Below are 72089 nucleotides of genomic sequence, written 5' to 3'. Positions count from 1 at the left end.
AACACATTATTTCCTAAGTTGTCTACAATCGACACAGTTTCATACACACCATCACAAGGTAACGCTTTAAAATAAAACACATTTTTAAAGAAAGCATTAATATCACCACATTCATTATCAAACGAAAAGGTAAAACCTTGTTTGTACAAAGCATGAAAAGAAATAATATTTCTCGCCATTTCAGACGAGTACACACGTTTATTCAAATCTAATTTTAACCCATTATTAAGCAACAAAGTATAAACTCCAATCTTGGAAACAGGTGAAGCCTTCCTATTCCCCATGATCAAGTTTATCTTCCCGTGCTCCACATCCTCACTTCTTCTTAGGCCCTGCATATCAGAACATATGTGAATACCACATCCTGTATCAAGCACCCAAGAGTTAGAATATGATGAGTAATTAGACAATATTGTGTAAATACCTGCATGGGTGGGTTTCACTTTCCCATCCTTTAGATCCTGCAAGTACTTAGGGCAGTTTCTCTTCCAGTGTCCCTTTTCATGGAAATAGAAACATTCAGCATCCTTGGGAATGGCAGAAGGAGTGACAGAACCGCTCTTGGTCTTCGATGAGGAGCCTTCAAGAGACTTTCCATTGGTACCCTTCGAAGGGCGCTTCCTCTTTTTCCCTTTGCCTTGCCCGATAGCCAAAACAGGGGTAGATGTTGGAGTAGGAGTAGGAGAGGTAATAACCGCCTTGCCCTTAAGACCGGTTTCCGCGGTCTTCAAGAGTCCTTGAAGCTTGCTGAGGGTAACTTCTTCCTTGTTCATATGATATGTCATACGAAAATGGTCATAACAAGAAGGTAAGGAGTGCAAAATGATGTCAATTGCCAACTCCTCAGGGATGTTCACATTTAGCTTCAGCAAACGGTCCACATACCTTTGCATCTTTTGCATGTGAGCCGTGACGGAATCACCGTCCTTCATGCGGGTAGTTATTATGGAGGAGATTATTTCATACCGCTCCTAACGAGCACTCTGATGGTACCTTTCCATCAGGTCTTGGTGCATCTCAAAAGGGTAGAAATCTTCATATGACTTTTGGAGCTCGGCTGTCATCGTGGCCATCATGATACATGCCACCTTAGTAGCATCTCTCTCATGTGTCCTTAATTCAGCGATCTCCTCAGGAGTAGCAGTAGACTCATCAAGCTCTTTTAACTCCTTATCGAAGACATATTCCTTGTCCTCATAACGAGTAACCATCCTGATGTTCCTAATCCAATCCATGAAGTTGGAACCATCAAAGATGACCCTCCCACAAAGATTCATGAGAGAGAAAGAACCAGTTGGGTTAGAGCCTGAAGCATTAGTGTTGGAAGACATATGAAGGAAGAAAGCAAGTTTAGATTAGATATATAGAATCCTTAATAAGACACCCAAATGTAATATTAAGGCTAGGACCCAATCACAATATATTATACTTAGAAGAGGGATGCCGTAATCTAAGTAATAATATATTTGAAAGGTAGGTGAATGACGATTCACCAATTTCCACCATGAAAAACAAAATGAATTATTAGGTTTTAATTGGATTTGAAATTCCTAGATTCTTTTGAGATTCATTGAACTTTTCAATGGCATGTTTCAATCTCAATTGTGCCCTTCAAGTTTTGTGACTGGGATGCCGAGGATCACAAAACAAGGTGTGAATAACCATGCTAATTCACTTGGTACCCTTAATATTATCACCTAATCAATGTGCCGGTAAACCACACACGCTCCATTGATCCATGACAAACATTAAGTCACCCTTCGTGATCCTTACTAGTCCAAGTTAGTGTGCCGGTTAACCACACACGCTCCACCAACGACTTGGTAAGGTACAAAGTGTGAATTCCATGCACTAGCACCATGTTCACATTTTTCCTAAAATAACTAAGATTGGGAATTAAAAAGGTTTAGTTACTTTATAATAATCATTATACTTTTAATGAGGATTTAAAGTCATTTTCCTACCCGTTCGGCTAACGACCCTCCACCAGTCAAGCGAGCGGTGGGTGAGAGTGGACACCCATTAAGTCGCCATTTTATAGGCAACAACCTTATACCCACCTTATAGACCGGCTTCGTGAATGAGGCCTACTAACGGTAGAACGACTTATTCTTATATATATATATATATATATATATATATATATATATATGATAATTAACCATTAATGTTATAAATAGTATAAGGGTTGAATTTTAACTATTAAAACTCTAAGGGTTGGAATTAAAGTTTATTAAAGTGTGTGAAACTTTACAAATTCCAAAACTTGAGGACAAATTATGGACTCCATTAAAACACATAAATGATTAAGAATTAATTCTAAACAATTCAGAAAATAATTCCTATCATCTTCTAAATTCATAAGAACATGAACATGATCATCAAAATTTCAAGAATTATATGAACACATAAAATCATGGAATTTTGATATATGTTATTGTAAATGGATTAGAACAACCATTACACCAACTAAAACAAGTTTTAAAACACCAAAACAGTTTAGGGTAATGTTTCTAGTCCATTTCCAGCAGCAAAAGTCGAAAATCTGCACTCTGTCGCTCCTACTCGTCGAGTGCATGAACCTACTCAGCGAGTAGGTTGAAGATACACATGGACTCGGTGAGTCCCCCCATGGACTCGGCGAGTTCATCAGTCAGACAGCAAGTTTTTCGATTTTTTCAACTATTTTGCATCAAGTATCAAACAAGCAAGCCTAGGCTCTGATACCACTGTTGGGTTTTGAGCAATCTAACACTTCCTAAGTGTGCATGCAACCCTAATAAACCTTGGATCTATGTTTGTCTAAATACATGCAAAATAATAATTTTCCAAGGTTTATAACCTATCTAACATGGCATGGGGAACATTTCAACATAAAAAGTTAGAAGAGATTACATACCTTTTTGATGAGTTTGGTTCTTGAGGAGTTTGAGGGCCAAGCACCAATAGTGTGAATGCCTCAAATGGAATCACAAAACACCACAAACTCTTGGAAAACTTTGAGAGAGTATACACACTAGCAATTTTCGGCCACACACAAGCACACACACACACACTAGTTCACTAGTTGCCATTTCATGCACCATAAGCATGCTTATGTAGTGTACATGGTTAGGGTGAAACCCTAATAACCCATGACCTTTCCTTTTCCAAGGATCCATGGGTTAAAAGCTCCATGGATCATCCATGGACTTCCATCAAAGCCTAGCCCATTAACAAATGAGTGTTAGCCCACACCATATAAAACCAATAGCCCATAATCTAATTAGTCTTCCTTTTAATCTCTAAATTAATTCATAATTAATTTAAGACTAATACTAATTAAATAACATAACTTCATATTAATATATTACAACTTATAATATATTAATAAACATGTGTGTATAACTCTCATAAAATTATCCATAAATAGTTTGGATGAGATGCAACCCAAATGGACCATGCCGGTCGGGTCAAGTATATACCAAATAAGTTATGGACTTAGACACCTTATCCAACAGGAACCTTAGAAGCCAATAGCTCTCAATAAGAGTTAGCATGCCACCAACATTCTATGGTTTCCATATAACATCTAATGGTGATATATTTATCAGTGATGGTACACTCGTAAATTTGGATGAGCCAGCTAACGACAAGGAAGCGATGGCGAGTCTTGAGGCTTCCAAATAGAAAGAGGCAATAGACAACGAGATTTAGTCCATGTATGACAACCAAGCTTGGAATTTGGTTGATCATGTACTAGATCGAATGACAGTTGGGTGCACGTGGATATTAAAGAAGAAGACCAACATGGATGGGAAGGCATACATGTTCAAAGCATCACTAGTTGCAAAGGGCTTTACTTAAACCTTTGGTATGACTATGATGAGACCTTTTCACCAATGTCTAAGATCAAGCCTAATAGAATAATTATTGGCATAGTTGCCTTTAATGATTATAAATATATGGAAAATGGATGTCAAAACTGTTTTCCTTAATGGGAAGTTGGCTGAGGATGTTTACATCAGTCGGCCAGAGGGTTTTATACATGTAAAGTTTCCAAATAGTGTATGTAAGCTTGATAAATACACTAGTCACGAGTGTGGTGGGTAAGAATGGATACCCAATGGTGGTCATTTTATAAGCCGCTTACTTAAACACCCCTTATACACCAGCTTCGTGAATGAGACCTACTAACGGTAAGACAGACTTTTCTTATACATATATAATATTACACTTTTAATTATATGTATAGTATAAGGGTGTATTTTAAACATTTCAAAATACTAGGGTTTTTAATAATTTATGAAATTAATACCTTTTAATTTAAAGACTTAATTATTAAAAACCTTGATTTAACAATTAACCAAAATTAAACAATTAATTTAAATTATTAAATCTCACTGGAGTATCCATTTAAACAATTTCAAAGATAATACTACCCAAAACCCTAGATTTTCGGAATCCAAGCTTAGGGAAGGCATATTTTGAAAATTCTAGGGTTAGCAAGCCCTAGAAATTGGAAAAATGGAGGCCAAAGAAATGGGTTCAAAACCCTAATCAACTTTCGAAACTAGGGTTTAGAAACCCTAATTTCAAAAAAAAAAAAACAATACCTAGGGTTTAATTGCCATAAACCCTAATTTGTCAAATTCAATCTATTGTATCAAATCTAATTGAAAACAAAACCAAAAGATCTGATACCATTGATGAGTTTTAGACAAAAAATCCTATATGTGCATGCAACCCTAGATTGGATCTATGTTTTCTCTATTAGACATACATGCATTAAACACAAAAGGAAAAGCATAATATGCATATAATATATCAAAATCTACAAAGATTTGCTCACATACCTTTGTTGCTATGTAGTAATAACAACCAATTCTTGAAGATCCTTTGCTTTTGGGAATAAGTACCAAAAGTGTAGTACCCTCTAATGGCTCACAAACACACTAGGCCAACATGATGAATATGAGAGAGAGAAGAGAAGAGAGACTTGCTCAAAAATTTCGCTCTTCTAGGGTGGCCGAATTCAAGAGCCAAGGGGCTCTATTTATACTTGAGCCTAACTTGGGTTTTAGGGTGGATATCCTAATTCCTTAACTTAGGGCCTAAGCAAGTCCATGGACCCCTTCCTTAGGGCTTGGACGAAAATCTCTAGAACCTTCTAGGGATTTTCAGCCCTCCCTAATAAGAGTGACCCAATGGCTCAAAACATTAACTATCAAATATTTACAAAATAGCCCCTGCACTTTCAGTCTGTTCCTTAAATCCAAAAATTAATTCCAAATTAATTTCTGATTAAATACTTATTAAAAATATGATTACTAATTAATATATTATTCTTATAATACATTAATAAATCATATTTATGCACAAATTTATTATTCTAAATAATAAAATTAGCCTCTCTCTCCAACGATCATCCTGTCTAGTTGCCAGTGTGAAGGCAACCCAAAAGGACCATGCTACAATCAACTCAAGTACATAACGATTATAGTTATAGGATTAGACACCTAATCCAACATAAGTTATGACCTTTCGAAGTTTTGCGTTCAAACAATATGTCGTAAATAGTGAGTTAGAGATAAGTTGCTTATTAGCCTTAGCAATCAAAACAAAAGTTGTAGATATCGTAAAAGCGAATTCGTGCATATAGATATCGTCTAAATCTGATGTTGTAAGAGGAAGTTACGATTTTTAGAAGTTTTAGTGTAGCAGTATGCGACTCAGAAACCAATGTAGAAATCTGATGATTGTTAGGAAAATCAATCTAAACGAGGGTTGAAGATCTCGTCCATATGGTTTCATTGATATAAAGACAACCGAGAATAGATATCATATGAGGAAGTTATGAATTTTTAATGGACTTTAACAGTTTAAGTCTGTTAAAAATATAGCTTTAAAAATAAATGCAAAACTAGCTGACAGAGTCTAAATGAAATTTGTAGATCTCGCCGATAGCTTTCCGAGGATATAGAGAATGTAGAAAATAGAGATCGTATGAAGAAGATACATTTTTCTGAATTTTTCCAAGAAGCACTATGTGCAGGTGTGTTGGGTCAAAATATGGTTTATACTTTGCTTTTCTGGGCAATTATATTTTTCTGTAATATTTCTAGAGTTTACGGCCGTAAACACCTTACGGCCGTAAACCCATTTATGTCCCATGTCCACCAAGCCCATGTTTATTATGTATAAAGATAGGTGTAAGGGTGTGAGGAATGGATTGATAAACCCTAGAGATTGATGAACGAGAGAAGAGAGAAACGGGAGCTTATGTGTGTGTGTGTGTGTGAATCTCATGTAAAGGAGCATCATTCCAATCTATTCTATACATTGAAGATTCATATTCTTCTTCTTCTTCTTCTTCTCTTCTATTTGATCTGACATCATCCGTTTGATTGGGATTCCGCACCATCAAACGGATCTGATTGATACACATGCATAATTAGGACCTTATAATTGGTATCAGAGCCAAGTTGTATCAGTCAATTTTGTCAGATTTGGGGCATTATTTGATCTTATTTTTAAAATATTCTTGCGTTTTGGATAGATCTCTGAAAAATAAGGGGGGTTTGTTCTTCGTGTTTTTCATTAAAAAAAAAAGGGGTTTTGATCGAGTTTTGGAGCAAAAAAGGGCAAAAATCATTGTTTTTGGTCGTAACCTGTGAGGGGGTGGCGGCCAACAGCTAGGGTTTCTGAGGTTCACACTCCGGAGTTTGCTGCCCGAAGTTCACGGTCCGAGCTTGCGGCCTCGGAGTTTATTGCCGGTCCGAGGTTGCGGTCAGCAGCGTGTCCGAAATTCGCGGCCAGAAGGAGTCCTCGCAACAGCAGCCTCGCATATAAAAAATTGGAACCAGAAGCGGAGGAGCTGGGGTTCGAACTCGGTACCTCCGGATCATTACTTCTGCGCCTTACCAACTCAGCTAGGCCACTTGATGATTCAACTCTTTTGATTTTTATTCAAATAGACTCCTTCTCGCTTCCAACTTTCGAATTTTGACACTTTTAACCCAAAAACTCTATTTCTTTTAATTTTGAATTCCTTTTTCATCCAAAATAAAATAAAATAAATTAATTAATTAATTAATTAAATTAAATTAAAATTAATAAATAAAATTATATTTTAATTTTTGACTTTTATTTTTTTAACTTTTGACCTTAAATTTTGACTTTGACTTCCAAGTTTGATCTTTGATTTTAAACTTTGACTTTTTCGTTTAAATTTTAAACTTTCAAATTTAGCTTTTCAGTTTGACTTTTAAGTTTAATTTTTTAAATTTGACTTTTAAGTTTAACTTTTTAAATTTGACTTTTAAGTTTGACTTTTGAGTTTAACTTTTTAAATTTGACTTTTATAATCAAAGGGTTTGACTTTTAAGTTTGATTTTGGTTTCTAGTTGTGGTTTTTAATTGATTTTAAGGTCTACAAGGGAGTTGAAACATGAAAGAGAGTCGTCAGGATATGTTAAGACAAAATTTCAACATTTTCGATTATATCCCTGGAGAAACCCTCGAAACTCAGTTGCAACGATTTACTACACTTATTACCGAGATGAATATAGCTAGGATCTTCTTGACTAAGTCAGAGATAAACAAAAAGCTGCTAAATGCACTTCCGAAATCGTGGGATATGGACGTGGGTGACATCAAGAAGACAAAAGATCTCAATCGTCTTAGTCTGGCTGATATAATTGAAGAACTTAACGCTTTGAATTGTCAAAAAACAATGAGTTCAGCAAACCTTTTGGTCAATGAAGTGTCGTGTTCTCATTCATGTGAAGTTTCATGTTCTCAATCATGTGAAGATACGATTAAATTTCTTCTGGAACAAATTCACTTATTAAAAAGGAAAGTTGACGACGTGAGATATTAAGGATATCAACTCAGGAAAGGACAGAAACCTCTGAAGGCTGAGTTAGAAGCAAAAACCAAGGACTTTAGGAAACTTCAGGAAGAGTATAGCAACAAGTGTGAAAATTATGATTATATTAAGAGACAACTTGCTGCTGTAACTGAAGAACTTGACGCTTTAAAAATTAAGTGTGGAAAAACAGATGTCAGTTTCAAAAATTATACTGCGTCAAGTCAGACAGTCGAGTCCTTATATGAACCCAATTAAAATTCAAAGAAAATCAAAACAAGGGTCTAGGGTATGATAGTGTTCCTCCACCTTTCAATCATAACTACACATCCATCCCAATGACACATGAAGAAATTGACAGGGAGGCACATATTCGATATGGAAAACGAGCTGGATTTATGTCAGGACGAGTTATTAATATTGAAGATACTAATGATGCTACTTCTTGTGCAGGAAAAGTAACAGAGGATGAGAACAAGGAGAGTTCTTCTGAACAAACAAACGACCCCTTTGAACTCTAAATCTGTTGCTTCTAATCAACCTGCCGTTGGTAAATACAGGCCACCATTTCAAGCTAAACAGAGTGCCTGTTGCAACTATGCGTGTAGGAAAAGCAAGAGACAAGGCAAGGATACGCCACCAGGGGCAGGAAGAGATAACTTCACAGTGAAGAAAAAGACTTATTTTCACTGTGGAACACCTGGACACATTGCCAGAAATTGTCCTAATCGTGCATATGTTCCCTATTATGCACAAGGCTGGCAGAACGCGCCAAGAGGGAGATTTTTTTGAAATAAACCCCTCAAAGTCACGTTCAGACAATGCCGATTGGAATGCCATGAAGGCCAAGAATTCAACTCCCAAGGAAAAGCATCCAACTCCCAAGAACAAGAAGGGAATGTTGGCCCAGAAGTCTAGTTCAAGAGATGCTCCTGTGAAGCCAAGACCGGTTAGGTCAAAGTCATCTAGGCAGCTGGCTTCAAGTTCCAAATCAAGTGCCGAGGCACCCATCGGATCAAAAAAGAAATGGGTTAAACCCGAATCTAGATGGGTACCAAAGGTGAAAACTCCCAAATCTTCTAATGACTCTAATATTTCATTGTCTTTTGTTTGTGATAAGCAGGATATGTCATGGGAGAAAGTATTGTGTGTTGATGACAAAGGTCGACCCAGTTTCAAAATGGACTGGGTTCCAAAGACCAACTGATCCCGCTCTGTGCTGGAGCAACTATGGAGGCATATCATCAGACTTCGGTTTGTTGGTAGTGGTTGCTCCTAGCATATGATTGGGGACATCTCTCAACTGTACAACATTCAGACCTTTGTTGAGAGTATGTGTCCTTTTGTGGGAAAGGAAGAAAGGAAGAGATCACAAATGGGGTTAGTGCTTAATGATATAAAGAATTTTCGGATCTGTTCTGAGGTTATGCTTGTTGTTCTCAGACCTTCTGAATGCAGATTCAATCGGTGAATTACGGTTTGCATTTTCTTCTCTATACTCTTGAGTTTTTCTTAAGTTGATTCACTTTAAAGACTAATTTTTATTTTAGGATAGTTTAAATTTGCGCATTTACTTTCGTTTCTCTCCTATGCACAAATTTAGGGGGAGAAATAAAAACAAAACAAAAATTAAAAAATAAAAAAAATCCAAAAACATTAGAAAATGAAAAAATCAAAAAAATATGGTGTTAATGGAATGTGCTTGAAGGAGATGTTTTGGGAAGTGATATTATCAGGTGATAACAGGCAATCTGAGTCTACGTAACGTACCCGAAGTTGAAGGGTCTATACTCTGGTTTGATGCGTCGGTAGGCACGAAAGATTCTAAATGGACTTGACTAGGCAGAGTTGAACTTAGGAAATTTATAGACTTGACAAATCTTGACCTAGTTAGATCCATTCAGCCTGACAATACGACGCTCGGATAGGTTGAGCAGGGAGATATATATGGAAATCCACTCGTCACATTAAATGAACCCGTACTTGGAACCGTGGTTTAACTCTTCCTCGATGTGCGGATTCTGTCCTTAATTCCGGTTGGATGGGGCGAGTGGTAAATTCCGATAAATTAGGTCTGTAGAATATCATTTTCTTTCTTTCCGTCTGTTAGTCATATGTTGTCTCCTTTGCGTGACTTCCAATCCGACCTGGTACACAACATATGCAACTCTATTTCTCTAGATGTTATATATGTGAAATACTTCTTATCTGTTAGCCATATGTTGTCTCCTTTGCGCGGCTTCCAATCCAACCTGGTACACAGCATATGCAACCTTCTACTTCTCAACCCCTCTGAAGTAATAAGTAATAGAATTCTGAATCTATCCTCTCTCTGAATGGTTGTCTGCTCACCCGGTGTAAGGAGTACTATGGAAGTTCTTGATGGTTGAGGCATATCAGGAAGCGGGAAACATGTTCCAATACAATTAAAATTGAACAATCAAAGATTGTCTATAGATCCCGCTGCTTAATTTAGGTGGACAGCAATATCCCTGGTCGTTGTCAGATGAATGGACCTTAAGATATAGTATCTAAGGAATTAGGATCAGATATAAATTTTAGGATTTTAAGTTCACCCTGTCTTGTAACAAATAGTATGTCCTAAATCTGTCATAATTTTTCATGTTTAAGTGGACCACAATACCGACGATCGACCAGACAAAGATGTGAATATGAAAGGTACCGACAAGTGGATAAAGATTGTCTAAAAACTTTGATCCCAAATCACTCTTAAAGTTAGATATGATTTTTATTTTTGTTAAATTTGTCATAGTTTCTTCTAATTTAAATATTAGGGGAGAATTAAAATTAAAAATAATGAAAATAAAAAAAATCAAAAAAATTCAAAAATAAAAAAAAAACAAAAATCAGAAAAATTAAAAAAATCCAAAAATAGTGTTATTTCTGTTCAAAAAAATCAAAAATCCAAAAAAATATTTTTGTTTCTGTTTTAATTTGTGTGCTAAGTTTTCTTTTAGTTTTGTTTTGTCTTGAAAAGTGATTTCAGGTATAGATAAGACTCATGGAGCTTGTGTTGAAGATTTTTGAGCCAAAGCCTCGTCCGTGAGCATCGAAGAATTCTCATTCGAAGGAGCAAGAAATGAAGATTATTCTTTCAACATTCAATCCTTCAACCCCAAAAGCAAGGTGGAGTTGAAATTGAAGATTATGTGACAGATTGCATTGAAGCCTCCTCAATCAGTCTGCCGCTATCGTTGTACCTGCTGAAGTGATCCAGAAGATTTGTTCTCTCTGATGTTCTCTCTGAAGATTCTCAAGCTAAAAGCGCTATCTTTCAAGAATCAATACGTCAAGCCTCCTCACCCAATGTGCGTTCAATGCCAAATTCTGAAGAAAAGCTCAAGTGCTGAAGATGAAGTCATTCATTGAAGATTCATATGTTCATCCTGATGCTGTGAAGAAATCAAAGGTTAATGCTGAAGCCAATCTCCCAATGAAGATTGACAAGAAGAGCCAACTACTTTTTTAGGGGGAGCTTGTTGGGTCAATTAAGAAAAGAAAGTTATAAACCAAGGGGGAGATTGTTGGGTCAAAATATGGTTTATACTTTTCTTTTCTATGCAATTATATTTTTCTGTAATATTTTTGGAGTTTACGGTCATGTTTACGATTGATTTTACGGTCGTAAACCCATTTACGGCCCATGTCCACCAAGCCCATGTTCCCTTGTATAAATATAGGTGTTAGGGTGTGAGGAACAGATTGATGAACCCTAGAGAGTTTACGGCCAGAGAGAAACACGAGCTTTTATGTGTGTGTGAATCTTTTGTATCCGGATCTTAATTCATATCAATTCATACGAAGATTCATATTATTCTTCTTCTCCTTCTCTTCTATTTTACCTGACATCATCCGTTTGATTAGGATTCCGCACCATCAAACGGATCTGATTGATACACAGGCAGATTAGGGACTTACAAGGTGAGTTGCATGACATGCACCTCCAGAAGGTGGGGCCTGCACCACCATATTTGTGACGCATGGCATCAAATTGGGAGGAGCAATGTCTCAGGTGTGCACGGCGTGCATACTAGGCATGACATACAGTTGTACTATAAATATACTTTGGCTGCTCATTTTCTTCCTCACTCCCCATCTCTCCTCTCTCTCTCTCTCTCTCTCTCTCTCTCTCGATTTAGCCCATTTCTCTTAGGTTTAGCCTTCAGCAAATCCCTACGATCCCTGAAGAAGTAGTAGCTAGCGAGTACAAGCTTTGCCAATTAAATCTCCTAACATTTTTCAGGAAGAACCTCTGTCAGTTAAGATACACTCTAGCCTTTTTTATGTAACTTATATTTATAGTCATAAGTCGTCATTATGAACCTATAAATAAGATTTATCAGTTATTCCATGTCGTTGTACTGATTGATTTACTTACGAGAGAGGTGTCTAGAATGGTCATGTTGACTTGGTCATCGGATTTCATAAAAGCTATTATATCGAAATGATCCTGCCTCCCAACTGTCCAATCTGGCTTAACGTTGTTTAGACTATCAATGTTCATTAGAATGATTGATAGGTCTAGACTATCTATAGCCATGTAGAATGTTAGACTAAAAGTTAGTGATAATGATACTAGTTCATTTCAAAGTAAAGTTTGATTTCTAGAAGTGAAGCTCTACCCAAGTTTTGAGTCGTCACTTTAACAAGTGAGTGCATGGTCCCTTTCATCTTACACATAGATATGAAGTATCTAGATAATTACATGTTTATGTGCTTGTTTTCTATGCCGAATGTGGTATATGTTAGATAAAATAATACGAGATGATATTTAATTGATTTAACTATATCAGTATTTTTCACTTATAGCATGAATTAGGTAGTGACAGATGATAAGAAATAGGTGGTCTTAGATAAATGAAGTTAGATTAGTGATAAATAGGTGATGATTACCGGACTGGTTGATGAAAGTTCCATAGAACTCTGGCAGCGATGGACTTCATGCCTACAACATTGGCAACTATAGACTTAGTGCTTATTAGTTAAACATTGGCAGTTATGGACTTAGTGCCTCTTAGTTAAACATTGGCAGCTATAGACTTAGTGCCTATTAGATAAACACTGGAAACGTTAGAATTCAAGTCCATTTGATATATGATATAATAAGTCAATACGATGTTGGTGATGTGCCTTAGGATATAACCCTAGAGAGGAATAGAAAGAAAACGGGGATGGGTAATTAGGTTAATGGTTTGATAAGTAAACATATTAACTATATTATTGTGGGTTGAAAACCCTATGTAATCACCAGGTTTCCCACCTGAACCACTCAGTTTATTGTTTCACATGAAATTATATATGATGATATATGTATCTGCTGAGAGATTCGAGGATATGTAGACTATTAGTGTAAAGATATGTTGTAAGTCTTCATTTATGCTTATGTTTCTTATATTGATGATGACATCCCGCGTTTTATAAATAAAATACATTTCCTGGAAATGTCCTGATGATATTATTATCATGTTTTTGGGATAAATTCTACAAAGTAAATCTTTTTAAAAGGATACTCTGATTTATTAAGCATAAACAAAACCAGTCTCTTCTGGCCGCCAAAATGGGGATGTCACACAGGCTCTCATAGCTTACAATTTTTGTCCAATTGATTCCTAGCTAATAGTCTGCCAAAAATCCTCTCTCCTCTCTTCAAGTATCCTAGTTGTTAGGGTTTGGTGTGAACCATCAGAGCCACAAGTTTTCTAGTGCTAGCATGGAAGAGTTTTCCAGAAAGGATTGTTCGATTGTTTACTACAATAATAAAAAAGGTATGTTTTCATCTACGAATTTCGAAATTACCTAGGGTATAGGGTTCTTGTTGTTCAATAGAATGTTACTTCAATAGATTTATGACTAGATATAATAGGTTGCATGTACCCTTAAGTGTATAAGGATTTATCCGCATTATTTCATGTAAAACCCATCAATGGTATCAAAGTGTATGGTTGTCTAACAATTAAATATGCATTGCTTGAACTTCAACAAAACCCAAATTGGAGGAAAGATAGAATCGTCATTTTGTTGCGGCACCACGTCGTGGTGTTCTTCCGCCACATCGTGGAGATCTTTGGATCCGAGTTTTTCTTCGTTCTGCCACGACGTGGCAATTGTACGCCACGACGTGGCGATGGTCCGCCACGACGCCGTGAACCCTCTGATTAACGAAAATTGTTTTTGCTTAATTTAAAAATTGATTTGGATAATTACTCTATTTTTTAAATTGTGTAAAACTGAATAATTATTTTCGTAATCAGATATCCTTATCTTGAATTTGTGAATTATCCTTATGTTTTAATTACATTTATTTATTTGATTAATTAAAAGATAAAGATATAAAACATAATTGGTTTATTTTAAATTATATTAATTTAGAAAATTTAAAATTAAACCTAGTATTTTAGAAAAGTTTTAAAGTACACCTTATTCTATAAGTATATTTAAATTTTTTAATATATTATATGTTTTAGATAATTCAGTGAAATCGCTAGTACGCCTCATTCACAAAGCCGTACCATAAGGCGAGTTTAAGGAAGCGGCCTATAAAATAACCGCCATTGGGTATCGATTCTTACCCACCGATGGGTTTGATAAGACATAATCTCATTAATAATTATAATGATATAAAGTAACTAAACCATTTTTATAAAATCTCACTCCTAGTTACTTTAGGAAAAATATGAAAAATACGTTAATCCATAAAATTACACATTATACTTTAATAGTTGTTAGTAGAGTGTGTGTGGTTAACCGACACAATAATAGTGACTATAAAGGGTAATAATGGGCATCTCGAAAGTTATCATTGTTAATAAAGCGTGTGTGATTAACCGGCGCATTAATTGAAGATGATAATGACATCGAGAGTGCCAAGCGTATTTGTATGGTTATTCTCATCTGGTTTGTGATCCTCGGTATCCCAATCACAAATAAAAAAAATAATTTGAGATTAAACATGCAGTTGATAGATGCATGTCAAAAGATCTAGTAATTTCATTTCGATCGAAATTGGTAAATTGCTCTCACCTACCTTTATAAATTCACAATAAGATTATGGCATCCCACTTTTAAGTTGTGAATTGTTATCTTGGATCCTAGCCTTAATTATTAATTATGGGTTAAAATATTAAGGATTATTGTCATCTAACTAAAACTATTTTTCTCTATAGGTGTATACTCCTGGTGATGCTTATGCTCCTTCGTCTAACACAATGAACATATTTCAATTAAATAATTTAACTACTTCTAATTGATCTAAAAACAAACTTTGATTAGGGGGTTTTTAGTGATTTTTCAAGATCAGATGAACTTACTATCATCAAACAATTAAGCAAGCAAAGAAAACAAATTAACTTCAAGAATTAAAAAAATACTTCTAGTAAGATCTGATTTCACCTTCTCCTATAGTTGATTTCCAATGGATAGATTATATTGATTACCAATTTGTTATCTAGCTATTATGACCAAATATCTAGGCCTACCAATTATGAATTACCAAGCAATGATCAAGCATAAGTTAAACACCAAATTGGTAAATAGCACAAATTGGAATATGAATGAAAGTAGTTACTTTCATATGATCAAGTTAAGTAACCAAGCACGAATGAAAAATTAATTATGCTCTCTTACACAATTAAAGTTACTGGATTTAAGTACTTAATCTAATATATGATTAATCCTAGATTTAACTATTTAATGATCATAAACAATTAGGAGATAAATTCATGCAATTAATATAATCAATTAACACACGCAATCTGATTTATAAGCAATATAAACTAGAATTAAAATATGCTAAGGTTTATTCTATCAAACACAAGTAACATCGATAATAGTCATCCAATATTAGAAATCAACACATATGGATGAAGTTCATCTTTACTAAACAGAAGTAAAAGATTTTTAGCCTCCTATTGTAGCAAAAAAATACAAATAATCCATTTAAAATAAGTTAGACATAAGTAATGATTAGTAAACCAACTAGATCAATGTGGAATTCTTCTAAATCTTCTTCAATCCTTGAGCTTCACTTGATTTTTGATCTTCTTCTGGGTTTCCAAGAGGTTTCAGTCATATTTCTCCTCAAAAAACTGATTGCATTCCTCCCTCATTCGACCTAACGTTTGGGTTTTAGAATTGCCAAAATCTGATCACCACGTCGTTGTTAGCCGCCACTACAAGGTGATCCTTGAGTATATCTTGTATTCTCCAAGTCATCTTTGCTGGTCATGAATCTTCTTTTCACCATGTTGTGTTGAAGATCACCACGACGTGGTCTTCCGATCTTAAGTCTTCTTCTTTTGTTTTTGTTCCTGTTTCCTGCTTCCAGCTCCTCGTTTGCTTCCTTTTCATCCTGAGAAAGTCTTCGCTGCTACAAAACATATTTTAAACATAATAAACATCTTTTGTTCCAAAATAAACATTATTGTAGCTAAATATATTAGAAATATGCATTAAATACATATTTAAATATACACATATGAAAATACCGCACACTTGGCTTTTGCTTGCCCTCAAGCAAAATTGATTTTGTTATTATCATATTAAGACTTTAGCTACCAACATTGCACAACACAATCCATTTTGAGTCTCTCCATTACTCCTAGACCGCAATGCATGTATTTGTCTCTAAATTTTCCTATGAACTTCCCTAGTCCTAAATACTCCCAATCTTCATAAACACTCTCCCATTTATTTTGAACAACACATATTTTGATGCATCCCTCCGAATATGTCCTGAGAAATCTTTCTTAACCTCAACGTAATTTTTGGTTAAACACCGAAGCCTACATATCAAAAAATAACCTCGAAATAAAAATTACAATAATAACATGGAAAATTTCGCCTTATTCTCGAGTGTCTGATAATTTGGAGCTTTTCTTCATGATATTTCTTTGATCTTCATAGCTTTGTAGACTCTTATTTTCAAACTTTTGCAACTTATATTTTTCTTTTTCTATATATATATATATATATATATATATATATATATATATATATATATATATATATATATATATATATATATATATTTCACTCAAAAATAAAAATTCTAAAATAAACATATGCTTAAGCAAGAGAACTTAAATTCAACCCTTATTGGTTAGAGGTATTAGTGTATGTGCAATGACCACATAAGCTCTCCTAGATACTTTTCTAGTACACGATGTTAAATATATTATGACCGTGAAACTAAGCAAGGCCATGTTTTTGTTCCATAATTTCACTAGGATAGGAAGCCAAAAATACACTATAACATATGTTCGCTCAAATAAACATTGAAACCCGCATCGGATTGTCCCACACAATGCTATCAACAATGATCTCAACATAACAATACAATAATTTTTTTAACTAGATTTAGTTTTAGATTATTCTTTCAAATCTTTCTAATATTTTTTTTTAATGATAGTCATTTTTCAAATTTTTTAATTAGAACACTTGTATTCCTAAATTCACCCCCTACCCCACACTTAATTGATTCAATGTCCCCATTGCATGATTAAGAAATAAAAGAACATAAAAATAAAGGGAAGAATTGGAACAAACTCCCCTGGGATGGTAATGACGAGATCAAATTCTGAAACTTGTGTGGTAAAGCCCGAAGTTCTCGTAGAATTGTTGGAAAGGTGCGAACCCTCCCGGCTAGAATTTAGAAATTGGCAATTTTGGCCCCTTTTTCAGTATTTTGGCTATTTTCACATCCCCCAAAGCCCCGATACTTATCCCAAAGCCCGGAATACTCCATGAAGTGCCCAAGAAGCCCGAAAAATTTATCTTTTCGGTTTCGAAGCCCGACTTTTGCAGAGCCCGGTTTCTCAATAAAACTCCCGGTTTTATTAGAAACGATCGTTTTAGGAAACGAATTGCTGCCCGATTTTCACCAAAATATGTGAGTGTGTAGTTACTTTCAATTTACACATAGATATGAAGTATTTACCTTGAAATACGTGTTATGTGTAAATATGTGAATTGTTTATTTGAGGTGACTGTTGAATTGATGTTTTATACAAGTTTTAAACTGTATATGCTTTTTATCTACAAAATATGTTAGGTAGAACATGGGTAGATGAAATAGTTGATGTGTGTTAAAATGGTGAGAGGCCTCGATGTTGTTGTTGTTGTAGTCATCTAGCGGAGTATAGATGACGACCACGGACTTTCTAGATAGTCCAGTGGATGATCATTGTCGTACTCCATCCCCCTCATGGTTTCCTTAAGGACATGTATGGCTGAGGAAACCCCTTAGCAGTAGTGTCCATCCCGATGATAATCCTTAGGCTAGGTCCCTTGTGATAGGTGTTTAGGGACGTAAAGTGAGGACAACGGGAATGGGTAATCAGGGTTATTGTTGATTGGTGAACTTAATAAGTATATTACTGTGGGTTGAAAACCCTATATGCTCACCAGGCTTCCAAGCCTGACCCACTCAGTTTTATGATTACAGGTAGTGGACCCCGAGCATAGTCGGAGGACGACGAGAGATTTTTGGATTATAGGCCAGTAGTTGTAAATAACTGTTGAAAGGCTTATAATGTCTTGTTTATGCTTTTGATCTGTATCGGAAAATGACATCCCGAGGTTTTGATATATATGGAAAATATATACCTTCTTAATGAAGGATTTTGATAAACTTTTATCATATGTTGTTTGGGGGCCAATTCCGCAAATCTTTTAAAAAGATTTCTCTGATTTTATTTTAAAAAGCATAAATTAAATCGGTCTTTTCTGGCCGAGAAATTAGGGGATGTCACAGTTGGTATCAGAGCATTAGTTTAAGCGAACTAAGAAATTGTAGAATTTCTAGACTTGAAGTTAGAATGCTAAGTGATGATTGTGAGATGTGTGTCTACCATATTTTAGACACGAGCACTAGTTTATTTTAGGGAAGATGCCTAAAATGCCCTTATGTGCTAAATGCTATGTGTTTTCCATGTGTGCTATTATTTGTTCGGATCTATGGTCTGTTGCCGACCGGATCTGGAAACCTTATGTGTGTAGGATTCTAAGCGTATGAAATACGAGATTATAATTAACATGAAAACGTTTCGGAGTGATAAGGGAATTGACATGTCTAACAAGAATAAAGACCTAAATTCACCTTATTCGGTATATAGATTGTAATGGCAAGAACTCGGAGTGGAGCTGGAAATGCAAATAGAAACCAACAACCTCAACCCCAAGTGGTGGAACCGGTGCCTATAGTAGGAGCTGCACCCGAACCCATCACCATGGCTGGAGTACGAACTATGATTCAGACCATGTTGGCTGAACAGAGGGAGGAATTGAGGAAAATGTTGCTGAACGACAGGGATGAACCTTCAGTTCGTGTTGAACAACATGAACTAAATGACGATCGATCTGAAGAAGGGAACAACAATAGATCGGTTGGTCATAGTGAACCGCTTGTGGTTGGGAGGAATAACCACGAGGGTAGAATGGAGAGAAATGGGTGCAAGTATATGGACTTTATGACTTGCAAGCCATTGAAATTCAATGGAAAAGAAGATCCTGTCGGAGTAATGGACTGGATCTCGGAAATGGAGTTGGCTTTCATGACTTTTGATTGCCAAGGCAAGTTACAAACTACCTTTGCAGTACGTCAGTTTAGGGATAGTGCTGCTCGTTGGTGGAGCACTTTGGGGAAAACCCTAAGCCCTAATGAGCCACTGCAATTAACTTGGGCAGAGTTCTTAGTGTACTTCAAGCGGAAGTACTGCTCAGCCCAAAAAGTACTTGAGTTAGAAAACCAATTTCTAACGTTGCAGAAGGGGAGTATGACCGTTGATGAATATACGAATAACTTCACAGACAAAATGGAGTTTGTTTTGCTTATTGTCCCAGATGAGTTGGCAAAAATAGACAGGTACGCAAGGGGACTTCCATGGGAGAACGCGGTGCCAGTATGTCAGGCACTTACTTTGGAGGCAGCTATCTGGGCTGCCAAGTCTGTTGAAGATATGATAAAAGGGAGAGCCGCCAACAAGGTTGAAGTTGGCGAAAAGAGAAAGTTTGAAGGAACTTCAGGTTCCAATAAAAAGCAAAAATTCTCGAAGACTGGTTCGAGAAAGTTTGGAGGAGGAGCCGAAGCCAAGTGGTGTGACAAGTGTAAGAAGAAACATGCTGGGAAGTGCAGCATGGAGGTCACTTGTTACAAATGTGGAAAGCCAGGGCATTATGCCAATGAATGCACCTTCAATAAGAACGTATGTTTTGGGTGCAATGAAGAAGGGCATATTTTGAGGGACTGCCCAAAGAAGAAGGATACAACGAAACCCAATCTACCACCAAAGCCGAAGGCGAGAGCCTTTCAGATGACACTCGAAGCTGCGAAAAAAGAAGCCGATGTCGCTTCAGGTACCTTTCTCGTAAACGAATTGCCTGCCCAAATTTTGTTTTATTCTGGAGCCAATTACTCCTTTATATCGCATGAATTTGGTAGAAAGCTAGCTTTGCCTGTAGATAGGCTAGTTAATGCCTTATTAGTCGAGATTGCTAGTGGCAAGTTTGTACCTGTTAGCCATTGTATGAAAAACATCCTCATTGACTTGGATGGGAATAAGTTCCAAGAGGAATTATTGCCTATCGAGTTAAATGGATTCGAAATAGTTTTAGGAATGGATTGGCTTAACGCCAACGATACAGAAATACTATGTAGAAAGAAGATAGTAAAAGTAAACCCGTCAGGAAAAGAATCGTTTATGGTGTATGGAGTCAAACGCAGAGTAAATTCTGGAATCATTTCCCTAATGAAAGACAGAAAGTGTTTGGCCAAGGGATGTACATCATATGTAGCGTTTGTGATCGATGCTAAGATGGAAAAGAAGGAGGTGCAGAATATTCCGGTGGTGAGTGATTATCCGGAAGTCTTTCTGGAAGATCTTCCCGGATTGCCCACTGATCGACAAGTAGAATTTCGTATCGATTTGTTACCAGGAACGACGCTGATAGCAAAAGCACCTTATCGATTAGCGCGAACCGAAATGAAAGAACTGGTGACACAACTTCAGGAGTTAATGGACAAAGGTTTCATTTGACCTAGTTCATCGCCCTGGGGACCCCCTGTGTTATTTGTAAAGAAGAAAGACGGAAGCATGAGAATGTGCATCAATTACAGAGAGCTGAACAAAGTGACGATAAAGAACAAGTACCCGTTGCCAAGGATCGATGACCTGTTCGACCAGTTGCAGGGTTCGAGCTATTTCTCGAAGATCGATCTTAGGTCGGGATACCATCAACTAAAGGTGAGAGAGCAGGATATCGAAAAGACTGCTTTTAGAACGAGATATGGACACTATGAATTTTTGGTTATGTCGTTCGGACAAACCAATGCCCCAGCAGCTTTCATGGATTTGATGAATAGGGTTTGTAAACCATTCTTAGATAAATCCGTGATAGTATTCATAGACGATATCTTGATTTATTCGAAAAGCAAGCAGGAACATGAAAAGCATCTACATGAAGTGCTAGAAGTCCTGAAAAAGGAGAAGCTGTATGCAAAGTTCTCCAAGTGTGAATTTTGGATTCAAGAAGTCCAATTTTTAGGTCATGTGGTTAACCAAGAAGGACTAATGGTTGACCCAACAAAGATTGAAGCTGTGATAAAGTGGGAACAACCAAAAAGTCCTACGGAGATTCGAAGCTTTTTAGGATTACTTGGATATTACCGAAGGTTTATCCAAGGCTTTTCTTCGATTGCTACTCCATTAACAGCTTTGACCCACAAAGGAGCCACTTATGCTTGGAATGAGAAGCATAAGGAAGCCTTTGAGAAGTTGAAGAAGAGATTGTGTGAAGCACTGATTCTTTCATTGCCTGAAGGAGTTGATGACTTCGCAGTTTATAGCGATGCATCTGGAGTTGGGTTAGGTTGTGTTCTGACCCAAAGGGATAAAGTGATCGCGTATGCATCGAGGCAATTGAAGGAACATGAAAAGAACTACCCCACTCATGATTTTGAGTTGGCAGCGGTAGTATTTGCCTTAAAGATATGGAGGCATTGTCTTTCTGGCACAAAGTGTAAACTTTTCACTGATCATAAGAGTCTCCAATATCTCTTTAATCTTAAGGAATTGAACATGAGGCAACGAAGCTGACTAGAATTACTCAAGGACTATGACTGTGAGATACTTTACCACCTTGGTAAAGCAAATGTGGTTGTTGATGCTCTCAATCGGAAGGTAAACCTTGAAAAGAAAAGGCCAAGAGCGTTGAGAATTGAAGTTGTATCAACAATTGTGGAAAGTATAAAGAAAGCTCAAGAGGAATCTTTAGAGAAAAGTGACCAAAAGGAAGAACGTTTGGGCAAAACGGTAGTGTTCGGTACAAACAACCAGGGGTTGAAGGTATTCCACGATAGAATTTGGGTACCTAAGACGGGCGGAGTAAGAGATCTTCTGATGGAAGAAGCTCACAAGACCATGTAGTCGATTCATCCCGGCAGTACAAAAATGTATAGGGATTTAAAACCCTATTATTGGTGGCCGACGATGAAGCTCGATGTTCCTAAGTATGTGGCCGAGTGTGTAACTTGTGCTAGGGTTAAGGCACAACATCAGAAACCGTATGGGAGTTTAGAACCTTTACCCGTACCCATGGGTAAATGGGAAGACATCACCATGGATTTTGTGACTAAACTACCCAGAACAAGGAACGGTCACAATATGATTTGGGTGGTTGTTATTCGTTTCACTAAGAGTGCGCATTTCATAGCAGCCAAAGAGAAATGGTCTATGGATAAACTTGCAAATTCTTACGTGAAGGAAATTGTGAGGCTTCACGGTGTTCCGTTAACGATTGTGTCCGATCGTGATAGCCGTTTTACCTCGAGATTTTGGAGGAGTCTACAAGAGGAATTGGGTACCAAGTTGTGTTTGATTATAGCTTACCATCCGCAAACCGATGGTCAGAGCGAGCGGACGATTCCAACATTGGAGGATATGCTGAGAGCATGTACCCTAGAATTCCAAGGTAACTGGGATGAGCACTTACCTTTAGTAGAATTCTCCTATAATAATAGTTTCCACTCAAGCATCAAGATGGCACCTTATCACGCCTTGTATGGGGAAAAGTGTCGAACGCCATCATGTTGGCTGGAAGCTGGGGAAAAGCAGTTTATAGGACCTGAAATAGTCCATGAGACTGCTGAAAAGTTGAAAGTGATAAGGGAAAGGATGTTAGCTGCTCAAGATCGACAAAAGAGTTATGCTGACAAGAAAAGACAACCGATATCCTTCGATGTTGGAGATTCGGTTTTACTTAAAGTCTCACCGTGGAAGGGACTTATAAGATTTGGTAAAAGAGGGAAGTTGAGTCCAAGGTTTATTGGACCATTTAAAGTTCTTAAGAGGATCGGGAATCGAGCTTACAAGCTAGAGTTACCGGAAGAACTAGAGGGAATTCATAACACCTTTCATGTGTGTTATTTGAGAAAGTTCACAGGAGATGTGCCCTACATAATTCTGATTTCTGAGTTAAGGTTGGATGAAAATAAGAGGTTGATCGAAGAACCTGAGGCAATAGTTGACCGTAAGACTATGAAGTTACGACGCAAGATGGTCGATTTAGTGCTTGTGCGCTGGAAACATACGAATGGACCAAATCTCACTTGGGAAACGGAGAGTGACATGATGAGTCGCTACCCGCAGCTGTTTGGTGATATGTGATTCCGGGGACGGAATCATCCTAAGGGGGAGAGAATTGTAACAATCATGTTTCTAGCCTAGGCATTTATATTGATTTGATAGTCTAGGTTAACCTTTGTAACTCATTTTGAAGAAATGAAAAGGAATTATGTGAATTATGTGTCTTATGCTTAATTAATTAAGAATAAAAATAAGCGTCAAAATTAAAGTGTGAGATAAGCCCTATATCTTTACATAAAGTTGTAGTGGTCGAAACAAGGATTTCGGGGATATAAAGAATACCAAAATCCGAGTTATAACGAAGAAGTTAAGACCTGTCGAAGTTTCGCGACAAAACCGGCACGGTGCTGAATGTCGTAAACAGAGAGTTTTCGATAAACTACTTTTTGGCCTTAGTAATCTAAACGAAAGTTGTAGTATTCGTTAAACCGATAAATTCGATAAAAAGAACCCCAAATCTGACTTCGTATGAGGAAGTTATGATTTTTCGAAGTTTCAGCTTAGTAGTAGACAGCTAAAAACTCGAATTTTAGATCGAGCGATTTTTAGCCGACACAACCTAAACAAGAATTGAAGGTCTCGTCATTAGGAGCACAACGGTAAAAAGTCTAACGAAAACGGACGTCGGATGAAGAAGTTATGAATTTTTAACGGATTTCCTGTCCCGGTCTGTTAAAAATAATAATATAAAATTTAAATTCAAAATTAGCCGACGAAGTCTAAATGGAAGTTGTAGAGTGTAATTTTAGCTATGCGTGCATATAAAGAACGTCAAAAACGGAGCTCGTTTGCGAAAGTTATGGATTTTAGAAGTTTTGGCGCGAAAATCGAGAAAATTCGCATAGTCACACTTTGCCACGTCACCCTCGCCTCGCATGCGCCACGTGTCCTACTGAGTCACCCGAGCACATGGCCTTATCCAAAGTGGTCCAGTGAAGATCTGACGCGTGTCTTCTCCCTCGTGTCCGAACCCTCGCAGAAGCCACGAGCTTCCCTCATCAGATCCGGACTTCGGTCCAATCACAGGCCACCAGCAGCCCCTTCGCACGCGCAGCCCTCATGCGAGCCTCCCCCCCCCTGCGAAGCCTCTCAGCCGTCGGATCAGAAGACTTCTCAGCCGTCCGATCAGAAGCTTCCCTCTATAAATAGAAGGGTGCGAACCCTCCCGGCTAGAATTTAGAAATTGGCAATTTTGGCCCCTTTTTCACTATTTTGGCTATTTTCACATCCCCCAAAGCCCGGAATACTCCACGAAGTGCCCAAGAAGCCCGGAAAATTTATCTTTTCAGTTTCGAAGCCCGACTTTTGTAGAGCCCGGTTTCTCAATAAAACTCTCGGTTTTATTAGAAACGATCGTTTTAGGAAACGAATTGCTGCCCGATTTTCACCAAAATATGTGAGTATGTAGTTACTTTCAATTTACACATAGATATGAAGTATTTACCTTGAAATACATGTTATGTGTAAATATGTTAATTGTTTATTTGAGGTGACTGTTGAATTGATGTTTTGTACAAGTTTTAAACTGTATATGCTTTTTATCTACAAAATATGTTGCGTAGAACATGGGTATATGAAATGGTTGATGTGTGTTAAAATGGTGAGAGGCCTCGATGTTGTTGTTGTTGTTGATGTTGTTGTTGTAGTCATATAGCGGAGTATAGATGACGACCACGGACTTTCTAGATAGTCCAGTGGAACACTAGCAGGTTCGCAACTTGTAGGTGTTGATGAATTAAATGTTCATTGTCGTACTCCAGCCCCCTCATGGTTGTCTTAAGAACATGTATGGCTGAGGAAACCCCTTAGCAGTAGTGTCCATCCCGATGATAATCCTTAGGCTAGGTCCCTTGTGATAGGTGTTTAGGGACGTAAAGTGAGGACAACGGGAATGGGTAATCAGGGTTATTGTTGATTGGTGAACTTAATAAGTATATTACTGTGGGTTGAAAACCCTATATGCTCACCAGGCTTCCAAGCCTGACCCACTCAGTTTTATGATTACAGGTAGTGGACCCCGAGCATAGTCGGAGGACGACGAGAGATTTTTGGATTATAGGCCAGTAGTTGTAAATAACTGTTGAAAAGCTTATAATGTCTTGTTTATGCTTTTGATCTGTATCGGAAAATGACATCCCGAGGTTTTGATATATATGGAAAATATATACCTTCTTAATGAAGGATTTTGATAAACTTTTATCATATGTTGTTTGGGGGCCAATTCCGCAAATCTTTTAAAAAGATTTCTCTGATTTTATTTTAAAAAGCATAAATTAAATCGGTCTTTTCTGGCCGAGAAATTAGGGGATGTCACACGAAGTCCCTTGCTTCCAGGGTTATAGCACTGGCACTAAATCCATTGCTGCCAATGCTCGTTCGTAAAGCACTAATTCCATAGCTTCTATAGTTTATTCATCGGGTACTAAATCCGTAGCTACCAGTGTTTATCTAATAGGTACTAACTCCATAGCTACCAATTCCTAATAGGTACTAAGTCCATAGCTACCAGTGTTTGTCTAATAGGCACTAAGTACATAGTTGTCGATGTAATTTATTAGGCACTAAGTCTATAGCTACCAATGTTTACTCACATCATCTTTTATCTCTCATCATTCATCTACCCATGTCATACCCAACATGTTTTTATATATAAAATACGTATACATTTTAAATCATTTAAAACATGTATAAAAACGTTCGTCCAGCATAGATAGCAAGTATTCAGATAATATGCACACATAGCACGTAGTTTATATAAAATACTTCATATCTATGTGTAAGATGAAAGTAATGCACTCACTTGAGAAGGTGGTGACTCGGCGCTTGGACAACACTTCGTTACTCTTAACACAATTTTCCTTCAGCAAAACCTAGTATCATTACCACTAGGGTTTAGTCTAATATTCACCGAGACTAATTAATAGTCTAGCTATTATTACTATTATATAAGTGTTAAACGATACTTATATAACCCGTAATAATAGCCCAAGTACTTATTATTAGGTCCTAATAACATTACTATATTAAAACATAAGCTATACTAAAGATAGGTTAGGCGTAGCTCACTTACATCGGGTTTTTCTCAAAACCGGGTTTCGATGGAGTAGCGTTTCTAAGCCGAAAGGCTCTTTTCTCGGGGCTCTGGGAGCCTCGGGGCTTCCTTCGGGTGCCAGGGAGGTTCCCTAGGCTTTTTGGGGGGTTTGGGGGGTTAGAGAGAGAGTTTAGAGAGAGAAAGTGAAGTTAGGAAGGTGTGAAGAATAAGGGAGCCCGACACCTCTATTTATAGGCTAGAAAACATCTCTACTCATCGAGTATGTCCTCCTACTCGTCGAGTCCATGCCAGGTGTCACCCTCTGGTGGCTTGCCTTGGGGAGAAAGCCTTGGCCCATATTTAGCCACGTCACCCGATTTCGCACAGCACCGTACTGACTTTTAAACCCCGTAACTTTCGCATACGAGCTCCGTTTTCGATGTTCTTTATATCCACGCGTAGGTAAACACAAGATCTACAACTTTCATTTTGACTCCGTCGGCTAATTCTAGACAGATCTTAAATTTAACCGCGAAGAATTCGTAACTCCTTCATACGGATTCTGTTTTCGGCTATCTTTTTACCGTTGAGTTTCTATTAATGAGATCTTCAACTCTCATTTAGGTCGCGTAAGCCAAAAACCGCTCAAACTAAAATTCGAGTTTCGGGTTGTACACTGCTAAGCCGAAACTTTGAAAAATCATAACTTACTCATACAAAGTCAGATTTGGGCGTTCTTTTTTTGTATGTTATCGGTTTAACGTATACTACAACTTTGTTTTAGATAACTAAGGCTAAAAAGTCCTCCATCTTAAATTCACTATTTAGGTCTCCCGGTGCCGTGCCGGTTTTGCCGAAAAACTTCGACGGGCCATAAGTTCTTCGTTATAACTCGGATTTTGGCTTTCTTTATATGTACGGAACCCTTGAGACATATTCTAATACTTGGTTAAGATTATTTATTCTAAATAATATTTTGTCGAAAATTTGTTTTCGACCCCTATTATCTCTAAATTGACTAGCCCGGATCTATGGGCGTTACAATATGGCAACCACTCCTTTTTGGGCTTCCTTCAATCTTCATCATACTTATCACCACTAGAATAGCAAACTTGTTCTTTTCGATTACTATTCTCATCTAGTTCACAATCCTTTGTTAAGTGAGGACTACTACAATTGTCGCATCCAACCCCAATTGCGTGGAAGAATTGGTCCATAATTGTCATTCTTTGGTCCATCGATTCCAGTTTTTCCATAACCTCCACCATGTACTCATTTCCTCCATCCAAAATTATATGCCCCCTAATATCATCTTCATGTGGGGTATGATATTCGCGCGAATGTTTTGTGAATTCTTCGATCAACTCCATAATAGTAGTTGGTTATTTGTTTGTCATTGGCCCTTGAGAGTCAATCAATTGTCTTGCTGTAACGTTCACCCTATCGTAGAAGATAGCTACTTCTTGTTGCACATTCAGATCGTGTTAGAGGAAATTCCTAAGCATGCCTTTATATCTTTCTCACAATTTTAACAACGATTCACCATCATTTTGTTGGGAATTTGATATCTTTTTCTTGAGCTTGGATAATTTTGATGGTGGACTAAACTGCTCAATAAAGCTTCGCATATATTTGTCCAAGTTGTAATTGCTCCAGGTGCAAGGGATTTTAGCCAAAATTTTGCATCTCCTATGAAGGTTACTAAGAGCATTCTAATCAAAATTGCTTCTCGCGAGACATTTGGAACATTGAAGTAATTTGCAATGTCCTTGACCTCATCGATGTGATAAAGCATGTCTTCATGATCTTTTCCAAAAAATGGAATGTCCTTGAGCATCCCTAAAATGTGGCGCTTTAGCTTAAATTTTGTTTTAGTTGGGATTTTTGGTGGAGCAAGTCCTGATCCTTAATCATTGCACACTTGCTCCTTGTATGTGCCCATCATCATTCGCATGACATCCGTCATCATGAAAAATTACTACAAGTAACAGAAAACCATCACGTAAAAAGGAACAAAAAATAATAAAAGAAAACTGTAAGGAAGTTCACCACGTTGTGGTTACGTATTAAACAAAAAATTTAAACTTTCTGTGAAATAAATATCACACAAAGGATTGAAAACAAATATCAGATAATTAACTAAAATTTGAACCATTCCCCGACAACGGCGCCAAAAACTTTATGTTCATAAATGTACCTTATCAGTCTTAAATTTATAACATAACAAACTTTACTAACTATACACTCATAGGCAGTATACCTATTCAGACTATAGAATAGCTTAGGTAAGTCGGGTGTCAAACATAAGGAACAAAATTCAATTAAATAATTTAACTACTTCTAATTAAAATAAGAAACAACCTTTGATTAGGGGGGTTTTACTAATTTCTCAAGACCAGAAGAACTTATTATCAACTGACAATTAAGCAAGCAAAGAAAACAAGGTAGCTTCAAGAATTAAAAGAATACTTCTGCTGAGATCCGATTTCACCTTCTCATATGGTTGATTTCTAATGGATAGATTATATTGATTACTAATTTGTTATCTAGCTATTATGACCAAATATCTAGGCCTACCAATTATGAATTACCAAGCAATGATCAAGCACAACTTAAACACCTAATTGATAAATAACACAAATTGGACTATGAATGTTACTAGTTACTTTCCTATGCTCAAGTTAAGAAACCAAGAACGAATTAAGATTAATTATGCTTTCTAACATAGTTAAAGTTACTAGCTTTAATTAGTTAATCTATGATGTCATTAATCCTAGCTTTAACTATTTAATGATCATAAACAATTAGGAGATAAATTCATGAAATTAATATAATCAATTAACACACACAATCTGATTTATAAGCAATATAAAATAGAATTAAAATATGTTATGGTTTATTCTATCAAACACAAGTAACATCGATAATAGTCATCCAATATTCGAAATCAACACATATGGATCAAGTTCATCTTTACTAAACATAAGTAAAAGATTTTTAGCCTCTTATTGTATCATAAAAATACAAATAATCCATTTAAAATAAGTTAGACATAAGTAATGATTAGTAAACCAACTAGATCAATGTGGAATTCTTCTAAATCTTCTTCAATCCTTGAGCTTCACTTGATTTTTGATATTCTTCTGGGTTTCCAAGGGTTTTCAGTCGTATTTCTCCTCAGAAAACCGATTACATTCCTCCTCATTCGACCTAATGTTCAAGTTTTTATAATTGCCAAAATCTGATCACCACGTCGTGGTTAGCCACCACCACGACGTGGTCCTCGAGTATATCTCGTATTCTCTAATTCAGCTTTGATGGCCGTGAATCTTCTTTTCGCCACGTCATGTTAAAGATCACCATGACGTGGTCTTCAAATCTAAAGTCTTCTTCTTTTGTTTTAGCTCCCATTTCCTGCTTCCAGCTCCTTGTTTGCTCCCTCTTCATCTCGAGCAAGTCTTCACTGCTACAAAGCATATTTTTAACAAAATAAGCATCTTTTGTTCCAAAATAAACATAATTATAGCTAAAAGTATTAGAAATACGCATTAGATACATAGTTAAATATACACATATCACATTGCATGAACCTTATAATATATGAAATTTCCATGTATCGTATATATACCATAGTTCAATAAAATAATAAAATAAAACGAATAAACAAATGGAAGGTTGCATGTATTTTAGGAAATCCAAGCACTATGGCCTACGGTAGTGTAAAGTCATTTACTTTTAGCTTAAATATTTAAAATAATAGGGTTTTTAAAATAAATATTTTCTTTTATTTAATATATAATTTTTCCAAAGATTTGTGAGAACGAAACTTACGTTTGCTATGGGGTATATTATTGGCTAAAAACAATGAAATTGATCAAGAAATAAGAATTTTATCCCATGGCTAAAAGAAGATATTTGTGGATATAACATACCCATGGATTTCAGTTCTTCCCTGACATTTAGTAACTCGTGGATACAAATCTTCATTGACTTCACATCTTTCATGACAAATGAAATAGTTTATTGATTAAAGGAAACCTATCAGTTTATCATAATAATCCATCTTTTCACTTCAAAAAAAATCTGAATCAAACTGATTCAGCATTGATAATGAGGAATTGGAGGGGTTTGGGTTCCATCTCATTGTTATAAGTATTTTTTTTTGTTGCAAACATATATATATATATATATATATATATATATATATATATATATATATATATATATATATATATATATATATATATATATATATATATATATATACACTTGTATAGGTGTTGGAAATATGAGTATTGTTTGCTCTGAGAAAGAGTGACTTGCTCTTTTCACGTTCAAACACAATGTCAAAGATGATTATGAAACATTGTCATCATGGGATGGAAATGACTGTTGTAGGTGGTAAAGAATCTAGTGTGATGCTATCACCAGACATGTCAAAAGCCTTCATCTCAACGAAGAATACTACGGTGAAAGCCACCACTACTTAGTTGGTAATGAGTTGACCTCTTTGTTGACTTCCGACCTCCATCTAGAAGCCCACCATTTTCATGGAAACATTTTCTTCATAGGGTGTCAACTCTTCTTCCTACCCTATGCTGAACACAAATAGAGATGATAAAGATGTGGTTGAGTTTACTATAAATAGAGGGTTCATCCTCAGTTGTAAAGCATCCCAAAACACAGAGAAATAGAGCAAAACACTTAGAGTGAGAGTGTTAGTAAAAGTCGATTGGTTTTTTGTAATAGTAGAGTGTGACAGTTGCTCATTCTTTTGTAATTCTATTTTTGTGCTGAGTAAAAGAGTTTTTCAACCCTAACAACTGGTATTAGAGCTTTTTTTGGTGTCCACGAATTCTTTACGAATTTCTCTGTTTTTTCATCAAAGTATTTTAGTCTCAAAATCCATTTCTAGGCACACCGTTGGAAATGGCCCGTTTCAAGGATTCCAAAAATATAGTTTTCATAATTTTTTTTACCACCGGAAGACCTCCAAATCGCTGGTCAAACTTAGTCAAACGTCGCCGGAAAACTTGTCGAAAAAACCAGTTGCCGGAGAAGGCCACCGAAGATGACGAAGTGACGTCAGCATGACATTTGCATGACATTAGCGGTGACGTCAACAGTTGGCCAGTCTTTTAGAATATTATAGCTTGGCCCCTAAAGTTCCAGAAAGTTGCAAACAGATTCCTCTATTTCTGAAAAACTTCATTTCGGTCGTTGTTGTTCTAAAAGTTACCATTTGCCCCTATACTTCCAAGAACTTTTAGAACGGTCCTTGTGTGGCAGAAACACTTCATATTGGTCCTTGTAAGTTAGGAAAATTACAGTTTAGTCCCTATAGTTCTAAAAAGTTACAAATTAACCCCTAACTTTTCTAGAAAGTATATTTTGACCGCAAAAAAGTCTACCGTGCCATTTTCATGCTTTCTAGTCCAACCAAGAGCTTGATTTATCTAATTTCTCCTTGAAATATTTGTAAAATAAATTTGCAAGTATTTTTTTAAGGAATCTACAAGTACGATTATGATGGTTTGACTTACACCCACAAATTACAGCATGTGGAAGCTAATGATGGAAGATTTTCTTAATATGAAAGATTTAGCAGAACCTTTAGAAAATAAAGGTGTCAAACCCGACATAAAGAAAGATAAAGTTTGGACGAGAATAAACTTGAAAACGGCAAAACAAAGTTGACAGTAGATCGACTATAGTTTTTTATAATGTCTCTTAAGAGACACACAAATACTGACAAGGGGTGTTCGCGGTGCGGTTTGAGATTTTTTTAAATCGCAAACCGCACCACGAACGTTCAGAACCGCGTTAAGCGGTGTGGTTTGATACATGCAGTTTGGGTGTGGTTTGTGCGGTTCGATAAGTTGTTTAATTAATAACTTTCGCAAACCACAATATTTAGGTGATTTTAGTATTGACTTTTTAAAAACAAAAAATTTCGGTTGGATTTGATCCTTTTGGAAACAAATAAAAAGAACCCATAACAAGTAATTTGAGAGTATCTACTTTATGTGTAAGTTTAATACTTTAGTCAAGTAATTTCATATATATATATATATATATATATATATATATATATATATATATATATATATATATATATATATATATATATATATATATATATATATATATATATATATATATATATATCGTAACTGTATTTCTTAATTTCATGTTCGACATAACAGTAAATCATATAATGATATAATTATGTCATTTTCCTTAAGAATTCTAATAGCTTTAATTGTAATTTCTACCTACAATCATACAATGCTAATTCTATTTATAAAACTAAACAAACGAACTTCTTTCTTATTTTATTTATGTAGGATGATTATATATATATATATATATATATATATATATATATATATATATATATATATATATATATATATATATATATATATATATATATATATATATATATATATATATATATATATATATATATATAGTGTGGTGCGGTTTGAACCAGGGTTTCACAGTTAAAAACCGCATACCACACCATGTAGTGCGGTTTACAAAATTAGAAACCACAGACCGCACTGCGGAAGTTCTAAACCACGTTATGCGGTGCGGTTTGGTGTGGTGCGGACAGTTTATGTGGTTTGCGTGTTTTGGTGCACACCCCTAATACAAACTATGGGAGACGCTCGTTGATATGTATTAGGAAAAGACGGAACAAAACAAGACCTTCTTGGTGAGGCGCCTTATAAACCACAAGTTACAAAGTGGTACGTCCATAATCGAGCATACGAGTCTGTTTTAGGATCTCGTAAACCAGCTTGGTGCTACTGATTGGGCTCTCAAAGATGAAGAACAAGCTATATTGCTTCTACGTTCTCTACCAGATAATTGGGAAACACATGTTGTGACTTTCAACAATTCTTTCCCCGATGGCAAAGTGATAATGGAGATGGTCACAGACGCCCTAATGAACAAGGAAGGCAGAAGAAAAGAAGTTGGTACAAACCAGTCTTTTGCCCTTGTGTCAGAAAACAAAGAAAGAGACGGAGGCAAAATTGGAGGTAGAGGTCGAGGTCGAGGTAGAGGCGGGCATGGTCAAAGTAGAGGAAGATCCGAAGATCGAGGGAAATCACAGGATCGAGGTAAATCGCGAGAGCAAGATAAGTCTAGGAATAGATGGTTCGGAGGCTATTATAATCATTATAATTAATATGGCCACAAAAGAGTGATTGTCGTAGGTTCTTACGAGAGCAGTCCGAGATGAGCCAGAATTCAAGCAGGGAGAATGGTAAAACCATGGTCAACATAACACAATAAATTACCCTTGTTACATACGAGGAGGAAGCATGCCTACATGTTGGCACTCATGATGTTGAGTGGGTGATTGATAGCGTTGTATTATATCATTCGACTCCAAACTAAGATTTATTTATTACCTATAAGAATAGAGAACATGGTACTGTGACGTTGGGAAACACCAGTTTCTCAAGCATTGTTGGTATTGGTGATGTGCATATAAATACCAATGTAGGATGTACATTAGTGCTGAAAGATGTACAACATATCCCCGAGTTAAGAACGAATCTTAAATCAGTTTGAGCACTTGATGTTCAGGGATGTGATAATCAATTCAAAGATGGCACCTGGAAGTTGCTAAAAGGTGTTCTGGTCATTTCAAGGGGAAAATTTTCTGGTAATCTTTATAAAACCCATGCAAAGCTGCTTCATCCAAGTCTCAATGTTGTTAAAAAGAGACATCACCAAACTTGTGGCATAGAAGACTAGGCTACATGAGCGTGAAGGGATTGACGACTCTTAAAAACAAGGAAGCCATTTTAATGGAAAAAAATGTTGCTTTGGATCCATGTAAGTACTGCCTATTTAGGAAACAACACAGAGTTTCCTTTAGTCCCAAAAGAAATAACCGCTCCGAGTTGCTGAGCCTTGTCCACTCCGACGTATGTGGACCGATTGAAGTAGAATCTCTTGGTGGAAGTAGGTACATTGTGACATTCATCGATGATGCATCACGAAAGGTATAGGCACAATGTATCATGATGAAGGACCAAGTATTGGCCCACTTCAAAGCTTTTCATGAAATGGTGGAAAGATAAACAAGCAAGCAGCTGAAATTTTTCCGATCATATATTCGAGGCGAGTACTATTCCCTTGAGTTCTCTACATACTTCATGAAACATAGTATCATATATGAAAATATTGTCCCACGAACCCTACAACACAGTGGTGTAGCAGAATGGATGAATCGAATCACTGTTGAGAAGTTTTGGTGCATGCTCAATATGACTAAACTCCCAAAACCATTATAGTGTGAAGTTGTATTGGCAGCTTGCTATCTAATAAATATATCACCTTCCATTCCATTGAATTTATAAGTTCCAGAGAAGATATGGATGGGTAAATACATCTTATATTCTGACTTGAGAGTATTTGGGTGCAAGGCGTTTGTACATGTATCAAATGAATTATAGAAGAAGTTAGACCTCAAATCCACTCCATGCATCTTTATTGGATATGGAGATGAAGAGTTCAGGTATAGGCTATGAGAACCACAACCAAAAAGTTATTTGAAGTAGAGATTTAGTTTTCTATGAGAACCAATATTATGATCTCATGGCAATGGTTAGTGAGCAACCGAACACCAAATTTTCAGAAATAATATCTTAAAATAAAGATGATGTTTCCACTAAAGAAGAGGATGAAGAAGTTGACGATACAGATCAAAAAGGTGTTAAGCAGGGGGAGCTTCCACCCCTAGATGCTTTAGATCTGTTGCCAGAATTTGCAAATGAAGGAATACAAATTCGACGATCCGAATGAGTTTGTGCTCCATCAAGAAGATGTCCGACTTCAAACTACATCCTTCTGATAGAGAGCTATCAAGAGGCTCAATATCATATTGAAAAAAATCCAAATAGTAGAATGATATGTAAGAAGAAATGAATTCTTTACAGAAGAATCAAGCATATGAGTTGGTAAAACTACCCAAAGGAAAGAAAGCTTTGAAAAACAAGTGGATTTTCAAGTTAAAGAAAGACGGAAAAGGAAATGCTATGAAATATAAGACGAGAATCATTGTCAAAGGTTTCCAACAAAAAGAAAGAATCTACTTTGAAGAGATTATTTTGCCGGATGTGAAGATGATGTAGTGGTGTTGATCATGATGACGAATGTGGAATATGAAAATGATTTAGTGAATCATTCAAGAATCATGAACATGAAGAACACAAGCGTAAATAAATCTGGGTTTAGCTCTCATTATTTTTTAGAAAGAGTACAAATGGGTTTGCAATAATTATCTCTCTAAACTAATCTCTCATAAATGTTCCTTATATAAAATGAGTGTCACTCACTTCCTTATAAAGGAAAGCCAACTCATTACACACATACAAAGGAGTAAGCACACATGACATCCAAGAGTGACTTTGCACCCTAACATTCTCCCCCTTAAAGTTAGGATTGGATGTCTCGACTTCAATATCCAACGAGCTCGCACAATCAAGACGAACTCCCCCTCGAAATAATATTGGTCTTCAAATCCGCAAATGAATAGCCGATAAGCTTCGAATACTTACTCTTCAGTCTCACCCTTTTTATAATAAAAAAGTGATTATAAAACCCGCTAAGGTTGAGAAGCGCCCGAAGAATAATCTTCACAAAACTCCCTCTTGATGTGTGCCAAAAATCATTATGAGAAAAACTTCCATGAAAAAACAATCACGAAAAAGTCTTGAAAAATTTTCAAATTTATGAAAATTTTCAACTTTTGGGTGAAAGTTGCAAGAATTTTGAAAATCCGGGTAAAAACTGCCAATATCAGAATTTTGTAGGGTCCCGTTACGCCAAAAACAGTGTTAGATGCGAAACTTTACCCAATTGCGAAACTGGGCTGTTATGTAACCTTCAACGTTTCTCAGAACTTTTATCCCAATTTCGAAGTTGGGTAAATTCTGCCAAGTCTTCGAAACATCAGGGATTCGAAACGAAAAGTTTGCATTTAACACAAACTTCTATCCCCATTTCGAAGTTGGATAATTTTTGCCACTTCGTTGATAGATCAGGGACCCAAATTGAAAACTAATATTTTCTTCCCCAATGTGATACGAGAAGCGAATGCTGTCATACGTCGAATATGAGTTCGATTCCAAGGCAGACCATTCGACATCTATACCCAAACTACCCATGTCGAAATCATCAAAATCGACACTCGATGTCGATCCCACATAAGGAGCCAGTATCGACTCAAAGCCTTCGCATATCATATCGATACCCATTATCCATTCGTCATCAACAAATCGAATATGAGCCGACTCGTTATCAACCCTTCGCAAGTGAACCACTCGATTTCCACTATCGAACTCAAGGTATTGACCTCGATGTGTTCGATTCCAGCCAATTAATCCTTGACCATCGACTAGTAAGCTTCAATATCGATCTTACTTCCCTTTCGTAATCAATCAACCTCCAGGACAGCCTTCGCTTTCAATCACTCAACTTCAACTTCAGTTTAGGCCCATCGACATTTGTGACCATCGACCTTCAAAATCAATATTACCATTCGATTTCAAAATCACAGACTTCACTTTTGTTACTCAACCTTGACCCTTGACCTTAAACCATTCGAAATTGATCCTCCCATTTCAACCCTTCGAAATCAAATTCACATAAGAAGCCAGTAGCGACCATCAATATGCTTGACCTTCGTTATCCAATTCATCTATGAGACTTTGTATTCAGCCGAACACTCAAAGCAAAGTCCCATAACCAAAAGTCTCTAAATCAGATTACAAACCGAAGGTGCATATTAGAACAAAAATTGTGACGTTGATGTCGAATTTCAAGCGAAGTTATCTCAATACCAATTGACGTTCCCATTGGTCATCAGTAAATAGATTCGATTCCAAACCTTCATTTCCACAGCCTTCGTTACCATGATTCAAATCAACACATTTGTTCTCTATCCACATCCAGTCAAACATTATTTGGTATTAATACTGACCTCAAGAAGACTTCGATTTCGAAATCAATATTAAGTATCGAACAAAAACCATTCCGGTCTTCGATGTCAAGAACAAGTACTCAACCAATATTCGAAATTAAATCCCAAACCGGACTTGATTTCGAACACTTATAGCCTCAAAATAACTTGTATTAACCAATTCCATCCACCAATTCACAAAATCACCTCTTAATAATCACGTTTGAGTTTTTACTATGTTTGACTTTTCGAAATCAAAAGTCAACAAACATGAAATTGATGATTCTAACATCGAATTTCAAATCAAAACACGTTCAACCAACTGTTCTTCATATCCTTCAAGTGTTCTTGACCAAAATCTTTAAAATCAAAGACTCAATTTTCGATTTCTATGCTATGAATTGAATAAAATCGATTTCATCATATACCAAATCATATGAAATCGAATCCGAGTTTAAAATTAACAAACAACATCAAACGATTATTGAGAACGATAAGAAGAAACCGAAACTCAAGAACAAAACGATTATGAACAGAAACATGATGATATGGTACAACTAAGTAAAGTCAGGGGCGGCTCAATCAGTTTAGGGGCTCTAAGCGAACCCAAAATTTGAGGCCCTTTGGCCTTTAATATACTCCAAATGAACAATCTGTAAACTGGAATCAGATTATGGATTATTCGAAATACCTTCATTGTAAGAGCAAACCTAGTTCCAACATGTAAACTGGTTTAACATACACTCAAATCTGTAATAACAAAGATAAATAAACCATACCATTAATCTATATTTTGTTACATAATATGATCATATATACACAGTAAGTATATAGAAAAAAAAAATGAAATTTATAACATCCAAATTTATCAAACCTGCAAACTGGACACTTGGAATCTTGATTTGCAGACTTCAACCTTTCAATCATCAATACACCAGGTGCCAAACAAGCACAAGACTTGCAAAAAAATGTTTCCACAACTCAAAGAATATGGTTGAAAAACAATGTCCTGCATCAACAACTATCCATTTTATAAAAGATATAATTGGAATTTTCTATAATTAATATGTTTATTGTCAAACATATATACCAAGCAAATAAGACAAGTGAGATTGTACTCCAGTTTTTTAGTAACTAGAAGTGTCAAAGTTAGAAAAGACTCTTCATTCCAAATATTGAGATCATAAGAGGGTTGACCAAAAAGCTCATCAGATGCCAAACTGTCTGAACCTTTAAGATTCATATATAAAGCTACTAATTCAATCAACCATGGTGATTGCTTCACATCCAAGTATTTTCCTGTAATTTGGAAATAATGAAACAGACACCTTAAGAATCTTCGGATACCAGGAGTAAAGTGAAGATGAACAAGTTGCCTGACTCTTAAACTAATATAATGATGTACAAAACTTAAAATGGTAGGATTCATACAGAGGAATCTGATTGAGATCATCCTCAGCATTTTCATCCCTACGAGAATCAATTGAAGCGTTAATATGTCGATGATGCCTGTAAAAGTTCAAATCATTCTTGAGATTCTTGTACTCAAAGTGACGCATGTTCTTCATTGGATCAAAATCAAGAATCGGAGAATGGAGAAGGAATAATAGAGAAGGGATTGAAGGAAGAAGAAGATTAGAATAGATATTTTTTGTGGAAATCAATCGTGTTTTGTGGAAATCGAATCGTCGCCGGTTGCTTTTGTTGATTTTGGTCAAGTCTTGCGTATTGTTGCTCTTGTTTATTGTGCGTAAGAGGCTGTCTAACATCCAACGATTTTAAAAACTAGGGGCCCTTCACAATTGGGGGCCCTAAGCCCTTGCTTAATTTTTTATATAGTAAAGTCGGCCCTGAGTAAAGTGTGTGTACTAGACGAACCAAGAATAGCGATTTGGGCTCCATGATTAAATGGGCTTAAAACTGATATAAAGGCTTTATGGATCATGAACAGTAACAATGCATTATTTCGAATCAAATTAAATGTTGGGCTTAACAATGATTATTGAACATTAGTGGATTCAAAATGTGGGCTTCAAAATATGAGCAGTGAATTTCGTGATTTTGAACTTGATCTAAACAAACATAATTGGATCAATCAATGGGGTAGAAACGTATTTGATCCAATCAGACAAAGCGATCAAAAACGAAAAACGCAAAGCACGAACCGTAATCAAGAACGTTTTGGAATCCATTTTCCCGTTTTCCTTCAATCGATATGTATTAAACTATTATAATTAATATGTATTTTGGTTGTATTTGAGAATTTGAGATACATTTTTGATAATCTAAGCTCCATTTGCAACGAACGAATCAAATTTTCAAGATCTTGCTTCTTTTGTTGGAACAAAAAAGTCTCCAATTTGAACATTGTACCACCCATAATACGTGTTGTACAACTCGTTCTTCGTGTTCTTCAACGATCTAATACCATCTTCATAAGAATCATCAACACTTTTGGGTTTTGATTTCAAATTCATTGCAACGCTTGATGATTGTTGCTTTGGAACCCAAATTTGCTTCATGGATTTCGAATTCACAACAAAATTTGACGATTTTTGTGAATAAATCCACTTGTTCTTATGTTTGATCTTCTTCTTCTTTTTCTTTCTTATCTTTTTGCATCTTGAAGATTTGAATTCAAGAACAACTTCATTCTTGACAACTTCAACTTTGCAAGTTTGAATCAAATCTTTTGGAGTTTGATACTAGTGAATTTCTTTGATTAATGACTTTCGATAAGGAATCATTCCTTCAAACAAATCACAAGAACACAAAATATTATCGGTTTGAACTCCAATCGAGCAAAAAAATCATCTTCATGAGAATCAACTTGAATCTTTTTATCATGAACTTCAAGAACATCAAGAACATCGCATTGAACTACATAGTCTTGAACTTCAACAAACTTAAGAGGATGAATATCACTTGGATTTTCAATTAGAGAAATGTATTCCTTATTAAACAAATCTCTTTCTTCTCCTTACTTTTTATTTCCACTCCATGTTAACATGTACAAGGTGATTTTGATTAAACATTCAATCTGCCCAAGTCATTGAAACATTAATCTTCCATGATCATCTTTCAAGCCTCCATAAGAAACCATAGTAACCCATGTAATCAATCCACCTTTCAACAATACTCCATAGAATTGATTTTCATTGACTTTGTATTTGACATCGATCTTCAATGATCACAACCTTTGAATCATAATGCAAGTCCACCATCTTTGATCAATTGATAAGATGTTGTGTTTTTCTAGAGAGAGAGAAAGTGATTTTAAATGGGTTTTCTAGAGAGAGAAAGCGAAAATCACTTGAATTCTAGTGAAGAAAATCAAATTATGAATTGAATCAAGGAAAATTCGATTTCAAGAATCCATAGTAACCCATGTAATCAATCCACCTTTCAACAGTACTCTATAGAATTGATTTTCATTGACTTTGTATTTGACATCTTCAAGATCACAACGTTTGAATCATAATGCAAGTCCACCATCTTTGATCAATTGATAAGATGTTGTGTTTTTCTAGAGAGAGAGAAAGTGATTTTAAATGGGTTTTCTAGAGAGAGAAAGCGAAAATCACTTGAATTCTAGTGAAGAAAATCAAATTATGAATTGAATCAAGGAAAAATTCGATTTCAAGAATCCAAAAACTCTCTAAATCACGAAGATCAAATAACAATGAAGAATCACCAAATAAAAAATGTCATCATGGATCAATTCTTGATTAAATAAAGAACACCCGCTCTTATACCAATTGTAGTGGTGTTGATCATGATGACGAATGCGGAATATGAAAATGATTTAGTAAATCATTCAAGAATCATGAACATGAAGAACATAAGAGTAAATGAATCTGGGTTTAGCTCTCATTAGTTTTTAGAAAGAGAACAATTGGGTTTGCAGTAATTCTCTCTCTAAACTAATCTCTCATAAATGTTCCTTACGTAAGATGAGTGTCACACACTTCCTTATAAAGCAAAGAAAACTCATTACACACATACAAAGGAGTAAGCACAGATGAAATCCAAGAGTGACTTTGCACCCTAACAGATGATGTCTATTCAAATTGTACTCGGATTAGTTGCTAGTCTATATCTTGAACTTGAGTAGATGGATGTGAAAACAACTTTTCTCCATGGTGATTTGGATGAAGAAATATACATGGATCATCCCGATGGATTTAAAGTCCCAAGGAAAGAGAAACTCGTTTGTAAATTGAAGACGAGCACTTACGGTCTTAAGCAACCCCTAAGGTAGTGGTACAAGAAGTTTGACTCATTCATGGTAATTCACAAGTACAAAAGAACTGTTGCAGACTAGTATGTCTACCTGAAGAAGTTCCCAGATGGAAAATTTGACATCTTTTTTCTCTACGTGGGTGATATGTTGATAGTGGGACAAGATGCAATGATGCTCGACAAGTTGAATAAGGTTTTATCCTAGTTTTTTTATATGAAAGACTTAGGCCCAACACAACATATACCAGGCATGAAAATTCTCTGTGATAGAAAATCAAGAAAATTGTTCTTATCACAGGAGGAGTATGTTGGACGTGTAATCAAAAGGTTCATCATGGAAAATGCGAAGCCTGTTGGTATGCCCTTAGCTAATCATTTCAGTTTGTGTAAGAAACATTATCCCTCTTCTGAGAAAGAAAGAGAAGATATGAAGACAGTCCCTCATTCCTCATCCATAGGAAGTCTTATGTATGCAATGGTATGTACAAGACCAGATATTGCTCATGTCGTCGGTGTTGTGAGTATATATCTAGCTAATCTGGGAAAGCAACGTTGGGAAGTAGTAATGTGGATTCTTCGATACCTGAAGGATATTTCGAAACTATGTCTATGTTACAGGGGAGCAAAGCCAATCGTGAAGGGTTATATAGATGTCGGTATGGCAAGAGATCTTGATAATAGGAAATCTACATCAAGTTACATTTTCACTTTGGCAGAGGGAAATATCTCATGGCAATCCATGTTACAGAAGTGTGTAGCAATGTCAACAATAGAAGCTAAGTGCATTGTTGTTGTTGAAGTTGGGAAGAAGCTTATATGGATAAAACAGTTTCTTCAAGAATTAAGCGTTCCACAAGAAGAGTACATCATTAATTACGATAGTTAGAGTGCTATGGACCAGAGCAAGAACTTGATGTACCATTCCCGCAAAAAACACACTGATGTGTGTTATCATTGGCTTAGAGAAGCAATCGAGGGTTGAGAGTTGAAGTTATCAAAGATCAACGCAAATGACAATCCTACAAATATGTTGACCAAGGTGGTGACACAAGAGAAACACAAACTATGTGTTGACATAATTAGGATTAGAATTGTTGGAAGGAGACTAGAGGGGGAGATTTGTTAACTTCCAGACTCCATCTAGAAGGCCAACGTTTTCATGGAAACATTTTATTCTTAGGGTGACAACTTTTCTTCCTACCCTATGATGAACACATTCTATGGAGAGGGTGGAGAGGTGGTTGGGTTTACCATAAATAATGGTTTCATCCTCAGTTGTAAAGTATCCCAAAACACAAAGAAATAAAGCATAACACTTTGAGTGAGGGTGTTAGTGAAAATGGGTTGGTTTTTTGTAATAGTCGAGTGTAAGTTATGCTCCTCCTATTGTGATTCTATTTTCGTGTTAAATACAAGAGTTTTAAAAAATCAGATCCCTGAGTTCATTAGATCCTTGAAAAAACTGAGACTCATTCTCTCTCATGCTGGTTTAGATGGTTTTGTTCCTCCTCATATTCGAAATCTTTCTTATTTGAAGGTTCATGATCTAACTTCAAACTATGGGCACCTGATGATAGATGACGTGGCATGGACTTTTTGTCTTTCGTCACTCGAACATCTCGGCTTGAGTTCAGTTGATCTTAGTGGAACACAAAAACAGGACATGGTTTTTTACATGATTTCTTCGTTAAAAGAGTTGAGTTTGTCATATTGTCAACTTTCCAATGCTGATATTCATCATTTTTCTTAATTCGAGCAGAGTACTTCCCAATATTAAACTCCTATATCTTAGTTTCAATCATTTTGTAACATCCAAATTCAAACTTTTTAAATCATAAATAAAAGTCAATTAGTATTGTCTACAAAATGTTTTCAAATCAATATCCATCAGAGTGTCCCAAAATCATAATGAAAGGATGAGGAGCGGTACGGTCACGCCTTTGCCTTGCCATGATCTCCTGAAGTACCTGTGACAATAACTGAAAACTGTAAGACCAAGGGCTTATTGAGCCACCCCCAAAATACCAATACCACACTGACAATACCATATCAGTAACAACCAATCAAAAAATCATGCATACTGGGCCATCGGCCTGACTGGGCCTGCAGTCTATCTAAATCTATCCCGAGCCTTCGGCATGACTGGTCCGCCTCGAGGGCCTGCAGTCTCCCCGCACCGCTTGTAGGGTATGTTGGCCTTCAGCACAAAGCAGGACCACCTCAACCCAACCAACAAGCAATTAACCATGTGCACATAACTATCACATACTGGCATATAGAAACATCACATATCTGTCACACTGATCATCAACTATAGAACCCTCTCATAACTAGAGTACCGACCTAGCAGGTGACTACATACCAATCCTTACGGATCATAAAAAGAATAACATACAATCTATCATGATTCCGATCTAACAGATCAAAATCATATGTAGCATACCATGACAACCGATCTAACCGATCTCTAGCATAGCAACCATCCTAACCAGGATGAATTCTAACATAGCAATAACATAGCAACCCTCCTAAACCAGGATGAAATCTAACATGGAAATAACATAGCAACCATCCTAAACCATGATGTAAATCATAAGGGCCGGCCTTGGTGCCATAGACCCTATTGATATAGTGAGGATAACTCACCTCACAGATGTCGACTCGAAAGGTAAACTCCAACTATCGGATCAGTTGACACAAGCGCCACCACCTATAACCATAGCATAATATATTCATAAGTCCTTACCCTTATGAGGCACTCCATAACCTCCTAGTAAATTCCTGATCAAGGCAAGAGTCCTTGGTCAAGGTCAACAGTCCATGTTGACCTCAACTCACACTCGACCAATCACCGAGTCCATGGAGCACATTGCAACTCGCCGAGTCATCGGAGTGACTCGTCGAGTTCCTTCGAATCCTGATCAAACCTTAAGGCCACCCGTCGAGTTTCCTCCTTGCAACTCGACGGGTATACACACAACCATATCCTTGGTTAAACTCATCCGAGTCGCCGAGTTGTTCTTCAACCCGTCGAGTTTCATGGCCATCTTCATCTAAATCGCCGAGTTGTTCAAACAACTCGTCGAGTTCACTGTTTCCTTCATCTGGCTCGCCGAGTTGTTCATCCCACTCGTCGAGTTCGATGCACATCTTCATATGACCCACCGATTCGTCTTCGCGACTCGCCGAGTCCTTTCAGTCATTTAAACATGCAGACATCTTTAAGCCATGACAAGGCCCCAAATTTGTAGATCTAACCCCCTTAGGCCTGCTTATTACGTAAAGTTGCAAACTTTACGTGCATGCATTGCTTCACAAGCTCCTAATGCTAAAACCATACTTTTAATGGGTGTTCATGGACCAAGGGAACCTTAATCTTGACTAAAGTTGGAGCTTTATGCTTGTATGCTCCAAAGAGGGTCCAGATCTAAAGTTACAACTTCAGATCTAGCCCATATATTGTCATACCAACTTGATACCCTCATAGAACCCCTAAACTCATTCAAAGATAAGGTCTAGACTGAAATAGCTGAGGGTAATGGTTTAATACCTTCCCAAGAGATGTACACAGCAGAAGAATTCGGATCTCCTCCCAGCTCCTTGCCTCAATCACTTGTTTTCCCCAAACTCCCACACCAAAATCTTCTCCCCAAAGCTTCAACACACAAAGGCACACACACACACGAGTTAGAGATGCAAAGGGGGCTGCCAAGGAACTGAAAGAGGCTTGAGCTTCTTTAAATAGGGTTGCAAACCCCAGAAATTAGGGTTTCCCCTTTCCAGCTCCTACTCGCCGAGTAGCTCACTTAATTCGCGATCCCACCCGCTGCTACTCGACGAGTAGCGCTACCGACTCGTCGAGTAGGGCCAAAACCAAGAAGTTTTTATTTAAAATAATACCTGAGAATCGAGGCGTTACAACTCTTCCCCAATTGAACTAGACTTCACCCTCGAAGTCTGCTGGGATAAATAACAACGGGTAGTGCTCGCGCATCTCTGGCTCCGGCTCCCATGTCCATTTGGATCCCTTCCGATGTTCCCACTGTACCTTCACTAAGGGTATTTCTTTGTTCCGCAAAATCTTCTTCTTCCTTTACAAAATGGCCATAGGCCTCTCCACATAATTCAGACGCTCATCGACCTGAATATCATCCAACGACACAACTGCCTCCTGGTCCATAACGCACTTTCGCAATTGCGATACATGAAATGTGTTGTGGATCCGGCTAAGCTCTTCCGGAAGGTCTAACCTATAAGCCACCTTGCCAACCCTGGGAACAATCCGGAACGTCCCGATGTAACAGGGACCCAATTTTCACCTCTTCCTGAAGCGGATCACTCCTTTCCAGGGTGAGACCTTCAGGAGAACCATGTCACCCACCTAAAATTTCAGCTCAGATCGGCGTCGGTCGGCATAACTTTTCTGCCGACTCTGAGCGGTTTGCAGTCGCTGTCTAATCTGCTATATCATCTTGGTAGTTTGCAGAACTACCTCTGTCCGACCCATCACCCTGTGCTTAATCTCCCCCCCAGCAGAATGGGGTCCTACACTTCCACCCATACAACAGCTCGAAAGGTGGGGTGCTAATACTGGAATGATAGCTATTGTTGTAGGCGAACTCTACAAGCGGTAGGTGGGAATCCCAACTCCCACCGAAATCAATGACGCACACCCTCAACATATCTTCGAGGGTCTGAATGGTCCGCTCACTCTGCCCATCAGTCTGCGGATGGAACGCTGTACTGAAATGCAGCCTCGTACCTAGTTCCTCGTGGAACTTCTGCCAAAAACAGGAAGTAAATCGGACATCCCGATCGGAAACTATGGAAACTGGAACCCCATGGCGAGAGACAATCTCGCGGACGAATAGGTCGGCCAACTTCTTCGCCGACGAACTCTCCCGTATAGCTAGGAAATGGGCACTCTTGGTCAATCGATCCACAATGACCCATATATCGTTGAAACCCTTTGCCGTATTTGGCAACTTCGTGATGAAATCCATCGTGATCCGTTCCCATTTCCACATGGGAATCTCCAGGGGCTGGAACTTACCATGCGGCATCTGGTGCTCGGGCTTGACCATCCTACAAGTCAAGCACCTCTCAACAAACCAAGCGATATTCGCTTCATGCCAAGCCACCAATAACTTGAACTCATATCACGGTACATCTTGGTGGCTCCTGGATGAATAGAGAAGCGAGACTTATGAACCTCCTCCATCACTATCTGCCGAACCCCTCCGGTCATCGAAACCAAAACTCGACCATAACGGGTCAACAATCCGAGGCTATCCTCAACAAACCGGGCGCTTTCGCCCTTAATCTTCTCCAACTTTCAATTCTCTGGCCTCATACCCTCAATCTGAGCATCCCTGACCAGACCCACCAGCGGGGAATCCACTGCTATCCTCATACACCTGGCTGGGTCGAGGACCCAGCTGACTACATCTAGCCACCTGCGCTGCTTCATATTCGGATGGTAAAGGATCTCACAATCATAGTCCTTTACTACATCCAGCCACCTGCGTTGCTTCATATTCGGGTTCAGCTGATCCATAATGTGCCTCAAACTCTTATGATCCGTGTATATGGTATAACGGACCCTGTACAGATAGTGCCTCCAAATCTTGAGAGCGAAGACCACTGCTCCCAACTCAAGATCATGCGTAGGGTATCTCGTTTCATGCGGCTTCAACTGCCGCGATGCATAAGCTATCACTCGTCCCCTCTACATGAGGACTTCCCCTAAGCCTGTGATGGACGCATCACAATATACCACGAAATCCTCCACTACCTCGGGGAGTGTCAACACTAGCGCCTCACATAACCGCTGCCGGAGGGTCTCAAACGCCCTCTGCTGCTCCGGGCCCCACCGGAAGTCCACTCCCTTCCTCGTTAGACGAGTGAAGGGTACGACAGCCTTGGAGAAATCACGAATGAATCTCCGATAATACCCTGCTAAGCCCGGGAAACTCCTGATGTCTGAGGGAGATCTCGGAGTCTCCCACCGCATAACCGCCTCTACCTTGGCCGGATCGACCAAAATCCCATTCTGGTTAACGAGATGTCTAAGGAACTGAACCTCTCGCAACCAGAACTCACACTTCGAGAACTTGGCATAAATCCATTCTCGTCGCAGCACCTCCAACAGATCCCGGAGATGCTCCTCATGTTGCTCTCGGGTCTTGGAATACACCAAGATATCATCTATAAACACAATGACCGAGCGGTCGAGCATCAGTCTGCAGACTTGGTTCATCAGATCCATGAACACTGCTGGCGCGTTGATGAGTCCAAACGACATCACCACGAACTCGTAATGACCATTACGAGTCCAGAACGCGGTCTTCTCCACGTCTTCCTCCCTCATGCTGACCTGGTGGTATCCTGATCTCAAATCGATCTTGGAAAATCAAGATGCACCCTACAGCTGGTCGAAAAGATCGTCTATCCTCGGGAGCGGATAACGGTTCTTCACCGCTAACTTATTCAGCTCCCTATAGTCAATGCACATCCTGTGCGAACCATCCTTCTTCCTGGCGAAGAGGATCGGTGCTCCCCAGGGTGAGCTACTCGGACGAATAAATTGCTTACCCAGCAGTTCCTGCAACTGAGATGATAGCTCCTGCATCTCTGGCGGTGCCAAACAGTACGGCGCCTTGGCGATAAGGGCCGCACCTGGCACTAGATCAATCCTAAACTCAACCTACCTCACTGGAGGCACTCCGGGTAATTCCTCCGGAAACACATCAGCAAACTCTTTAACCACAGGGACCTATGAAACTGAGACCTGCTCTCTAACCCGCGTATCTACCACATACGCCAAATAACCGGCACACCCGTGCTGAATATACTGTCGAGCCCTGGCCGCCAAACAAAAGCCTGATCCCGACCTGGTGCCCTCACCATATACTACCATTTCTCCCCCACTTGGGGTTCGAACCACCACCCGCTGTCCCTCACAGTCGATCATGGCGCCAAAACGGCAAAGCCAATCCATCCCTACAATCACGCATACATCCCCCATGGGGATAGGAATCAAATCTATCAGGAAAGACACCCCGAAAATCTCTAACTTGCATCATCAGTAGACCGAAGAAGCAGAAACCCGTGCTCGTTGGCGATCGAAACTCGCAATGGACACTCAAGATCATCTATCAGCACACTGAACCCTCTAGAGAAGGTCTGAGATACAAATGACCGACTCGTCCCCGAGTCAAATAATACCAAAGCGGGCAAAGAATTTACTAAAAACCTACATAACCATAGGTACAATCAGTAAGCATAACACCAATACAAAAACTGTGACAGAGAAAAGAAACGTACCAGCAACCACATCCGGTGCTACCTTGGCCTCCTCGGCCGTGAGCTGGAAGGCGCGACCCTGACCTTCGGAGGCTCCACCTTGACTGGCCTCCCATCTCCAATCCTCGCAGTAGCTGGCGCGGAACCCAGCGCCGACTTGGCGGCGAGCTACGGACAGTTGGTCTTCACATGACCAACCTGATGACAATGGTAACAAATCCCTGGCATAGTGCCCTCCTTGCCACATTTGTGGCACCCACCTCCTGCTTGACAAACCCCTGAATGAGTCTTGCCACACTTTCCACAAGTGCGGCTCTAATGACCCCCAGACCGTGTATCAGCGATTTTAGACCACTTAGGCGCCGACTGAGACTGTGTCGGTGCCTGACGCTGCTCCTTCAGCTGCAGCTCTATCTCCAACTCACGTCGTCGCGCGGTTTCCTGAAGGTCCAGGAGGGTATCACATCGCTAAGTAGACACAAACTGTCGAATATCCGTCTTGAGCATAGGCAGATACCGAGTCAACTGAGACTGCTCTGAAGCAAACTCCGGGCAAAACATAGCCCTCTCCGTGAACATACGGGTAATCTCCATCACAGACTCCCCATCCTGTCTCAATGTTAAAAACTCCTGCGCAAGCCGCTCCCGCTCAACGCGTGGAACGTAGCGGGTGCGAAACATATCTCTGACCTGCTCCCAAGTAACAGCAGCCTGCTAATCATCAGTATACGACCCAGTTGTCAGCCTCCACCAGTCCTTTGCCCCAAGCCTCAGCAGGTTCAGGGCACACCTGACCTTTTGGTCAGCAAGACATGAGCACGTGAAGAAATAGCCCTCCACGTCAGATAACCACCTCATAGCCCTAATCACATCCTGTGTACCATCAAACGTCAGGGGCTTCGTATTATCGAAGTCCCGGTACTAGAAAGCCTCGCCGGCTCCTCCTCCAACCCCTGCCGCAGTTACAGCCGAAGTGGCTACAGCGGCAGGTGTCTCTGCTAGAGCGGCATATCGCTCGTCAAAATACTCAACCATCGCGGTCTTAATCGACCCCAACATCTTTGGAAGCTGCGCTCGGAACGCAGCAGCAATCTCGTCGTGCATGATCTCCCAAATCTGGGCATCCAACTCCTCGGTCCCTATCTGAACCATGGGGTCAGGTGCTACCAGCACCTCTAATCCTCTGTCTCCTGACCCTGATCCTTATCCGGATCCCGAAGCAACACATCTCGTCACCACCATACTTCAAACACACTCAATGTATCAGACAAATCATATAATGACAGAAGACCAATACCCTCAATCCCTAGGGGTTGTCACTTCCTTGCTACGCGTATGGGTCCTGTGATTTTAGTAGTATGGGACCCTACTACCTTCCACATCTACCCATATTTGTCTCAAGTATCACCACAACGCCCTAAACTATATTCAACATAATATGCGCTCAACCCTCACTAACAGGGGACATCGCCTAACTAGCAACTGATCCTGTAGTTCCGCACCACTCACACATCCATGAAACTTCCATCATCCCCTGCAGTGCTAGTGTACACTGGCTGTACATAGCGCTGGACCCGATAGACTTTCGAATATCCGATCCTACACTAAGTTCGAATCAGACATTCTCAGGCTATAAGATCTCGACTACACACAGCCGTGGTGCATACGCTAAACATCTGCAGTTATGATGTCAATTCCATATACAAGGATCCCTAGGCTAATAGGCATCATATAATCAGGCAATTCTATCATGCGATTCTTCAAGATACCTAGCCTAGCACTATCATGCGATTCCGGCTGATCGTACCCGCTGCATCCTCCATCCTTTATTTTGAAAACTGTTTTAAAACTTATTTTTTTGAAAATATCCTTGATTTGAAACTGGATTGACACGAGTGTTCCTCCAATTCACTCAAACCAAGGCTCTGATACCAACTCGTAACATTCATAAATTTCACGCCAAATTCAAACTTTTTCAATCATAAATAAAAGTCAATTAGTATTGTTTACAAAATGTTTTCAAATCAATATCCATCAGAGTGTCCCAAAATCATAATGAAAGGATGAGGAGCGGTATGGTCACGCCTTTGCCTTGCCACGATCTCCTGAAGTACCTGAAACAATAACTGAAAACTATAAGCCCAAGGGCTTAGTGAGCTACCCCCAAAATACCAATACCACACTGACAATACCATATCAGTGACAACCAATCAAACAATCATGCATAACGGGCCATCAACCAAACTGCACCGCCCTATTGGGCCTGCAGTCTATCTAAATCTATCCCGAGCCTTCGACATGACTGGTCCACCTTGACGGCCTGCAGTCTCCCGGACCGCTCGTAGGGTATGTTGGCCTTCAGCACAAAGCAGGACCGCTCAACCCAACCAACAAGCAATTCACCATGTACGCATAACTATCACATACTGGCATATACAAACATCACATATCTGTCACACTGATCATCAACTATAGAACCCTCTCGTAACTAGAGTACCGACCTAGCAGGTCACTACATACCAATCCTTACGGATCATAAAAGCATAACATACAATCTATTCCGATTTCGATCTAACAGATCAAAATCATATGTAGCATACCATGACAACCGATCTAACCGATCTCTAGCAAAGCAACCATCCTAACCAGGATGAATTCTAACATAGCAATAACATAGCAAACATCCTAAACCAGGATGAAATCTAACATGGCAATAACATAGCAACCATCCTAAACCAGGATGTAAATCATAAAGGGCCGGTGTAACGCCCGTAGATCAGGGCTAGTCAATTTAGAGACGATAGGCGTCAAAAATGAATTTTTGATGAAAGATTATTTAGAATGATTAATCTTAACTAAGTTATAGTATATGTTACAAGGTTTTCGTGCATATAAAGAACGCCGAAATCCGAGTTATAACGAAGAAGTTATGATCTGTCGAAGTTTCGCGACAGAACCAGCACGACACAGCGCGACGTAAAAAGTGAATTTATGTTAGAGCGATATTTAGCCTTCATGATCTAAATGAAAGTCGTAGAGTTCGTTAAACTATGAGCATGCATAAAAAGAACGTCCGAATCTGACTTCGTATGAGGAAGTTATGACTTTTCTAAGTTTCGACTTAGCGGTATGCAGCCCGAATACTTGATTTGAGATCGAGCAGTTTTTAGCCGAAACAATCTAAACGATAATCGAAGATCTCGTCAATTGTAGTGAAACGATAAAAAGATAAGCGAAAACAGACGTCGGATGAAGAAGCTATGAATTTATAATGGAGTTTTTCAGTCCCGGCCGACTAAAAATAATATAATAAAAATAAATTCAAAATTAGCCAACGGAGTCTAAACGAAAGTTGTAGAGTGTAGTCTCACCTACGCGTGGATATAAAGAACGTCGAAAACGGATCTCGTATGCGAAAGTTACGCAATTTAGAAGTTCGACGAGTCAAATTACGTCCAGCGTAATTTGAGTACGCTCAGCGTACTCAAAGGGGTGCAACTTGTCTGACCAATACTCGAGTGCCACCAGTCGACGCACGCAATGACGTCAAAGTACGCCCTGCTACCTCGAGTACGCCCCGCGTAATCCCAGACCCTCAGCCTATAAATAGAACTCGAAATCAGCCATTTTCTCTTGTTCAAACTCTTTCTTCTCTCTAGTTTTTGCCTCGTTTTGCGTGTCGTTTATACCCCGAAGCCCCGGTAATATTTTCGAGCCCCGAAGCAAGATCCGAAGCCCCGAGGATCCCGAAGAGCGTTATTCCCGAGCCGAAGCGCTGCCTGCGAGGAGCCGGTTTTTGTGAAGATCTTCCAGATCTACGGAGAAACACTACTTCTACAAGCCGTAGTGCTGTCCGATCATCTTCTGATCAAGTGAGTGTGTAGTTACTTTCTTCTAACACATAAATATTAAGTATTTACTATAAAATACGTGCTATGTGTATAATATAAAGTTGTTTATATGTGTGGGTGTATAGTCCCTTTCATAAACACGGGTATAATACAAGTATTGTGTGAATTTATTAAGTATATGTTTGGGAGAGTGTGTGGTTACTTTCTTCTAACACATAAATATGAAGTATTTGTTATAAAATACGTGATATGTGTTTATATATTGTTGTTTATTTGAGATGAGTATGGAACAAATGTTTTATATAGTTTTTAAATGAGTTAAAGTGTATATGTATTTTATATCTACAAATATGTTGGGTAGAACATGGGTAGATGAGATGGTTGGTATGTGATAAAATGATGAGGTATGAAAGATGATTAAGAATGATATTGGTAGATGCACCAATTAAAGAATGTCACAAAACTAACAGATGCGCTTGAGAATAATATCGGTAGATGCACCAAGTAGTGAATGTCGTGATCTTGGCAGATGCGCCAAATAGAGATTGTCATAACAATAGCAGATGCGCTTATAGGATAATCTTGGCAGATGCGCTTATAGGATAATCTTGGCAGATGCTCTTATAAGATAATGTCGGCAGATGCGCCTAAAAGAGAATGTCATAAACCTGGCAGTCGCGCCTCATAGTGTATGACGTAATCCTGGCAGAGGCGCTTAAAGGATGATGTTGGTAGATGCGCCTTATGTAGCAATAGATTTTGTGCTAATTCCTTAGGTCAATCCTTAGGAATGAATGAATGACGGGTATTTGAATTCCTACGGTAAAATCCTAAGAAAGATAATAGGGATGGGTAATTGAGTTGATTGTTTGATGGTTGAATATAATAACTATATTATTGTGGGTTGAAAACCCTATATGCTCACCAGGCTCCCAAGCCTGACCCACTCAGTTTTCTTTGCATTACAGGTAATGGCACAAGAGTATAAGTTGGTGGACTTGACGAGAGATTTTGGATTATAGGCCAATAGTTATGAATAACTGCTGTAAGGTCTATTTTGTTCTATTTATGCTTTTGGTCCGTATTGAACATGACATCTCGAGATTTTGTTATATAATGAAAATACATTTCTTTAAAGAAATGCTTTGATAATTTTTATCATATTTTGTTTTGGCAACAAATTCTGCAACTGTTTTCTTTAAAAGATTACTCTGATTTTATAAAACAAAGCATAAACAAATCGGTCTTTTCTGGCCGTGAAAATGGGGATGTCACAGTTGGTATCAGAGCATTAGTTTAAGCGAACTAGGAATTTGTAGGAAATTTCTAGACTTAAACTTAGAATGCTAAGTAATGATTGTGAGGAGTGTGTCTAAAATATGTTAGGTAGTACACCTAAATTGACACAAGCACTAGTTTATTTTAGGAATGATGCCTAAAATGATTTTATGTGCTAAATGTTTTGTATGATAGCTATAATGATGCTATTATTTGTTCGGATCTATGGTCTGTTGCCGACCGGATCTGGAAACCTTATGTGTTTAGGATTCTAAGCGTATGGCTACGATATTAGAACTAGCATATAAACGTTTCGGAGTGATAAAGACGATTTAAATATCTATCGTGAATGAGGATCTAATTTCACCTTATTCGGTGTGTAGATCAAAAATGGTGAGAACAAGAAGTGGAGTTGGAAATGCTGATGAAAACAGGAATCAACCACCCGTGATTGAGCAAATACCTGTCGTAGCAGCAACACCTGAGCCGATAACAATGGCTGGTGTACAATTGATGATTCAGACGATGTTGGATCGTCAGATGGAAGAAACTAGACGTCTGCTTCAACAAAATCGTGAAGAACTTTCAATCCAAGTTGAAGAGCCCGAAGTGAATGGAGGGCCATCGGAAGGTGGAAACTTCAGTGGTACTGTTGGTCAAGCCAACCAACCAATTGTTAGAAAAAACAATTGTGATGGAGGAAATGGTGGAAGAGGATGTAAATACAAGGATTTCATGGCATCCAAACCACCGTGTCTATCTGGGAGCCCGACGCCGGTGCAAGTCATGGACTGGATCTCTGAGATGGAGACAATGTTTGAAAGTTGCGAGTGTAGTAACAGACAGAAGACCGCTCTTGCAATTCCTCTATTAAAATCTGGAGTACTGAGCTAGTGGAAGTTACTGGCCGGTTCGATGCCCAAGGGGGAAGCTAGCAAGATGTCTTGGGAAGAGTTCGTGGTACAATTGAAAATGCAATACTGCTCTGAGCAGGATCTCCTGGAAATCAACAATGAGTTCCAGAATCTGAAGAAGGGAAAATTGAGCATCACTGAATACGCCACAAGCTTTACGGAAAAGATGAAGCTTATTCCATACCTACTTCCAACTGAACTTTCCAAGGTCAACAAGTTTGCCAATGGATTACCAGCAGACTTTGGTCCGATAGTCAAGCAAGCAACCACTTTGAAAGCCGCCATCTGGGCAGCCAAAAATGTTGAAACCCAAATAAAAGAAAAGGGTCTGGAGAGAGCTGAAGTTAGAGAGAAGAGGAAACATGAAGGATCTTCAATAATCAACAAAGAAACCAAATTCTCGAAATCTGGAGGAAGATATGAAGCTAAGTGGTGCGAGAAGTGTAAAAAGAAACACTTCGGGAAGTGTAGCGAGGATATGACTTGCTACAAATGTGGGAAGACGGGGCATTACGCCAACAAGTGCGCATCCAACAAAAAGGTGTGCTAAGGATGTAACGAGGAAGGGCATATTTCTAGAGACTGCCCAAAGAAAAACGCACCGCCACAGCCAAGGGCATTCCACATGATCCTCGACAAAGCGAATCAAGGATGAGGAATTTATCCAAGGATTAACTTATGATGTAGCCAATTAAAGGCATAGTATAGGTTGAACTTGAACTTTTGTGTAATCATTTCAAGTTATAATGTAAACCCTGGTTTTAATATTTATGTGATATTTAAGGTTTTAATACCTGATGTGTTAAATGATTGTGTGAATTTTTGTATAGTGACTTGGTTCGACTGAGAGACAATACTTGGGACGAGTATGAGTAGGTGTGAAAGGTAGTAGATGCATATACTACCAGAAGCACATGACTCGCACTTGGATCAGGGAAAGTCACAAGGTTACCAAGAAGCTAGTGATTGATTCCATTTTATTCCGGTATGTCATTACCATTGTTTCGGTAATGACTAGTAAGATGGTTCTTGTTCCGACCCTAGTGGTCATGTTTAAATTTGAGTTCGACTACGAGGAGTATGTTGCGTGGTCTAGAGGACCAAGTTAGATGTAACATCTGACTTAAGTCAGAAGGTTGAAGTTAATGCGATTGATAGTGTCGCGCTCGTTGTTAAAAGAAGTTTGTAGGCAGAAATGCAACATGCTGAAATGTGATTATATCACATTAGAATATGAAGGAAGGTATATTCCATTTTGGAATTTAACTCTAAGAGACCTGAGTCTAAGCATTACATCATTCGATGAGAGGTCAGTAGAGCACGACCCATCGGTTTGTTACAATAGATAAAGGAAAGTATTTATCCTGAGAAGAAGAAGGAGTCCATAATAACGACTTATTTGGTAACTCGAAGGTTGCGATTGAAAGTACAACATAGTACGATAAGCAGAGGCAAGATTGAGCATCGTCTGCGATCAAGAAATCCATAGAGTTAAATACTCTTTCGAGGAAACATAGAATTTACGGTTATTACCTAGGATGAAGAGATAGCGTATGGAATCATTATAAAAGTTCTATTTTCATTGATGATTCTGGGACGTAATCATCCTAAGGGGGAGATAATTGTAACGCCCGTAGATCAGGGCTAGTCAATTTAGAGACGATAGGCATCAAAAATGAATTTTTGATGAAAGATTATTTAGAATGAATAATCTTAACTAAGTTATAGTATATGTTACAAGGTTTTCGTGCATATAAAGAACGCCGAAATCCGAGTTATAACGAAGAAGTTATGACCTGTCGAAGTTTCGCGACAGAACCAGCACGACACAGCGCGACGTAAAAAGTGAATTTATGTTAGAGCGATATTTAGCCTTAATGATCTAAACGAAAGTTGTAGAGTTCGTTAAACCATGAGCATGCATAAAAAGAACGTCCGAATCTGACTTCGTATGAGGAAGTTATGACTTTTCTAAGTTTCGACTTAGCGGTATGCAGCCCGAATACTCGATTTGAGATCGAGCGGTTTTTAGCCAAAACAATCTAAAAGAGAATCGAAGATCTCGTCAATTGTAGTGAAACGATAAAAAGATAGGCGAAAACAGACGTCGGATGAAGAACCTATGAATTTATAATAGAGTTTTCTAGTCCCGGCCTACTAAAAATAATATAATAAAAATAAAGTCAAAATTAGCCAACGGAGTCTAAACGAAAGTTGTAGAGCGTAGTCTCACCTACACGTGGATATAAAGAACGTCGAAAACGGAGCTCGTATGCAAAAGTTACGCAATTTAGAAGTTCGACGAGTCAAATTACGCCCAGCGTAATTTGAGTACGCCCAGCGTACTCAAAGGGGTGCAACTTGTCTGACCAATACTCGAGTGCCACCAGTCAACGCACGCAATGATGTCAAAGTACACCCTGCGTAACTCGAGTACGCCCCGCGTACAGAGTACGCCCCGCGTAATTTGAGATTACGCCCCGCGTAATCCCAGACCCTCAGCCTATAAATAGAACTCGAAATCAGCCATTTTCTCTTGTTCAAACTCTTTCTTCTCTCTAGTTTTTGCCTCGTTTTGCATGTCGTTTATACCCCGAAGCCCTGGTAATATTTCCGAGCCCCGAAGCAAGATCCGAAGCCCCGAGGATCCCGAAGAGCGTTATTCCCGAGCCGAAGCGCTGCCTGCGAGGAGCCGGTTTTTGTGAAGATCTTCTAGATCTACGGAGAAACACTACTTCTACAAGCCATAGTGTTGTCCGATCATCTTTTGATCAAGTGAGTGTGTAGTTACTTTCTTCTAACACATAAATATTAAGTATTTTCTATAAAATACGTGTTATGTGTATAATATAAAGTTGCTTATATGTGTGGGTGTATAGTCCCTTTCATAAACACGGGTATAATACAAGTATTGTGTGAATTTATTAAGTATATGTTTGGAAGAGTGTGTGGTTACTTTCTTCTAACACATAAATATGAAGTATTTGTTATAAAATACGTGATATGTGTTTATATATTGTTGTTTATTTGAGATGAGTATGGAACGAATGTTTTATATAGTTTTTAAATGAGTTAAACTGTATATGTATTTTATATCTACAAATATGTTGGGTAGAACATGGGTAGATGAGATAGTTGGTATGTGATAAAATGATGATGTCACACCCCCAAACCAAGGATGGCGGAAACGTCCGAGGGTGGAGGACTTCATGTAGAGTATCACAACAACGAGTATAATAGTGCTCAAAGTAAATACAACCATCATAAATATAATTGAAAAAGTTACACCAAAGTATATGTTTACATGATTCAAATCAATTACATTATGATACAAAATGAACTGTTCGACGATTTATCGTCCCATCCTCAAAACGTGGTTGATTTCCTGTTTCACTGAATTCCTGAGAATACAAGTAGTTTTGAAAAGTGTCAACACAAAGGTTGGTGAGTTCATAAGCTTTTGACAGTAAGAGTTTGAAAATCGTTCTTTGTAAAGAGATGTATGATACCAAGAAAAATCCAATATTTTCCTTACAAAAGTTATGTAGTCCTAAATACCAGGACCGAAAATGAACAACTATTTGTCATACTTAAAGATATAAAAGTGGTTTTAAATTGGCATAAAACCCTTTCTGATGTGAGAAAAGTTTCGTAATGAATGATGTGTAGTCTTAAATACCAAGACCAAAAGTATACAATAAAGTATGTAATTGTTGATGTAAAAAGTGATTTTAAATCGACATAAAACCCTTTTTGATATGAAGGCGTACAAGTATTTTTCCATACTTAAAGTAATTTCAGTGAGCTAAATAGATATAACTCGCTGATTTAAAGTTAGAACCCGTAAATCTTATGATTGTTAATACCACATGTGAGCTATCATAACCATACTTGACATAGACGACCTCGTAATACGACGTTCTTCAGGCGTCGCCGTTAAATGACACTTGTCACCACAGACCTGCCGGTCTAGCTGTTGCAAGCAGCTCTGGTGTGGGTTTGTCAAACCCAATATAGATCTATACACAACTATCACGTTCTCCCTACAAGAGACTCTGGTTACAATTTACAGGACTTTTTGACTTTGTTACTTTGGAAGTAACCCGAAGGGAATGACTCACAAATTTATTCATTAACAGATTTACGTGAACTAAACTGAAAACCTTTGGTAAATAAGTTTGAGAAGTAAATGATACATAAGCTATACCTATTATAGTTTATCCAAAACGTTTGTAATGTATAAGAATTCTATTATGAATGTTTTAATGCTACGAATCCATAAACTATGCTCATTATAGCTTAATATACGTGTTCTAAATGAATGAATAATCTTATCATGAATGACTATATTTCAGTTTATGATGATAAACTAACAAGGAAACACATTCAATATTTAGAACTTATCGTTATACACTTTGCTCAACATAATACAAAGTGTTATGAAAGTTATAAGCTGTTAACAAATTTTCAACCTTTCTACACTGTTTTTGAAAAGTCATAGAAAAATCATACGAAGTTGAAAACTAAATCCGTAAATTCTGAGAGTTTCCAAAATGGGTCTAGTTTACTCATAATTTTTATCATGATTTTTAATGACCTCCAACTTGGGTGAAAAAGTCCATAATCACAGACTGGTCCGGATTGGTGTTTGAAATGATAGGCAGTTTTGTAAAAATCACCATAAATTGTAGAAAAATCGTATGGAGATGTGCAAGTAGTCATTTTAAAGCGGGAGAAAAAGCATTCCCAGCGAGACCTCTCGGTCCTAGGCCGAGGTTCGGTCCCTAGGCCGAGGTTCGGTCAGGCTAGTGCCGAGCCGGAAGTGAATGCGAGCCAGAAGGAGAAGGCGAAGGCGAGGCTTAGTCCGAGGGCTCGGTCCAAAGGTCAGAAGCGAGGGTTCGGCACGCCATCAGAAGAGAAGGTTCGGTAGCCATTAGAAGAGAAGATGTCAGATCCGAAATGTGCCGAACGTTCGGGTTCGGTTGAGGCATGCGAGGTTCGGGCCCGAGAGGACCTTTCGGGTTCGGTTCAGCAGCCTTCGGCTCAGAAGGTTTCGGTTCCTAAGAGGGGTTTCGGTTCCTAAGAGGGGTTTCGGCTCCTTAAGTCCGTTTTTCGCGTAGACTTCCGTTTTTGGGCTGTTTTCGCCAAATTCGAGGGTCGGGATGCCCCGAGTGATTATAGAAAGTTAAGAGAGATTTTGAGAGAGATTTGAGAGAGATTCCACTTTCTTAGAGAGATTTGGGAGAGATTTGACATTCTTGGAGAGATTTCACATACAGAGAGATATTTGGGAGAGATTTCATATTCTTAGAGAGATTTGGGAGAGATTTGACATTCTTGGAGAGATTTCACATACAGAGAGATATTTGGGAGAGATTTCACTTTCTTAGAGAGATTTGGGAGAGATTTGACATTCTTGGAGAGATTTCACATACAAAGAGATATTTGGGAGAGATTTCACATACTTAGAGAGATTTGGGAGAGATTTGACATTCTTGGAGAGATTTCTCATACAAAGAGAGATTTGGGAGAGATTTCACATACTTAGAGAGATTTGGGAGAGATTTGACATTCTTGGAGAGGTTTCTCATACAAAGAGAGATTTGGGAGAGATTTTACATTCTTGGAGAGATTCACATACAAAGAGATATTTGGGAGAGATTTCACATACTTAGAGAGACTTGGGAGAGATTTGACATTCTTGGAGAGATTTCTCATACAAAGAGAGATTTGGGAGAGATTTGACATTCTTGGAGAGATTTCTCATACAAAGAGAGATTTGGGAGAGATTTCACATACTTAGACAGATTTGGGAGAGATTTGACATTCTTGGAGAGGTTTCTCATACAAAGAGAGATTTGGGAGAGATTTCACATACTTAGAGAGATTTGGGAGAGATTTGACATTCTTGGAGAGGTTTCTCATACAAAGAGAGATTTGGGAGAGATTTCACATTCTTGGAGAGATTTCTCATACAAAGAGAGATTTGGGAGAGATTTCACATACTTAGAGAGATTTGGGAGAGATTTGACATTCTTGGAGAGGTTTCTCATACAAAGAGAGATTTGGGAGAGATTTCACATTCTTGGAGAGATTTCACATACAAAGAGATATTTGGGAGAGATTTCACATACTTAGAGAGATTTGGGAGAGATTTGACATTCTTGGAGAGATTTCTCATACAAAGAGAGATTTAGGAGAGATTTCACATACTTAGAGAGATTTGGGAGAGATTTGACATTCTTGGAGAGGTTTCTCATACAAAGAGAGATTTGGGAGAGATTTCACATACTTAGAGAGATTTGGGAGAGATTTGACATTCTTGGAGAGATTTCTCATACAAAGAGAGAATTGGGAGAGATTTCACATACTTAGAGAGATTTGGGAGAGATTTGACATTCTTGGAGAGATTTCTCATACAAAGAGAGATTTGGGAGAGATTTCACATACTTAGAGAGATTTAGGAGAGATTTCTGATAAGAAGAGATGGAGTGAAAACGATTGAGAGAGGTTTCATTGGTGACCTTTTTGAGTGTCCGGCTTCGCAATGCAAGGTCCGTAAACCCCGTTAAGCCTGGTTTAAGGATCTTGCATACTCCCGATGAGTATGTAACATTGTTTTATCGGTTTGGCTCTCCACGTACCACCGTTTTAGGTTAAGGAGATCTAGATGTACGCACTTTTCGATTTATGATCTCTCATTAGAATAGAGAGTTGTTTAGAAATTACATAACGTAAACTCTAGTACCTACGGGCAAATTGGGTTGACCGGTTTGACTTGTTGACTTTAGTTGACTTTGACTTGACCGAAAATTAACGGTTGTCACATCATCCCCCCGTTAGAGGGAATTTCGTCCCGAAATTTGAATTTAGGCAAGGAGTAGGCACGAATAATCGAACCACGAAGTGGGGATACTTCCTAATTAACTGGTTCTCGCGCTCCCACGTGACTCCAGGTCCTTGGTTAGTATTCCAGTGAACTTCCACTAATGGGAAGCGGCGTTGCTGCGTTCGCTTAACCTCTCGGTCCATGGTCACTATGGTTCTTTCACGAAGATGAGGCTCTTGTGGAACTCGATCTCGTCGAGGGGGATTACAAGAGTCTCGTCGGATAAATACTTCTGCAAGTTCGGGATGTGTCGGGTAGGATGTACTTTACTAAGCTCGTGGGAGTAGGTTAAAGTTGCGATTACAGGGCTGATTCTTACAAGAATCTCGAAAGGCATAATTATCTGGGGTTTTTGCTTTCCACGCTTTCCGAAGCGTACTAAGCCTGCCCATAGTGAGGTTTCCAGAGGAATTTGGTCTCTTATTCTGGAATTCTAAAGGTTTCTTCCTTTTGCTTCTCTTCCCATCCAAGGGTTGCTCCCTTCAGGCTCAAAGTCGTAAGGGGGGTTCTGTAATTTACGAGAAGTTCCAAAGGAGCTAAGACGGTAGGTCAGCGATACCAGGAATTTTGGTGTATTCCTGCTGACGCCTTTGGTGCTGACTGTTTCTCAACGGTTTTGATCAATTGAAAGAGTCCTTAAGGATTTCCACATTGATAATGATGTATCTTAGGAAATTGACTCCTCAATTCCAAAACTTGTATCTTAGAGAACTTCAGGTAAAGCTTCTCTGATCGTATTGCTTTCGCAGTTTGTTGTTGCTGCTCTCCTTGGTTTCCTTCTTACTACGAGGGTAGATAAGCAAGTCATTTACAATGAAAATGACTAACAGATCCTAGTAAGAATGGCATATCCTATGAATACTGCGAGCGGGTTGGTCCTATCCGAGGGGTATCACTATGGACTTGCAGCGTCCGCATCGGATTTGAAGGGTTGTCCTCGGACATCCTTTTCCAATACTCGTGACTGGTGATATTCAGATCTCAGGTCCAATTCCTGAAGGGTACCTCGTTCCTTGTAGTTGGTCGGCCTATTCGTTTATGCGAGGCAGATAGTAAAGGTTTCTACTGGAGATATTGTCGGGGCCTCTAAAGTCGATGGAACTATGAGCAATTTTCCTTTCTATTTGAAGAATAAGACCAGAGTTTTCCAAGGTGAGAAGCTTGGTTCTTCAATTTCATTTTTAAGTAGTTCGACAGGCTTGGACCTGATAGTTTTTGTAGCTCGGTAGGAAACATGTGGGTTTGGTTTACACGACTAGACCTTCTTAGATGGTAGGACATTTACTCATCCCTCTGGGCAATCTTGGCCCAAAGCTCTTAGCAGGACTCGTACCATATCCGTCCCAAGCTTCTGTGCTTGAACCTTGTCTGCTAAATGCGACATTCCCAAAGGTCTCCTGTAAATACTTGTGATAAGGTTTCGGGAAGTGTAACACTCCTCTGGTGCGTGTTTTTGGGGTTCCACAACTAGAGATTATCCGGAGGTCCGTGCTTGATGTTTATGAGAGACGAAGGTTTCGATGTTCGAGGGGTTAGGTGAAGGATCCTTTTGTAGACGTTAAATCGGGAAGATGAGGGCTATATCAATGAAAATTGGATGATGACAGCAACATCTTTTTAGATAAAACGAGTTAAGCTGTATTCGCAAGAAGAGATCACTAGAGTGATAGAGTATCTTGTGTTTCTTTTTAGGGTGATCCATTTTGTTTGATGTTATCATTACTGTAGATGATTCATACCATAGTGTCTAGCACTGGTAGTGGGTGTGTTTCGATAGCCAGTAATGATACTTGATATCATGATCCCTGACAGGTCTTCCTACGATCGAGCGGTATATGAACGTCGTATGTAAGTTGATGTTGGCGAGATTGTCGAGTGGGTGGCCCCACTTAGTTCTTACTGCTAGACACGGAATAGGAGTCAGGATGGAATTATTTGTTTCATGAATTCGGTATTTTGATTATAATTAACCTCGATGTATGTACAAAGTCATCACATCTTACAGGTAATGATCCTAAGATCATATATGAATGTCTTTTGTTTGATTTGAACGAGAGAGTATTTTAACTACTTTTAGAAAGACGGTGACTTTAGCAAGCATACCAAATTCATTACAAATATATGGTACTTAAACGTTTTTGTCGTTGGAACATTACAAAAGTCCTAATATGGTTCTCTATTACCCTTGCTGGTTCGTTTGCTATACTCCTCCGTTTTCCCTGTCATTCCTCTCAGTTGGACAGTTTCTCTTGAAGTGTCCCACTTCGCCACATAGGAAGCACACTGGAATTACTTTGGTAATGGGTGTTGAAGTGATGTACTGAGTCGGGGTCCTACAGAAACGGGCGGTGTGCCCTTTCCTGTTGCAGTTTTTACAGTGCATTTATCGGCAAGCCCCATGGTGATGGAAACCACACTTGACACACTTTGGGAGTGATCCCTCATATGGTCTGGCCGACGTATGGGTGGCAGACCTCGTGGCTAGTGTCTCGGCGTTCGTCGTGACTGCCGTTATAGTGGCCGGTGCAGCTACGGATTGCTTTCTTCCAACAAGTTTTTGAGATAGGTTACACTTCTTTTTGGCCCAGAACTTTCGCTTCTTGCTCGTAATTTTGTGGCCCGAGGTATTTTCGCTGGCAGGCAACTGTTGGTGTTCCTGATTGTTACCACAATCTGTATTTTCAGTACCGCTTCCACTCCTGCTGGCGTTGTTAGCGTCAAATTGCGCCATAACGGCTGTCACGGCTGCCGTGACTGCAGCCTGAAAAGTAGCAGCGTCTATCTGCAGAGTTGGCGCCTTACTAGTTGGTTGGTTGCCTCTTGGTGAAGACATAGCTCTGTTTCACGATGAAAAACATCTTTGTTAGTGGAAATGATTATCTTAAGTGCATCCTAACGATTTATATTTACGCATATAAATTTTTGCACATTACTGTACTATTCCTAGTGTTTCCGCTAACATTCTTGAAATGGAGTTACAGCAGTGGGTAAGGGGTAGGTTTCATACGGGCGTTAAGCTTTACTCATCTTAGATTCATGTGTGTCCAAACACGCTTGGTTGAGGAGTTTTGATGGGAACCGGTGTATTAGTGCTGGTATGATCGCACCCATAAGTCTATGATGAAGGAACTTCTCAACAAAATGCTTAAGGGTGAGATGATAATGAGTTTTTAGAATGGATATACGTCGCAAGTTTCTAACTAAGTTTTATCTTATATCGATTTGTAACGTAATTCAGTCGTTAAGGGCGTTCTGAAAACAATTCTCAACGGGAGTCTTTATATGGTAAACCCATGAATTTTTAGTAGTTTTGTATCCAAGTGAACCCTTATACTTGACCCAAGCTAGGTCCTTATTATGACCAATTGATGTATGCTTAGTTATATAATTAAGGCTAAGTAGACCTTCGAGTCTGTTAGGTATGTCCTAAGCCCATCTTGTTAATATGACTGTGGTAATTTGGGTTTTGGTGAAAATTTTTGACCTAGATGTAGGTTTACCTCACATCTGTGCATGGAAGAGTTTTGATATCAACTAGATCCCTCGTTTAGTATGACCGCTTAAATCCCATTGTCGTGCTTACGCCTAGAATAGAGTAGCACCAACGCATACTCACGAATCTAATTTACAAGGTCTTGTGAGAGGTATGAACTCTACTTACGACGATCTGTCCCTTGCGATACATGAGGCAAAGTCGATGCACCTTGCAAATCGATGCTTGGCTGCAATCCTCCTCTCTTTGAATGTTATGTGTCTACCCCGTTACTCTCTTACCTCTGCCTGAGTGGTGATAAGGTCCTAAATAGAGAGTTGGTCTCCGAAATAGTAGTCTCTTTCCGAGTCTCGGGTACGTGAGACAGTAGGGCCTGTAGTAGCGTGCAGTTTCCAAACTCGGGTTATAGTCTACCTGCTTTAATCCCCGATGTTCGCGATCTGCCGGGTCTTCGCCGGGAGGGCTCTGTCAGTCAGTCCCCCGTGGTTGAGGTCATAGCACCCTCGTTGATCTCCCCATGGTGGTTGCTGTCATTGCTGTCGACATTCAACCCTCGATCACGATTGCCCAACGGGGCACAGGTTCGATGTAGTCGAAACGGTTCGCGGAAACCCTTGCTATGCATGGAGGATTGATTACCTCCGGTTCCGCTTCTGATTCTCCTCATAACCATTCACCATTTCTCGGGTTCGGATTGGGAAAGTAGGGGTCTTCCGATAAGTAGGATCTTGCTATGTTGTACTTGCGAGAATAAGAGTGGAAGAGATAATTACTAGGCGTCTAACTCTATAATTAATCACTTATAGGGGTGATCCTTATTGGTTACTTCTATAATGACATAGTTTATACTAATTACATATAACAAGATATGATAGACCTTTGAATAAGTGATCCTACCTAGATCCACATCCAAACAGGGAAAAGGAAGTAAGGTAATGACCACAAATTCTAAGTCTATGATTTCTAAGTTATATAATATCTTAGGGTATCCACTTAGGTACTATAGATCTATTATTAAGGATCTATTTAGTTTTCATATAAGTAATTATAATAACGCAAAATACCCCTATGGTATTTCATTGTGGTAGTGTTGGTAAGTTTTTAGACTTGTTTCCATATCACAACCATTCTTGGGCATGTGCTAATCACTCCTCGGACCAGCATAGTTGATCAGGCTATGCCACTCCCAAGACTGACCATACATCCCCGAGCTTACCTGTGATATCCAACAATCATTACTTTTGTTTTGTTTTAGAACAATGCTGACCTTAGTATGTATGCATGCATGTATACTTTTAATTAGAAAATTATTTATTTCTAAAAGTATAATTGTTTTGAAAACTTTAAATCAGAGACTTTAGTCCCAATGCATTTATAGTTTGTATATCTTATGTGGTTCGATATACTGAGTTCACTATAAACAATGCTCTGATACCAATCTGTCACACCCCCAAACCAAGGATGGCGGAAACGTCCGAGGGTGGAGGACTTCATGTAGAGTATCACAACAACGAGTATAATAGTGCTCAAAGTAAATACAACCATCATAAATATAATTGAAAAAGTTACACCAAAGTATATGTTTACATGATTCAAATCAATTACATTATGATACAAAATGAACTGTTCGACGATTTATCGTCCCATCCTCAAAACGTGGTTGATTTCCTGTTTCACTGAATTCCTGAGAATACAAGTAGTTTTGAAAAGTGTCAACACAAAGGTTGGTGAGTTCATAAGCTTTTGACAGTAAGAGTTTGAAAATCGTTCTTTGTAAAGAGATGTATGATACCAAGAAAAATCCAATATTTTCCTTACAAAAGTTATGTAGTCCTAAATACCAGGACCGAAAATGAACAACTATTTGTCATACTTAAAGATATAAAAGTGGTTTTAAATTGGCATAAAACCCTTTCTGATGTGAGAAAAGTTTCGTAATGAATGATGTGTAGTCTTAAATACCAAGACCAAAAGTATACAATAAAGTATGTAATTGTTGATGTAAAAAGTGATTTTAAATCGACATAAAACCCTTTTTGATATGAAGGCGTACAAGTATTTTTCCATACTTAAAGTAATTTCAGTGAGCTAAATAGACATAACTCGCTGATTTAAAGTTAGAACCCGTAAATCTTATGATTGTTAATACCACATGTGAGCTATCATAACCATACTTGACATAGACGGCCTCGTAATACGACGTTCTTCAGGCGTCGCCGTTAAATGACACTTGTCACCACAGACCTGCCGGTCTAGCTGTTGCAAGCAGCTCTGGTGTGGGTTTGTCAAACCCAATATAGATTTATACACAACTATCACGTTCTCCCTACAAGAGACTCTGATTACAATTTACAGGACTTTTTGACTTTGTTACTTTGGAAGTAACCCGAAGGGAATGACTCACAAATTTATTCATTAACAGATTTACGTGAACTAAACTGAAAACCTTTGGTAAATAAGTTTGAGAAGTAAATGATACATAAGCTATACCTATTATAGTTTATCCAAAACGTTTGTAATGTATAAGAATTCTTTTATGAATGCTTTAATGCTACGAATCCATAAACTATGCTCATTATAGCTTAATATACGTGTTCTAAATGAATGAATAATCTTATCATGAATGACTATATTTCAGTTTATGATGATAAACTAACAAGGAAACACATTCAATATTTAGAACTTATCGTTATACACTTTGCTCAACATAATACAAAGTGTTATGAAAGTTATAAGCTGTTAACAAATTTTCAACCTTTCTACACTGTTTTTGAAAAGTCATAGAAAAATCATACGAAGTTGAAAACTAAATCCGTAAATTCTGAGAGTTTCCAAAATAGGTCTAGTTTACTCATAATTTTTATCATGATTTTTAATGACCTCCAACTTGGGTGAAAAAGTCCATAATCACAGACTGGTCCGGATTGGTGTTTGAAATGATAGGCAGTTTTGTAAAAATCACCATAAATTGTAGAAAAATCGTATGGAGATGTGCAAGTAGTCATTTTAAAGCTAAGAACCGGAACTACTTACACCTAAAACAGTTTTTCAAACAAAAATGTTTAAGTTGTCCAAAACAGTCCGTGAATGGAGTCCAACTTTTCTGATGAAAGCTGTTAGAAAAATTTAGTTATGTTCTTGGTGTTTTAACTTGTATTCCCCCCCTAAAAGCTTAAGAAAACATAAAAATGTAGGGGTATGAACTCACCTTGAGTGATTTCAGTAGGTAAGTGTTGAAGAAGAGAAGTGTTCAACCCAAGAACACTTGAAGAATCACTTGAAGATTCGAAGATCTAACAAGAATGTGATGATGTTTGTGTAAGCAATCTTTGATTTTGAGTAGGAGGATGTGTAATAATCGTAAGAAAGATGATGATACTTACTAATTGTAGGAGAAGAGTCTTGGAGTATGCCTTGAAATTCTCGAATTAGAGAGAAAAAAAGATGAGAGAGTTTCGAGTGTGATTCTTGGTAAAAATGAGAGAATGATTAAAGTGTGAGGGGAGAGGATGGATGTTCCAGCCCTAAGAACGTGGGGATAGTTGAAAATAGTGAGAAAGGACCTATGAAGTGACTAGGGATGGGCTGGTGGTGAATAGTGACATGGAGTGGGTATGGGAGTGGTTGCTTGTGTCATAGAAATAAGTAAAGTCAACACTCTACCTTTGTACTTCACCCACTCTCTTTTGGATAAGGTTTTATCCTTAAAAAAATGTGATTAATTAATAGTTAAGGGTCCTTATATGTTAAAATAAAGTTTTGGGTGAAAATGTCTTGTTAAAACAATTAAAAACGGGCCTAAAACGCGAATTTAGTCGAAAACCGGGAGAAAAAGCATTCCCAGCGAGACCTCTCGGTCCTAGGCCGAGGTTCGGTTAGGCTGGTGCCGAGCCGGAAGCGAATGCGAGCCAGAAGGAGAAGGCGAAGGCGAGGCTTAGTCCGAGGGCTCGGTCCGAAGGTCAGAAGCGAGGGTTCGGCAGGCCATCAGAAGAGAAGGTTCGGTAGCCATTAGAAGAGAAGAGGTCAGATCCGAAATGTGCCGAACGTTCGGGTTCGGTTGAGGCATGCGAGGTTCGGGCCCGAGAGGACCTTTCGGGTTCGGTTCAGCAGCCTTCGGCTCAGAAGGTTTCGGTTCCAAAGAAGAGTTTCGGTTCCTAAGAGGGGTTTCGGGTCCTAAGAGGGGTTTCGGCTCCTTAAGTCCGTTTTTCGCGTAGACTTCCGTTTTTGGGCTGTTTTCGCCAAACTCGAGGGTCGGGATGCCCCGAGTGATTATAGAAAGTTGAGAGAGATTTTGAGAGAGATTTGAGAGAGATTCCACTTTCTTAGAGAGATTTGGGAGAGATTTGACATTCTTGGAGAGATTTCACATACAGAGAGATATTTGGGAGAGATTTCATATTCTTAGAGAGATTTGGGATAGATTTGACATTCTTGGAGAGATTTCACATACAGAGAGATATTTGGGAGAGATTTCACTTTCTTAGAGAGATTTGGGAGAGATTTGACATTCTTGGAGAGATTTCACATACAAAGAGATATTTGGGAGAGATTTCACATACTTAGAGAGATTTGGGAGAGATTTGACATTCTTGGAGAGATTTCTCATACAAAGAGAGATTTGGGAGAGATTTCACATACTTAGAGAGATTTGGGAGAGATTTGACATTCTTGGAGAGGTTTCTCATACAAAGAGAGATTTGGGAGAGATTTCACATTCTTGGAGAGATTTCACATACAAAGAGATATTTGGGACAGATTTCACATACTTAGAGAGATTTGGGAGAGATTTGACATTCTTGGAGAGATTTCTCATACAAAGAGAGATTTAGGAGAGATTTCACATACTTAGAGAGATTTGGGAGAGATTTGACATTCTTGGAGAGGTTTCTCATACAAAGAGAGATTTGGGAGAGATTTCACATTCTTGGAGAGATTTCACATACAAAGAGATATTTGGGAGAGATTTCACATACTTAGAGAGATTTGGGAGAGATTTGACATTCTTGGAGAGATTTCTCATACAAAGAGAGATTTGGGAGAGATTTCACATACTTAGAGAGATTTGGGAGAGATTTGACATTCTTGGAGAGGTTTCTCATACAAAGAGAGATTTGGGAGAGATTTCACATACTTAGAGAGATTTGGGAGAGATTTGACATTCTTGGAGAGATTTCTCATACAAAGAGAGATTTGGGAGAGATTTCACATACTTAGAGAGATTTGGGAGAGATTTGACATTCTTGGAGAGGTTTCTCATACAAAGAGAGATTTGGGAGAGATTTCACATACTTAGAGAGATTTGGGAGAGATTTCTGATAAGAAGAGATGGAGTGAAAACGATTGAGAGAGGTTTCATTGGTGACCTTTTTGAGTGTCCGGCTTCGCAATGCAAGGTCCGTAAACCCCGTTAAGCCTTCTTTAAGGATCTTGCATACTCCCGATGAGTATGTAACATTGTTTTATCGGTTTGGCTCTCTACGTACCACCGTTTTAGGTTAAGGAGATCTAGATGTACGCACTTTTCGATTTATGATCTCTCATCAGAATAGAGAGTTGTTTAGAAATTACATAACGTAAACTCTAGTACCTACAGGCAAATTGGGTTGACCGGTTTGACTTGTTGACTTTAGTTGACTTTGACTTGACCGAAAATTGACGGTTGTCACAGATGAGGTATGAAAGATGATTAAGAATGATATTGGTAGATGCACCAATTAAAGAATGTCGTAAAACTAACAGATGCGCTTGAGAATAATATCGGTAGATGCACCAAGTAGTGAATGTCGTGATCTTGGCAGATGCGCCAAATAGAGATTGTCATAACAATAGCAGATGCGCTTATAGGATAATCTTGGCAGATGCGCTTATAGGATAATCTTGGCAGATGCGCTTATAAGATAATGTCGACAGATGCGCCTAAAAGAGAATGTCATAAACCTGGCAGTCGCGCCTCATAGTGTATGACGTAATCCTGGCAGAGGCGCTTAAAGGATGATGTTGGTAGATGCACCTTATGTAGCAATAGATTTTGTGCTAATTCCTTAGGTCAATCCTTAGGAATGAATGACTGACGGGTAATTGAATTCCTAGGGTAAAATCCTAAGAAAGATAATAGGGATGGGTACTTGAGTTGATTGTTTGATGGTTGAATATAATAACTATATTATTGTGGGTTGAAAACCCTATATGCTCACCAGACTCCCAAGCCTGACCAACTCAGTTTTCTTTGCATTACAGGTAATGGCACAAGAGTATAAGTTGGTGGACTTGACGAGAGATTTTGGATTATAGGTCAGTAGTTATGAATAACTGTTGTAAGGTATATTTTGTTCTGTTTATGCATTTGGTCTGTATTGAACATGACATCCCAAGATTTTGTTATATAATGAAAATACATTTCTTTAAAGAAATGCTTTGATAATTTTTATCATATTTTGTTTTGGGAACAAATTCCGCAACTGTTTTCTTTAAAAGATTACTCTGATTTTATAAAACAAAGCATAAACAAATCGGTCTTTTCTGGCCGTGAAAATGGGGATATCACAGCCGGCCTTGGTGCCGTAGACCCTATCGATATAGTGAGGATAACTCACC

General features: G+C 38.4%; 1 pseudogene; it reads right to left on the bottom strand.

The window, feature by feature from the left end:
• Nucleotides 1–38216: 38216 nt before the first annotated feature.
• On the bottom strand, nt 38217–38991 carry LOC111907311 (probable E3 ubiquitin-protein ligase BAH1-like; annotated as a pseudogene).
• Between the last annotated feature and the right edge of the window lie 33098 nt (nt 38992–72089).

The sequence above is a fragment of the Lactuca sativa genome, chromosome 3 (assembly GCF_002870075.4).
Source record: "Lactuca sativa cultivar Salinas chromosome 3, Lsat_Salinas_v11, whole genome shotgun sequence".
NCBI lineage: Eukaryota > Viridiplantae > Streptophyta > Magnoliopsida > Asterales > Asteraceae > Lactuca > Lactuca sativa.
Note: the sequence above shows the minus strand (reverse complement) of the source record. Positions and strands in the feature narration are given on the sequence as shown.